General features: G+C 53.2%; 1 pseudogene; it reads left to right on the top strand.

Annotated features, from left to right (window-relative positions):
- The first annotated feature begins 13615 nt into the window (after nucleotides 1-13615).
- On the top strand, nucleotides 13616-45871 carry LOC142594697 (uncharacterized; annotated as a pseudogene).
- Nucleotides 45872-69994: the final 24123 nt, after the last annotated feature.

Here is a 69994-nt window from a genome sequence, read left to right as displayed (position 1 = left end):
ATCGTATACCGTTCTCATTCCAAATTTAAAGGGAACAGTGGCTCACTGTTTGCCAGAAAGTACATTCGCTCATGACCCAAAACATGTGGGAATGCCTGTTCCAGGCTGACCTCCTACATAACACAAGCTATGGAATTTAGCCAGTCAGTGAGGAAATTCAATAAAGAAGCAGGGCTCCATCATACTTGAGGCAGTACAGAGAGCGCCAAGCCTGTCCCAGTCCTCAAGAGCATTCTGACTGTGTAAGGCGAGAGCTGACAGGTGGCAAGCGTAGTGGGCAGGGAACAAGAGGGAAAGAGGGTTTTACATTTCAGAATCTGCGAACCGGAAATACAAGATGATACCAGAGTTGGCGTTGGTGGAGCAATGAGAAAGCTACAGGTGAGCTGACTTCTAAAAGGTCTGCACTTCATCAGAACAACTGTAAGAAGTTAAGTGGCTGAGATACACAGGTTAATAGAACCAAAATACTTTATCAGCAGAGACCTGTGAAAATCACATGCTGCACGACAGCGCTTAACACGAAGACTGACCAGGCTACACATCATTTCAGGCTGCAAAGGACCAGGACATATGACTGCAGGAAAAACAGGAGCAGCGTTCCATCTGGTCCTCCTCCCCATCTCGTTACCAAAACTCTGCAAACCACATTAGTTAGTTGCTCAGGAAGACTTGCCTACAGCTACTCGGCAGTCCTCAGGGAGAAGGTGGCACTTTCCTCCACTTCAGTGTTTGGGGTAACTTTACAAGCGCAGTCTTCCATTTGTGGCAGTCACAACTCGATCAAAAGAGGGTCCCTGCTGGGTCACGTGCCCCTATACAGCAACAGCCTGTCCCCCAAGTATGCCACAGAGGCAGGCAAAGGCTGGAAGGAAAAGGAGTTTTATTCCCCTGAAAGCACAAGCGGCTTTGCTTACCCAAGGCCTCAAAAAAGAGGCAACAAAGGCAGCCCAGGATACAAATGCTGCTGATGCCCCCCGTGACTCCAGTCCTTAGACTTAACTTCTCTCCCACCGTTCTCAGCCCTGACTCAGCTCAGTACACCACTGTGGGTGCCAAAGAGGTGATAACAAAAGCTGCAGCTGAGGCAAGGGAAGGCTACTCTGCCCTTGCCAGCTAATGTTTCCATGCAGCTTTTACGGGCTCCTTCGCCCATGTAGAACTGAGAGGCAGTGATGCCAAAGAGTTTGGCAAGAAAGCCGTGAAAAGACCAGTAAGCTCAGCTCAGCTTTCATTCATTACTTGCAGTAATACTTTTACAGCCTGCAGGCAGCTCCTTCTCACATGTATTTCGTTGGTTGGGAAGAAGAGTTGAGATGACAAAATTGACAATTTGGGGATTGAATAACTCAGTCAGGGGAAACACAGGGCAGAATTGCATACTGGAAGGACTGCTTTCTAATTTTGTGCCGTGATGCAGGTGGACAGATGGGAAACTAATCCTGAGAGCTGAATGTAATGTGCATTCATTCACTTGCAGCTTTCCCTGCTAAGCATAACACTCTATCTTCAGCAGGAGTGAAAACCGAGTTGTAGAATTACCTCTTATCAATCAAATTACAGAAGGGTGAGGGGGGTGGGGGGGAAGATGAAAAAAACCCCAAACAAACTCTCTTCTTGTCTCCGCCAGGTAGACCCATTAATGGGATCTGGATCTATAAGAAGCTGAAATAACAAGTGAGTGAATTCATCCTCTACACTTAATCAGCACAGCTGCAGCACTGACATGCATGGAAATTGAACTAAGGGAAGCACAGCAGCATTGACAGCCACGATGATAAAAGGATAAACTCACCGGCTGTCACCAGCTGTCTTCCTACAACCCAAGTAACTGTCACTGAATCCTCTCTGGAGATGGCACATGCTCCACAGATCACCTCATCAGTCATGGTGTGTTTCTAAGGGTAGACTCAGCCTTTGCCCATGTCAGTTTTCCTAAGAAAGGCAAAAACTGGCTCCAAATGAAGGTTATGAACAGTCAAGAAGCCCTGCCTTCTCTCCAGAGAGGAGACTGGCTAAGTGTGCAATGCAGAAAAGCCTGTGTAGGAAAGATTCTTTGCCCATGCAACAAAGTACAGCGGGCATGTCTCTTGTGTGAATCTGGCAGTCAAGACAGAGGAAGCTACAGTGAAACAGCTCTTGGAAAAGCTGGGTTTGACAGCCCCATCACGGCTGTCCCATACCAAGAAAGGCCAGTGACAGCTAAATGGACAGCAAGCAAGAGTCTGCAAAACCACTCCAGTGTCCAAGAGATGGCACGAGGTAAATACTACTGAACCTAGATTCCATGGACTCTGTCCTCAGTCAAGACACAGCACAGAGAGAAGTCAAACAGCATGTGTCAGGCTGCGAGGATCTGAATGAGCCGTGCTTCCTTCAGCAGCGGCTCCTAAGGCCACTTCTGCACCAGCACCACCTCCTTTTGCTCACTTCTGTCCCCTCAGAGCAAAGGTTACAATAGCCACAGCAGCTGTGTGGGGCTGCCAGCTAGAGCACATCCAGAGAGTTATTTGGTTTTAATAGAAAAATCTCCTCCCCAAGTGTTTTGTTTTACAACTCAATCACTTTACACATCCCCACAGAACTAAATGATACTGTGCGACTCTGGCCTCACACACACGCACCCATTGTGACTTCATCACATCTTCTGAATCTCTCAAAACAAACTCTCTGAAACCCCTGATAGCATGAGTAAAACTCCCCTAGGACGATAAATCTGCAAAGTGCTCTCAGTTGCTTGTCATATTCCCACTCCCTTACTTTGGATGCAGGAGCAGAGAAGAGGTGGATATTCTGTGTTGTACTTTGCAAATACATACAAACTGAGCCAGGGTACTGGCATTTTGCCTGCAGGCCAGAAGCCAGCTATGGCCAGGCACTAACTTAGCATTGACAAAGGCTGGCTCAGTCATGCTGGGCAAATCACTTTTCTCTTTCTAGCCTCAGCATGAAATACAGTCAGGCTTGCTCAGCTAGGATAAGCAGTTCCTTCTCACCATCCCATCCACCTTTCTCTTTACAGAGCTGCTACAATGGTCTGAGAGGTCACAGTATAAACTAGATAACGGTGATAATCCCCAGGATGGAGGGTTTGTTTGCTTGTTTAAAGCAAGCAAGCCAGAAGTAACAGTGTCACAGCACAGCCTCACGACATCCGAATTACCAAACCAGGGAGGCAGTGAATTAATGGCAGGGGCAAGGGCAAGCGCAAGCAGGAGAGGGCGGGAACTTTCTCACCAGAGAAAATGGATTGGTCCCGTCCTGAGAGAAAAGGGCATTGGGATGATTTCCTTCTTCAGGCAGGGCCTGTTAGCTAATAACATAGAGCTATGATTTTAGTAACATGCTCCCTCAAATACCCTTTGCTGTCTCAAGGCCTGTGACACTGACTTAACTCCTCTACACAAATTTTCAGTTGTCCCACCTGTCTGTCATTCCCAGGTAGCTGATGAAAGAGAAACTTTGGATCACCCGTACTGGAAAGAAGTAAACTCCTACTGCCCTTGAGTACATTCAGCTAACTGAACTTAGGACAAACGATACAGAGGTGGTCATAAAATACAGTACTTTGATTTTATACAGGTATGTAATCTTGATCAGAAAGCTCCAAGCACTAGCAAATCCAGTACCTCCTCAGACAACTTGTTCCAACAGTTGTCCTTCCATGGAGGAAAAAACAAACTTGCTTCTACAGTCTGAATGTGCATTTCTGCTTCCAAGCACTAGATGTTATTGTGCCTTTCTCAGACGCCACAAACAGCCCTCAGCAAGGATGCTTCCCCAGAGGCGCTCTGAAGGCACGACTGCAGTGTCCAAGTGAGCGAGACATGGGCCACCTGCCTCCTTTCTGAGGGGCTGGACTCAGCGCTGCCCAGCGTTACCACCACCCTGTGGGGGACGCACCCGGCTTCCCCTGGCCTTAGCACCCGCAGTCTCTGATGGACATACCGCATCATCATCCACGAGCAATCAGTAAAAAGTTTCTCAACACAGGGTTCCAGGGAGGATGTTACACATTGCATCTGAGGAGATGGGGACCAGTCCTAAGGGCTCTTGGACCATTTTAAGGTTCCTTCAGGTCCTAGAGCAACCCCTGTGCTGCTCACAGGGCTGCAGGGAATTTCTTTCACATTCCCACAGACATTCAGCTGTTAGGAACTGTTCACATCATCCTGGGGCCAGCCAGGGTCCCTCCAGTCTGTGCAAGGTCCTGAAAGCCGCTCCTGGATTATCTGTCAGCACCCTGAGACATTCCTGGTATGTCTGACACCGAGGGCTGGGGCCTTCGGTGGCAAGGGTGGGAGTTGGAATTTCCATAGGGACAGGTGACTTCCCATCAGCCCCACTGAGCCCCGCTGCATGCATTAGGGGCATTTTGGTGTCTAGCAAGGCTTGCCATTTATCACAGAAGGTGTGACAAAGTTTTCCGTTTAGCCACCTTTGCTGTCTCGGGCTTTTCCAGGTGCTTTTTGGTGTGCTTCACGGTTTTCCGAATTCCTTTTGGCATGCCACTGGGCCATTCTTTCGCCTTTCTGTGCTCCAAGAGTCTGCCATTTGTGTGTCACCCCCTAGTGTTTCTCTTTTTTCCTTCTGTTGCACTGCAAAGTTCTCCATTTGTTCTCTTGTCCTCTTAATACTACTTCTCCTTGCACAATCCAGGTCTCTCTATTTAGCTTTCAGCATGCCATTTTCGGGAGCTGAGGCACCCCTCAGCAGCTTTGGCAGACCCAGCTGACCCTGATGGGGACAACGGCGGCAACTCTGGACCAAGGGGCTGGTGGGCCGGACTGCAGCTGCAGGCAGATAGGTGGGGGTGCGTTGCCCCCCGGCGACAGTCGTGCACCAGGGACTTGCCGAACATCGCCGGCGAGGACCAGAACTACAGCTGCAACCGTGAAGCAGGCAAGCACGAACGGCGGTTTTGTGCTCGGACAGCGGGTACTGCCCGTTCCAGGGCAGGGCAGACGGGAATGTCCCAGGCAACGTGACGGAAAAGGCGGGAGTGCCGGAACGCAACGAGCAAGGAGAGAACCAGCCTGGAGTCCCAGGGGAAGCCGCGTAGCGCGGCCGCAGCAGAGCGGTGCGCGGCACTGGCGAGGGGGCCGGAATGGCGGAAGGGCCGCACGGGAGCGATGCGAGGCTGCCGGGGCAGCGCCAGGAGGGGCCGACGGCGGGGAAGCTTACGGAGGAGTCGTAGCAGCCTTAGGCCAGCTAGACACGGACCTGGGCCAGGCCGGGGCCGTGTCGAAGCGGGGAATCGCGGGGGAGTCCCTGGGGAGGGTCACGGCGGGAGGGTGAGAGCCGTTCGGGGGCCTTCTGGAAGCTCCGCGCTCCAAAGCGGCTTCCGGGCCCGGACGGGAGCGCGGCCTCTCCCTAGCGCTGCACCGCCCGCGGCGCTGCGGCATGCCGGGAGATGGAGGCCCGCCGCGCCGGGGCGCCGGCCCCCACGTTGCTCTCCGCCGCATGCCGGGAGATGTAGTCGGTACCCGGGCTGCCGGCCAGCCATGTCGGTCCGCGGCATGCCGGGAGATGAAGTTCTCTGGCACTCGGCTTCCAGCCGGCTCCGCTCCGCGGTGCGGCACGCCGGGAGATGCCCCCAGAGCCGCCCTCCACCTGCCTAATGCCTTTAGGACCCCTTCTGCATCTCTTGCTCTGTGGCAGAGATTTCTTTCCTCTCTTACCCCTTTTAGGTGACACTAAACCGCCAATGACCTCAAATGCTTTTAACAGCCTAAAATAAAGGTTTGCATTTGCCGGAGTAAAAGCCAGTTTAAATTACCTACCTGTTTATACCGTTGCTGTAATACACGCAGTCTTTCACAGTATCAGTCTGCTTCCCTTTCCTGCGCTTTGCATACTTAAACCTAAGACAGACCGACTTCTGCCCAGCTGGCTGCCTTTATGCATTTTGCCGGTTCTCCCCTCCCCTTCCTCAGGAAATTGTGGGTGGGATGGTAGGTGGGGCTTAGAGGTATAGCAGCCTCAGGTCTCAGCCCAGGTGTCTGCTTCTGGCTTCCCATGATGTTAGTAGTCTGGCTTTGGAGGGTTTTGTTGCTAGCAGTCTTTGAGCTAGTCAGGGTATCTGGGAAGGTATGTTTGCAAGCTCAGGGAAGCAGAGGGTCTTATTTGCAGTAAGAGCAACAGGATGTGGCAAGGCTAAACTGTGGGCATAGCACAAAGTGTGCTTTTAGGATGCATTGTTTTCTCAAGTCAACAAGTGAATAAGGGGTGTTTGGTGTGGAAGCTGCTACAGCTACTTTTGTTTTTTTAACACATGTAGATAATAATTTTTTGAACTTCAGAGGTTACTGTAAAAGGAATGTTGTTTTCTTACTAATTCTGTTGTCTCCCTGGTGAAAGCAGGGATCATCATCATCTTCTATAGGATTTATGGCAAGAGGATGTAGTGGCGGTCAATGCAAGTATGTTCTGTACACTTGCATTCGAAGTTCCTTTGTATGCGAAGGAAGTGGTGGATGTACAAAGCATTGTCTTTTTTTAGGGCACAGGATGGCTAAGTGTCTTTCCAGATTGCTTGCAAGGTGCACTTCTGTCCCTAGAGCCTTTAGTAACTGCCCCCCTTTTAGGTAAGAACTATGTAGAATTCATCCAATACATGCACATGAGCCTGGACTCTATGAGAAGATAAGATATGTCTCAGAAAACCAGCTCCTGCTGCATATGGCACAGCGGCTTTGGGGGCACAGATAGGTGAAAGGTGCTGTTGGGCAGGAGTGTGAATCTGTCGCTGACAGCCCAAGAACAGTTAAAGGTTTCTTAACGTTTGTTATCAGGGGATGGCTGGGAAAGGAAGGTGGGCTCATGAGCATCTTGAGGCTGGTTTTGCACTCTGATTTGCGTCACAATGAGGTGCCTTTGGCTCTTTTCATACCACAGTTGAAGGGAGGGCGAATAAAGTTACAAGAAATGCAGCATAGGGCACTTTACTGTTGATGTTACCATCCATGTGGTTGGATGGTGGCTGCATTATGCCCCTCAGAAAGTGTCCAGGTGGGAAGCCACACAGCATGGTTTTTGTCAACAATGAGTCCACGTGGATGACCAGTAGTCCACAGCTAAGTGGGAATGAACGTAAGAGAGGGTGGTTTGATGTCAGTTTAATAGGGAAATAGGGTGGCTTAGGTGCAAGTATTGGGAATATTGTGGGAATGCTAGGTTGGAGAAATCTCATGGGCCAAAGAAGTAGAATAGGCCACACAAAGTGGGCCAGAGAACAAACTGAATGCCTTGTTCCTTTGGTTTATGTCATGCACATTATTACATACAATCCAGAACTCTAATCCCTCTGTTCCCTTTTCTACCATGGCCATGGCCCTCCTTGACTTTCTTATAATGTCTGTCCCATTGTCATCCATCCAGATCTCAAAGGCATTGCTTCTTACAGGCATCCAATGAGCAGATATCTCCAATCATGGTCTTCCCTGGCATTTCTTGGAGGATCTATCTTATTCATGCCATAAAGGTCTCAAACCAGGGTGGTGGGTTGTTTTGTGGGTGGGGTATTTTTTTGGTAGCCTCCTGGCATGTAAGTGTGTTCTCCCAGTTGAGTGTGTTTTCCATCACTGTCACATGTGCTTTGCTCTGGTTTCAGCCATGGCAGTTTTGTTTCCATGTCATAGAATCACGGAATGCTTTGGGTTGGAACGGACCTTTAGAGGCCATCCAGCCCAACCCCCTGCAGTGAGCAGGGACAGCTTTAACCAGACCAGGGTGCTCAGAGCCCCGTCCAACCTGGCCTGGGATGTTTCCAGGGGCCTCCACTGCCTCTCTGGGCAACCTGTGCCAGTGCTTGACCACCCTCATTGTAAAAAATTTCATTCTTACGTCCAGTCTAAATCTATGCTTCTTTAGTTTAGATCGATTATTCCTTGTCCTGTCACAACAGGCCTTGCTAAAAAGATTGTCCCCATCCTTCCTATAGGCCCCCTTTAAGTACTGGAAGGCTACAATAAGGTCTCCTCTCAGCCTGCTCTTCTCCAGGCTGCACAACCCCAGCTCCCTCAGCCTGTCCTCCTAGGAGAGGGGCTCCAGCCCTCGGATCATTTTTGTGGCCTCCTCTGGTCCCGCTCCAGCAGGTCCACGTCCTTCTTGTGCTGAGGGCTCCAGAGCTGGACGCAGGGCTCCAGGTGAGGTCTCACCAGAGCAGAGTAGAGGGTTAGTTATTTTTCCCCTCACTGATTTAGCAACAGTTTTTTAATTGTAGGCCTTCTCTCAGGTCATTGTTTCCCATTCTCCCCCCACACACCCCCCGAAACATACCCTCCAGCACTCAGATCTGTGTTCCTCTGTGCCTTTTGCTTGCTTTGTTCCCTGACTTTAATTTCGGTATCTGTCCCTTCACTGTCCACCCAGATGTCATGGTTTTTGTTACTTGGAGGCATTGACTAGGCACTTATTTCCAGCACAGGTTTGTGTCACTGTCTTCCCTAGAATTTAGTGTAGACGAGAATGCATATTATTTGTGTGCATAACAATCTCCAGCCACTGGTCTTTCCTTTATCGCAGTCCTGGGCAAGCAAGCTTTTTCTATTATTCCAGTTTTGCTTTTTTTCCTTAAGTGTCCAATGAGGTTTGCTCTAGTATCAGTCATGGCAGTTATGTTCTCTGACTGTGATTTTAGCGCCAGGTTTTGTAGTTATAAGGTGTCCATTTTAGATCTTTGAGTCACCATGTCACACCATCGTGGTTTTTCCATTGGTGGACCACCTCCATAATTCCCTAAGGGGATTTGTAGGTAATCGGGCTCAGGTGTCTCACACCACTTTTGCAGCAGAACTCTCCTTCGTCAGGCAGTCTCAGTTGCTGCATGGTGCGGTATCCTGTCTTTTTGAGTGTTCTGGGTTTTTCAGGTTTTCTGGCTTTTAGTTTGAAAACATTTTTTTTGTTGACATGGTTTGTTTTGTTTATTCCTGCAGGTAAAGTCGGGTCTTCTTTTGACATCAATGTCCCTGTGGCTCTCTTTCGTCTATTTTGCCATGTGTCCTCACCAGCATTTTCCCACCTTAGGAGCAGGCAGAGAGAGGAGCAGGGGAATCGCCGAAGGGCGGCGGGAATCGCCGAAGGGAGTCGGGGAGTGCCGAAGGGAGTCAGGAACCGCCGAAGAGTGCCAGGGAGTGCCAAAGAGTGCCGAGAATCGCCGAAGGGAGACAGGGAGTGCCGAAGGGAGGCGGGAATTGCCCTCGGGGGGCCACCCAGACCCATGGGTCCCTCAGGGGGGCACCCCTGGGTCCCAGCGGGGCAACCAATGCCCCCCCGCTGGGGGGGTGATGCCGCTGTACTCCCCCCGCCCCATCTCCCCAAGTGGGGGGGGGGGTTCACCCAGCTGTGCCCCCCACCAGGGTCCCCCCTCCCCAGGATGTCGGGGGCCACCCAGGGCCCCGTCCCCATCCTCCGCATGTTCGGGGTGATGGCGGCCGGCAACAGCATCTGCCTTCACGTCCACGGCTTCGCCCCCTACTGCTACGTCCTGGGCCCCCCCGGTGAGTTGGGGACCCCCCCGGCACCCCCTGAACACCCCCTCACACCCACCCCCCCACAGCTACGCCCGGGGATTCTCTAGTGCCTCCTATAAGGGTTGTGGTCCCCAGGGCAGGAGGGGGCTCCGTGCCCCCCCAAATCCCCCAAACACCCCAAAAACTCCTCAGAGCTCCCCCAAAGCCCTGGGAGCTCCCCCCCCCAGCTGTGTCTGTGGATTCTCCACTGGCTCGTACAAGGGTTATGCTCTCCATGGGGGGGAGCTCAGTGCCCCCCTCGTGCCCCTCCCTTGCCCCCCACCCACCCGAGGAGCTGCAGGGCCCCCCCCGTGAGCACCACCTTTTCCCCATGATCCCCCCTGCTCAGGTTTTGGAGGTGCAACACCTGGGGGAGCTGCAGCGGGAGCTGGACTCGGCGCTGCTGCGGGAGCTGCAGGGCAACAAGGACAAGCTGAGCCGGGCCATGCTGGCCCTCGAGCTGTGCCGCAAACAGAGTGAGTGACCCCCCCAAACTCCCCCAAGTCCCCCCAAACCCCTCTCAGCCCCCCAAAACCTCCCCAAGCCCCCCCCCCACGCCAGGCAAGGGGGTGCTGGGTGGGTTTGGGGAGCGCCCTGCCTGGGGGAAACTGTGCTGCAGCCAGGCTGGGGGGCAGGAGGAGGCCCCCAAGTGGCCGGGGGGGGGTTGGGGGGGCTGCTGACCCCCCCCGGACCCCCCCAGGTATGTTGGGGTACCGGGGGGGGCAGCTGGCCCTCTTTGTGTGGGTGGGTGGTCGTGGCCCTCTCCCGGCTGGTGGCCCCCGCCCGGCAGCTGCTGGAGCAGGGGCTGCGCTGGGGGGGACTGGGGGTGCACGCCGCACCCCCCTTCGAGGCCAACATCAACTTCGAGATCAGGTAGGGACCGCCCAGCACCCCAAACCCTCCCCTGGGGTCCCCAAACCCTCCCTGGGGTCCCCAGACTACCCTCCCCCCCTGCCAGCATCTCCAATCTGCCCTTGTGGACCCCCCCCACTTGCCCCCAGGGTCCTTCACCCCTCCCCGGGGTCCCCACTTGTCCCCAGGGGTCCCCCAATTGTCCCCAGGGTCCCCTATCTGCCCCCCCTGGGGTCTCCACTTGCCCCTGAGGTCCTCAAACTACACCTCCTAAGTCCCAATCTGCCCCTGGGGTGCCTTCTCTCCCCCCCGGGGTCCCTCATTTGGATCCCTGGGTCCCCATCTCCCCCCGGGGTCCCCCTTTTCCCCCCCCGGGTTCCCCCATTTGCCCCCCTGTGTCCCCCATTTCCCCCCCATGCCCCCTGTTTCCCCCCTTGTGTCCCCCGTCTCCCCCCCGTGTCCCCCATTTCCCCCCACGATGTCCCCATCTCCCCCCTGCATCCCCCATTTCCCCCCCTGGGGTCCCCCACCTCCCCCCCATGTCCCCCATTTCCCGCCCCGTGTCCCCCATTTCCCCCCTGGGGCTCCTCATTCCCCCCCCCCCGCGTCCCCCATTTCCCCCCGCCCCTGAGCGCCCCCTGACCGGCTCCCCCAGGTTCATGGTGGACGCGGGGCTGGTGGGCTGCTGCTGGGTGGAGGTGGGGCAGGGGCAGTTCCGGCTGGGGGGGCCCCCCCGCGCCCCCCCTGCCTCCCTCTGCCAGCTGGACGCGGGCTGTGGGGGACTGTGGGGACACCCCCCCAGGGGCCCTGGCTCGGCCTCCCCCCCCGTGCGTCCTCAGCTTCGACACCGAGTGCGCCGGCCGCAGGGGTGAGTGGGGGGTGCGGGGGGATGGGGGACATTGCGGGGGGAGACGGGGGACACGGAAGGGATGGGGGACATCGGGGGTCATGGGGGGGTCACGGGGGTACAGGGGGACATTGGGGGGGTCATGGGGGGACATTGGGGGGCACGGGAGGACAGGGGGACATCGGGGGTCATGGGAGAGATGGGGGACATCGGGGGTCCTGGGGGGACATCAGGGAGGTCATAGGTGGTACAGGGGGACATTGGAGGGTCACAGGGCGACATTGGGGGTCACAGGAGGGATGGGGGACATCAGAGGGGGACATCAAGGGGGTCACAGGCTGCAGGGGTCTCTTTGCCTTAAAAAAGAGGGTCTCTTTGCCTTACTGGTGGTTGGCGGTTGAACTCTTTTTATCTCAACCCATGAGTTTTCTCACTTTTTATTCATGTCTCATTCTATGGAATAATCAGAAAAGAACTTTCAAGATGCTGCTGCTGTCTGGTGACCACTGCAGCTTGGCAGCCGCGCATGCAGGGGAGCGTCCACGTGCTCGTCGGTGCTGTCTGTCGGTAACAGCCACGCGATGCCGCCGTGCTCGGCGCTGCCCGCCGGTAAGGAAACGCCGCTGCCGCCCCCGGCCGTGCTCTCGGCGCGCACGAGGCGGAACAGCAGCGCCGGTGCTGGCCCCGGGCGAGCGCGGTTCCCGCAGCGCTGGCACCGCGCGGGTCGGCAGCAGCGCCGCCGCAGCCTTGGCTGCCGCTGCAGCGCGGCAGGGTGCTGGGCGTGATGAGCGGTGGCGGGCGGCGGGCAGGAGCCCCGGTGAGGCGAGTGAGCCCCTTTGGGGGTGCGGGGGTGTCGCCTGCCCGCTGGCCCCGTGCTCTTGGGAGAGCCCCGTGTATTCTCTCAGGGGGAGGCCGGCTGAGCGAGCGGAGTTACAGCGGAGGAAGGGAGGAGAGAGGCTGAAAGCAGCGTCCGAGCTGGTAAATTCTCCCGAGGGCGAGAGCTGCGGTGAGTCCCGGGCCCTCGGGGCCCTGTCTCCCCTCCCGTGCGTCCGGGTCCCTCCCTGCCCCGCCCCTGGCCCCCTCGCTTTCCCACGCTGCTGCGATTTCTCTCCCCCCCGCCCCTTCCCTGCACCTCTCTTCTCCTTTGTCTTCTTCTCTCCCACTCCCTCTTCCCCCCTTCCTTCATCTCGCTTGTTCTACCGCTCCCTTTTCTTTTTCTCTCTGCGCTTTTGTCCTGCTCCCTCTCCCTCTTTTTTTTTTTTTTTCCCCATTCTCCGTCTTGGTCCTGCAGCCCATCGCTGTTTTTTTCCTTTTTCCATCTCTTTGTCCTGATCTGTATCTGTCTCTTTACTGCGCCCCACTCCGCCCCCGATGTTCTCTGGCCTGTTCCCTGGCGTTCTCTTCCTCACTGCGCCTCTACATGCCACTCTGTGTCCCTGCCTTCCTATCGCTCTCCTTCCTTCCTTCTCTTTCTCTCCCTATCCCTTTGTCAGCCTTGGTCCTGTCCCTCTCCTCTACTCTCTGTCTCTCATGTTTTTCTCCATCTATGCCCCGCTCCCTGTCCGTTTTCTCTTCTTCTCCCTGCCCTCCATCCTCACCCTAACTTTTTGCCTGTATATCTCGGTACCGCTGCCTGTCCCATCGTTTCTTGCTACACCCCCCTGCCCAGCTCGCCGTCCCGTTATTCCCCTCTGTCCCAGTCCCTTTCTTCTCATCCTGCAGCCTAGCGCTGCTTTTTCCTCCTCCCTCTCTTTGTCCTCATCCGCACCTCTCTTCTTCCCCAGGTGCGCGCAGTGAGGCTGATGGCCAAGGCCCCTCCCTGTAAAGGGGTGGCTGCCGGTGGAGGGGCTGGTGCTGCCCTGCCCTGGGGGGCCGTGGAGGGGCCGGTGTGAGGCAAGGGAGGAGCGGAGCGGTTGTCGGGCTGTGGCTGCACCGAGGGAGAAGGTGAGCGGGGGCCAGGCGATGGACCGGGAGGGCAGCGGTGCCTGCGGGGGGGTGGGGGCTGCTGCGGGACGGCGGGGGTGCGGGGATGCCGCGCCGTGTCATGTCGTGTCGGGGGTAGCAGCGAGGGGAGCCCGGGCGTGGGGGCGTGCCGCGCCGTGTGCCGGAGCCGGGCGGCGGGGGCTGCCTGAGGGCGGGTGGAACGGCGGCGTCCCCGCAAGGGAGAAAGCGGGGCCGGCTGCCTCTCGCGGCGTGCCGGCAGCTGCGGTGCTGGGCGCGGAGCTTGCGGTCGGCCATGTCGCCTGCGCGGAGCATGCCGGGAGCTGTAGTTTTCGCGGCACGGCCCAGTCACGCGGCAGCCTGGCGGCCGAAGCGCGATGCTGCGTCCCGGCGTTCGCGCGCCGGGTGTGGCCCCTACGGCGCGCCGTCGGTGTCCGGCGCATGCGCGGTGTGCGGGAGCGGCATGGCGGCGCGGCGGGCGCGATTGCTGGTGGCGGGCGAGGGCCGGGAGCAGCGGCGATGTGATGTGATGTGAGCGAGCCCCTTCGGTGGGTGCAGGGTGTCTGCTGCCCGCCGGGCACCCGGGGGTGGCGGGAGGGGAAGCTTCAAAGCTGCCGCTGCGGTAGGCTGCCGGGCAGCTGGGGGCGAGCAGGGTCGGGGCAGCCCCAGGGAGTTCCCCGAGAGAGAGCGGCGATAGGAGGGAAGGAGGAGGACATGCCCCAGGCGCAGACGCCGGGCACGTCCCCAACTCGCCAGAGCTCGCCCTGAGCCCCCCCTGGGCCCACTGAGCCCATGCAGTTGCCCCCAGCTCCAGCACCTGCCCTGAAGCCTGTCCTGTAGCCCTAGATCACCCCCAAGGCCTGTCGCGAAGGCTGGAAGCTGGCCCTCGAACGCGCTGGATTCTCCCTTAATGCGGTACCGATAGCAGCAGTGCAGGGAAGGAGCGGTGTCTGCAGAGGTCCCTGCATAAGGAGGGGCTGTGGCCGGGGGCAGGCTCTGGTAATAATGGCCACTGGTTGTTCTTTCCCCCTCCCAGAGGCTGCGCTGAGGACCTGGTTGCCCGTTCCTCCCCTGGAGATGCCGTTGACTGCCTCAGCTTCAGACTGGCATGGGTTGTCTGTGCCTGGCCTCGCTCTCGTAGCGGTGTGGGGGCAAAAAGGGACAGGCGGAGCCCTTGCTGGCTGTGGGGGAGAGCTGCTGTGGCTGAGGCTGGCGAGGGCAGAGACAGGTAAAGCAGCTGAAGAATAAACTGTCCTGGTTTCGGTTGGGATAGAGTTAATTTTCTTCCTAGTAGCAGGCATAGTGCTGTGTTTTGGATTTAGAATGAGAAGAATGTCGATAACATGCTGATGTTTTTAGTTGTTGCTACGTACTGCTTATGCCAGTCAAGGACTTTTCAGCTTCCCATGCTCTGCCAGGTACACAAGAAACTGGGAGGGAGCACAGCCAGAATAGTTGATCCAGATTGACCAAAGGGCTATTCCATACCATGTGACGTCATGCTCAGTATATAAATGGAGGGGGGTTGGCTGGGGAGCAGTGACCGCTGCTCAGGAACTGTCTGGGTATCGTTCAGTGGGTGGTGAGCAATTGCATTGTGCATCACTTGCTTTGTATATCATTATTATTATATTGTTACTATTAGCATTACTATTTTACTTTATTTCAATTATTAAACTGTTCTTGTCTCAACCCAGGAGTGTTTCTCACTCTTACTCCTCTGATTCTCTCCCCCATCCCACCGGGCCAGGGGGAGTGAGCGAGCGGCTGCGTGGTGCTTAGTTGCTGGCTGGGGCTAAACCACGACAAAACCAAAGAGGATCCAGCCGGCAGCTGCCTCCCGCTGCAGGCAAGAGAGCGCCTGCCTCTCCGGGTGAGGAAGGATCCCTCCTTGTAGTTGCGGAGCGCACGAACAAGCAAGCGAGGCTACGCATCTAGGCAGCCTTGTCTCACGAGAGCTGTAAGAGACCTGTGTGTTCTCTTAGGTGGAGGATAGCTGAGCGACCGGAGTTACGGAAGAGGAAGGGAGGAGAGGAGAAGGAAGCGTCCGAACTGGCAAGTTCTCCTGGCAGCGCTGAGAGCGAGAGCTGTGGTGAGTCCTGGGCCCTTAGGGCCCAGTCTCCCCTCTTCCTTTGTCCCGCTCCCTGCCCGTATTCACATTTGTCTCTGTCCTGTTGACCGTCCCAGGTGTTTTTTTCTCCTCCATCTCCATCCTGCTGCTGCCCTGTTTTGTTTTTTTTTTTTTTCCCCTGCCTTGCTCCCTGTTGCTCTTTCTGTGTCTTGTCCTCTGTTCCTGCTGCTTTTCTCTCCATCTCTGTCCAGCTCTCTGTCCTTTCCTTTTTTTCTTCCTGCTGTCCCTCTGCCCTGCTTCCTCTCACTGTCTTTTCTGTCTTTTTCTCTGCCCCATTCCCTCTTCTGTTCTTTCTAACTGTGTCCCCCTGTCTAGCTGGCTGTCCCTTCTTTCCTTTCTCTCTTGCTCAGTATTTTTTGGATCTCCATATCTCTCTGTCCCACTGCTTATCACAGTTGTTTTTTTCCCTCCAATGCTGTCCTGCTCTCTGTCCCTTTTCTCTCTCTCTGTCATTCTGTCGTGCTCCCTGTGTCTCTGTGTTTAATTTTTCCATCTCTGTCCTGCAGCCTGGTGCTGGATTTCCGCCCCCCCCCACCCTCTCTGTCCTGTTACCCATTCTAGGCCTTTCTCCCTCCGTCTCTGTCCTGCTTCCTGGCTCTAATTTTTGCCTGTCTTGCACTTTGTCCTGCCTTCCTGTCCCTTTTTTCTCTCTCTGTATCACCTTGTCTTGCTCCCTGTCTTTCTTGGACAAGCTGTGTCCTGCTCCTTGTCCTTCTTCCCCACCCTCCCCATCTCCTAGCCTTCTCCCTGTCTGCCTTTTTGTCTTTGTCTCTCCTTCTGCCCCAATGTTTTTTTTTTCTCTGTCGCCATCTTTGTCCCTCTTTTCTTCTTCCTCTCCTCCACTCCCCCCCATCTCTCTCTCCCTCCGTTCTGCTCATGGACCCAACGTTTTCTTGCTCCATCTCTCTGCAGGGCCGGCGGGGGCAGAAGCGGCCCTGGGACAAACGCTGCCGCCGGGTCGTTGAGGGGTTTTGGGGCCAAGCCCCTGCCTGGCCGGGGCGAGTAGAGGCAGCCCCGTCCCATCCCATCCCTGGCTGCTCCTTGCTGGGGCTGGGCAGCCTCTGCCGCTCTCGGCGCAAGTCGGGCTGAGAAACCTTTGTGAGTTTGAGGACTCTACAGATACTCTACGTCAAACCCAGAGAAAAGGCAAATCTGCTGCCAGTGCTGAAAAGCTGACAAAAAATTTCAGTTACTGGAGCATGCCTGGTTCCTGCATTGGTCCCTTGATAGTCACGAATGTTTTCCTTTCAGGTAAAAGAACAAACTTTCCTCTAGGATAAATTAAGAGCTGCCTATAAATTTCGTTAGGGTGAAGTGTTTCTCTTCTGTTTGTACATACTAGTTTTATGGGCAAGTTGGAAATAGCCTTTTATTTTTCTGTGCGTCGCTAAATTTTTAGTAATATGTGGTGTCGGCATAGGTAATTTTTGAGCAGCTAGATGCCAGTAGAAGCATAATGAATGACACGTGATGGCAACCGATGCTTAAACTTGATTTTGATGTGATTTTTTTTTGTTACTTTGTTTGCTTTCATTAGAATGTTGGTGACGTGTTGTCCTGTGGCTCAGTCCACATTCTGTTGCATGGAACCTTTGATCTAGGACTTTGAAGTAAAAAAAGTTTGCCCTTCCAACAAAGGACTGGTCATTCATAGGATTGAGGTGCAGACCTGGAGAGTCTCTTAAGTACGTGATCAGAATTGAAGCCAAATTTCACTTAATGTTGCTGCTGTTTGGTTTCACTTTCATGAATTTCCTCACTGCTGCCTCATGGTTGGGATCTCTGAATTGTCATTTTTTTTCAGTCTCTAACACATTTGCCCCCCCCCCCCCCAAGGAGAGGCTACGTTTGAAAGTTAATTAGTGTCCTCACAAACGCATCAGTCAATAAAACTGAATTATGGTTATTAAAACATAAGGATGATACCAGTCGTAGAGATCTGGGCTACTTCTGAATGTGTATTTGTCACATGCAAACGTCATTGGGATACAGATCACCTGCGCTTCATGCTCTGACAAGACAGCATGGTGAGACAGGGATGAGCTCCGACAGAAAAAAAATATGTCGTCGTGGTTTTGGTTTGTTGTTGCTTGTTTTTTGTGTGTTGGGTTTTGATGTTTGGGGTGTTTCGGGGTTTGGGTTTTTTTTTTTGTTCATTTGTTTGTGTGTGTGTTTTGGTTTTTTTTTCTTTAAAAAAGAGTGCAGTGTTGACCTGCAGAGCTCTGTTGCTGCCTGACCTCTCCTTCTCTTCTCTTTCCCTCGTCTTTTGTGGCTGTAATTTTCATCAGCAACAAGACAATAGATGTATGTGTAAATATATAAAAGTGTAAATATAATATATATTTGTTCAGACTTACATAAGTGTAAATAGAAAATATATATAAGAACCATATATATTCCCTGAATATATGAATGTGTGTAGATACGTAAGTGTAAAGTGATTCTCCCAAGTCGCGACTTTCCCCCGTGGGGCCACACATGCAGAGTGGGAGCTGCTGCCACAGCACAAAAATACCCCAAACCCCCTGATTCTGGGTCTGCAATCGGGGGGGGGGGGGGGGGGGGAAGAACAACCTGGGGTGTGGGGGGATGACACCCAGCAATTTGGGGCTCCCAGGAAAGCCAAATGCACCTGGATTTGTGCAGCTGGAAAGCAAAAAAAACCTCAACCAACCAAAAAAACCTCCAACCCCCAAAAGAACCCCTCTTTTTCAAGAACGAAACCAAAAGCAAGAATCACCAATTTTTATGTTGTGGAAAAGCACTGAAAAACCCCAGAACTGAATATGTTTGGAAAAAGCAAACAAATGCCAGTTTTCCATTGTGGAAAAGCCAAAAGGGAAAAAAAGGAAAAAAACAAAACCCAAACAAAACCCAACCTCTAATTTGGGCTAAATGTGGGGTGAAATGCTGGCAGTTTGAGGAGCACTGCTGAGCGTTATCCAGCGTGGATCTGGTGTGGGTCAGTTACACGGAGCGGAACGCCTGCTGCGGGTTGTCCCAGGTGAGTTACCTGCTGTAGATTATGCTGGGTGGACCCCCTCGCGTAGGTCATCCCCACGCGTGTCCACCCGTGCACCTTTTCCCCCACACGTACCCCTGTCTGTCCGTGTCCTCCTCCTCCTCCCCATCCCCCTCTGTGTGTCTCCCTGCCCTCCCGAATGCTTTCCACCCGAGCATCCCCCTGCACGAGGTTTTCCCCCAGGTGAGTTATTTTTCCCCGGGGAGGTGCCCCTGCCTCCGCCCCACCATCCTGGGCACTGCCCCCCGTAACCCCTCTGCTTCTGGGCCCGCAGCCCCCCAGACACTTCCCTGCAGCCCAGTCCCACCCCTGTCTCCCTCCTCCACTGTTTTGGATTTGTGCTGGGAACAGCCTTGATGACACACTGGTGTTTTAGCGCCGCCGAGCAGCGTTTGCACAGAGTCGAGGCTTTTTTGGCTCCTCGTACCGCCCCGCCGCCAAGCGGGCTGGGGGGCACGAGGGGTTGGGAGGGGACACGGGCGGGACAGCTGACCCCAGCTGACTAAAGGGCCGTTGCGGAATACACGACGCAGTGTTCTTAGCTAATGGACAAGCCCTGCACAGGAAACCTTCCTCGTGTGTAGGCGGGATGAGGAGAGCAGAGTTCCGATAGCACAGAAGTGAGGACAGGTGCAAGGAAAACAGCAAAGCCCAGGCCTCGCCAGCGTGTTGCTCATTCGCATCCGGTCTGCTTGGGCGTGCTGTTTCCCGATGAACGTATCTGCCCCCTGACACAAAGCAGCTTTCGTCTCTTCTCACCTGCCTTGAGGATGCCATGTGTGTTGCTGCTTTTTGTTTGGTTGGTTCGTTTGTTTTGTTTTAATCTTTCCGCAGCATCTGGCGTGACCCAGATTGTATGTGCAGAGCAATACAGCAATGCTGGGCGCTTACTGCAAAGGGCAAAAAGAAAACCCGTTAGCGGTTCCTTGTGCTGCTTCTGCTTTCAAGGTAATGGGGTGTAGGGGGCACGGACAGAAACCGTGCCCGGGCTTTCGGAGCAGCCGGATGCTGCTCGGGGCTGCCATGGTCGAGCCCTGGGATGCTTCTGGCAATGGAAGCAGCGCACGCCGTGCCGCGTGGGCTGCGAGTGGGAAGCGGGCAGAGCAATACAAGCCCTGCTCTTGGACCCCCCGCAGTCAGTAGCTGCCGCCTTTGGGTGGTCTAAACGGGGCTGAAGTAGCAGCCTTTTCTCATTCTGCGGAATAATCGGAAAAGAATTTTGAAGACGCTGCGGCCGCCCGGCGCTCCAAAGCGGCTCCTGCAGCGGCAGCCCCGCGCATGCGCTTTGCCGCGCTCTGTGCTGCCACGTGGTGTGCGAATGCAGTCGCGGAGCTCCGGCTCCGCGCATGCGCAGTGGGGCTCTTTCCCGTGTCTCGGTGCTGCCACCAGGTGACCAAAATTTGGTACTGCAGCCTCAGCCCCGCTCGATCGCCGAAGGGCGGCGGCGAGTGCCGAAGAGTGCCGGGAATCGCCGAAGGGCGGCGGCGAGTGCCGAGGAGTGCCGGGAATCGCCGAAGGGCGGCGGGAATCGCCGAAGAGTGCCGGGAATTGCCGAAGGGCGGCGGCGAGTGCCAAAGAGTGCCGGGAATCGCCGAACAGTGCCGGGAATTGCCGAAGGGCGGCGGCGAGTGCCGAAGAGTGCCGGGAATCGCCGAAGGGCGGCGGCGAGTGCCGAGGAGTGCCGGGAATCGCCGAAGGGCGGCGGGAATCGCCGAACAGTGCCGGGAATTGCCGAAGGGCGGCGGCGAGTGCCGAAGAGTGCCGGGAATCGCCGAAGGGCGGCGGCGAGTGCCGAAGAGTGCCGGGAATCGCCGAAGGGCGGCGGCGAGTGCCGAAGAGTGCCGGGAATCGCCGAAGGGCGGCGGCGAGTGCCGAAGAGTGCCGGGAATCGCCGAAGGGCGGCGGCGAGTGCCGAAGAGTGCCGGGAATCGCCGAAGGGCGGCGGCGAGTGCCGAGGAGTGCCGGGAATCGCCGAAGGGCGGCGGGAATCGCCGAAGAGTGCCGGGAATTGCCGAAGGGCGGCGGCCAGTGCCGAAGAGTGCCGGGAATTGCCGAAGGGCGGCGGCGAGTGCCGAAGGGCGGCGGGAATCGCCGAAGGGCGGCGGCGAGTGCCGAAGAGTGCCGGGAATCGCCGAAGGTTGGCGTGAATCGCCGAACAGTGCCGGGAATTGCCGAAGGGCGGCGGCGAGTGCCGAAGAGTGCCGGGAATCACCGAAGGGCGGCGGCGAGTGCCGAAGAGTGCCGGGAATCACCGAAGGGCGGCGGCGAGTCCCGAAGAGTGCCGGGAATCGCCGAAGGGCGGCGGCGAGTGCCGAGGAGTGCCGGGAATCGCCGAAGGGCGGCGGCGAGTGCCGAGGAGTGCCGGGAATCGCCGAAGGGCGGCGGCGAGTGCCGAAGAGTGCCGGGAATCGCCGAAGGGCGGCGGCGAGTGCCGAAGAGTGCCGGGAATCGCCGAAGGGCGGCGGCCAGTGCCGAAGAGTGCCGGGAATTGCCGAAGGGCGGCGGCGAGTGCCGAAGAGTGCCGGGAATAGCCGAAGGGCGGCGGCGAGTGCCGAAGAGTGCCGGGAATCGCCGAAGAGTGCCGGGAATCGCCGAAGGGCGGCGGGAATCGCCGAACAGTGCCGGGAATTGCCGAAGGGCGGCGGCGAGTGCCGAAGAGTGCCGGGAATTGCCGAAGGGCGGCGGCGAGTGCCGAACAGTGCCGGGAATTGCCGAAGGGCGGCGGCGAGTGCCGAAGGGCGGCGGGAATGGCCGAAGGGCAGCGGCGAGTGCCGAAGGGCGGCGGGAATCACCGAAGGTTGGCGTGGAGCGCCGAACAGTGCCGGGAATCCCCGAAGGTTGGCGGGAACTGCCGAAGAGTGCCGGGAATCGCCGAAGGGCGGCGGCGAGTGCCGGGAATTGCCGAAGGTGGGCGGCGGGAATCGCCGAAGGTTGGCAGGGAGTGCCGAAGAGTGCCGGGAATTGCCGAAGGGCGGCGGGAGTGCCGAAGAGCATGCGCAGTGGGGCTGTTTTACCGCGCTCCGTGCTGCCGCCTATTGACCAAAATGCGGTACTGCAGCTCCGACCCTGCGCATGCGCAGTAGCGCGCGTTCTAGCGTTCGGTGCTGCCGCCTGGTGAACAAAAGTGGGTACTGCAGGTCCAGCCCCGCGCATGCGCAGTGAGACTCTTTTCCAGCGCTCAGTGCTGCCACCCTGTGAGCAAAATGCGGTACTGCAGCTCCAGCCCCGCTCATGCGCGGGGGCGAGCTTTGCCGCGCTCGCTGCTGCCACCCCGTGACCAAAAAATGGGTACTGCAGCCCCAGCCTTTCTCCGTCTCTCTCTGGCCAGCGCTCTGCCCCTGTTCGTGAATTCCTCGCTCTCTGCCCTGTAGCCTGTCGCTTTTGTCCTTCGTCCATCTCGCTGTCTCTGGCTCCCCGTGGACCCTAGTTTAGAATTGCCCCCCCCTTCTTTCTGTACGCATAGCTACCTTTTGTGCCCTCCCGCTCTCTTTTTTCCGGCTCCCTGTCCCTATTTTTTTAATTCTTCCCCCTCTGTCCTGCAGCATGTAGCTGTGGGGTTTGGTTTGCGCGGTTTTCCCCCGCCCCGGCCCCGGCCCCGGCCCCTTCCCTCCGTTGTTCGCTTTCCCCGGGCTCGCTGCTGCCGCCCGGTGACCAAAGTCCGGTACTGCAGCCCGGCAGCCGCCCATGCGCATTGCTGCGGCCACGGGATCCAGGGGGCCGCCCGTCGGTACCAGCCACGCGGTGCCGCCGTGCTCGGCGCTGCCCGCCGGTAAGGAAACGCCGCTGCCGCCCCCGGCCGTGCTCTCGGCGCGCACGAGGCGGAACAGAAGCGCCGGTGCTGGCCCCTGGGCGAGCGCGGTTCCCGCAGCGCCGGCACCGCGCGGGTCGGCAGCAGCGCCGCCGCAGCCTTGGCTGCCGCTGCAGCGCGGCAGGGTGCTGGGCGAGATGAGCGGTGGTGGGCGGCGGGCAGGAGCCCCGGTGAGGCGAGCGAGCCCCTTTGGGGGTGCAGGGGTTTCGCCTGCCCGCTGGGCCCGTGCTCTCGGGAGAGCCGGGAGAGCCCCGTGTGTTCTCTCAGGGGGAGGCCGGCTGAGCGAGCGGAGTTACAGCGGAGGAAGGGAGGAGAGAGGCTGAAAGCAGCGTCCGAGCTGGCAAATTCTGCCGAGAGCGAGAGCTGCGGTGAGTCCCGGGCCCTCGGGGCCCTGTCTCCCCTCCCGTGCGTCCGGGTCCCTCCCTGCCCCGCCCCTGGCCCCCTCGCTTTCCCACGCTGCTGCGATTTCCGTCCCCCCCGCCCCTTCCCTGCACCTCTCTTCTCCTTTGTCTTCTTCTCTCCCACTCCCTCTTCCCCCCTTCCTTCATCTCGCTTGTTCTACCGCTCCCTTTTCTTTTTCTCTCTGCGCTTTTGTCCTGCTCCCTCTCCCTCTCCCTCTTTTTTTTTTTTCTTCCCCATTCTCCATCTTGGTCCTGCAGCCCATCGCTGTTTTTTTCCTTTTTCCATCTCTTTGTCCTGATCTATATCTGTGTCTTTATCCTCCCCCCCGACTTTCTCTGGCCTGTTCCCTGGCGTTCTCTTCCCCTCGGCGCCTCTACGTGCTGCTCCGTGTCCTTCCTTCCTTCCTTCCCTCCCTCCCTTCCTTCCTTCTCTTTCTGTCTCGATCCTTTTGTCTTGCTCGCTGTTGCTGGTTTTTTTCATTCTGTATTTTGCTGTCCGTGTTCCCCTTCCTGTTTATCTCTTACTCTCGCTGAGCCTTTGTGCTGCTCCCCGTCCCTGTTATTTACGGCTTCGCCTCTGTGCCCCGTGTTTTCCTCGTGCTCCACCTCTCCGTCATTCTCTTGGTTGCTCCGTGTCTCGGCATCCTGCTACCTGTCCCTCTTTCTTCCGCAGTATCCCGCTTCCTGGCTCCCTTTCCCTCACCTGGTTTCTGTATTGCTCAGTCCTTCGTCCTCTCTTTCCTTGTCCCTCTGGCCCGCTGCCCATCACTGTTTTTTTCATTCCTCCCTCCCTCCCTTCCTTCCTCCCTTCCTTCCTTCCTTTTTTCTTTCTCCATCTGTCTGCCTTGGTCCTGTGCCTCTCCTCCTCTCTCTCATGTTTCTTTCTCCATCTGTGCCCCGCTCCCTGTCCCTTTTCTCTTCTCTCCGCCCTCCATCCTCCCCCTAACTTTTTGCCTGTATATCTCCGTACCACTGCCTGTCCCATCGTTTCTCGCTACATCCCCCTGCCCAGCTCGCCATCCCATTATTCCCCTCTGTCCCGCTCCCTTTCTTCTCATCCTGTAGCCCAGCGCTGGTTTGTCTTTCTCCGTCTCTTTGTCCTGATCCATGCCTTTCTTTTCCCCCTCAATCCCTCTGGCTCGTTCCCTATCTTTTTATCTTCCTCCCACCCTTATTCCTTTCATGCAGGTTCTCTCTCGATCCGGCTGTTGGGCTCCCCGCTCGTCACTTTCTCTCCCTCTGGCCTGCTCCCCGACCCTGTTTGTTCTTCTGCCATGTCCCTGCGGGGCTCCTCGTGCTTTTTTTTTTAGTGACACGTGCATCTGGCTGTCCTTTTGCCTGTACTTTTCTCTGCCCCTCTGTCTTTCTCCCTCATCTTATTTTTTCTTTCCATTGCTTTGTCCTGCTCCCCATCGCATCTCCATGTGCAGCTTGAGTCGGTCAGTCATCGCTGTGGATAAATGGGGGCTTGTTATTTCTCTCTCGCAGGGGCGGTGCTGAGGACTCAGTTGTTGGTTCCTCTCCGGGGACGTTGTTGACTGCCCCTGGCTCAGACTTGCATGGTTTTCGCCTTTGGCCCCGTTCTCCTGGCAGCACGGGCGAAAAGGGGCAGGCGGAGCGCTTCCTGGCTGTGGCCGGGAGCTGCCGCAGCTGAATCTGGGGAGGCCGGAGACAGGTAAAGCAGCTGAAGAATAAAATAAAGAGGATCCAGCTGGCAGCTGCCTCCCGCTGCAGGCAAGAGAGCGCCTGCCTCTCCGGGTGAGGAAGGATCCCTCTTTGTAGTCGTGTAGCGCGTGAGCGAGCAAGCAAGGAAGCAAGCAAGCAAGCAAGGCTGTTTCTAGGAAGCCTTGTCTTGTGAGAGCCGTTAAGACAGCCCCGTATCCTCTTAGGTGGAGGACAGCCAAGCGACCGGAGTTACAGAAGAGGAAGGGAGAAGGAGAAGGAAGCGTCCAAGCTGGCAAATTCTCCCGAGAGCGAGAGCTGCGGTGAGTCCTGGGCCCTCGGGGCCCTGTCTCCCCTCCCATGCATCCGGTTGCCTCCCTGCCCTGCCCCTGGCCCCCTCGCTTTCCCACGGCGCTGCAATTTTTTGTGTGGGTTAATTTTCCCCCCCCACCCCCACCCCCTTCTCCCCTGTACCTCCTTTCTGCATCTCGCTCTGAGCATCTGCCTGTCCCCATCTTTTAGGTCCTCCCTCTCTCTGCCCTGTAGCCCATGGCTAGTTTTTTCCTCCTGTGTCTCTCTCTGCCCGACACCCGGCCACTACTTTTGCATTCCTCCCTCTGTGTCCTGTAGCCCGTCATTATTTTTGCCGTCGCTGGCTCCCCCCTGCCCCCTTCTCCATCTCGCTCTTTTTTTGCTTCCCATCCCTGTTTTTTTAATTCCTTCCTCTCTGCTGCGTAGCCCTTCGCTTTTTCCTTTTCTCCATCTCTCTGTGTCTGTTGCAGTGCCCCCGCGGCTGGATGCCAGGCGCCCACCAAAGCTGCTCTGTCGCTCCCCTCTTCAGCTGGACAGTGGAGAGAAAAAATAGAATGAAAAGCTTGTGGGTCGAGATGAGGACAGGGAGAGATCACTCAGCAATTACTGTCACAGGCAGAACACAGGCTCGACTTGGGGAAACCAATCTAATTGATTACCAGTCAAATCGGGGTAGGATAATGAGAAATAAGAACGAAATCTTAAAACACCTTCCCCCACCCCCTCCCTTCTTCCCGGGCTCAACTTCACTCCCGATTTCTTGACCTCCGAGTGGCGCAGGGGAACTGGGGAATGGGGGTTGTGGTCTGGATTTTTCCCTTGGTCTCTCTCTGCCGGGCTCCCTCTCTTTGTTTTTTCATTCCACGTTTTCTGTCCCGTAGCTCCACACTATTTGCTTGCCTTTCTCTGTCTGTCTCTGGCCAGCGCTCTGCCACTGTTTGTGAATTCCTCGTTCTCCACCCTGTCGCCTGTTGCTTTTGTCCTTTGTCCGTCTCGCTGTCTCTGGCTCCCTGAGGACCCTATTTTAGAATTGCCCCCCCCCCCCCCCCCCCCTTTCTGTACACATTGCTACCCTTTTTGCTCTCCCGCTCTCTTTTTTTCCGGCTCCCTGTCCCTGTTTCTTTATTCTTCCCTCTCCGCCCTGCAGCATGTAGCTGCGGGGTTTGGTTTGTGTTGTCATCCCACGCACCCTCCCGGCCCCTTCCCTCTGTTGTTCGCTGTCCTGGTTCCCTGTCCCTGTTGTTTCATTCCTCCCTCTCCGCCCTGCTCTTGCCGCTGCTTTTTTGTCTTTCCCCATGTCTCTCGGTCCAGCTTCCTGCCCCTGTTCTTTTCTCCTCCCTCTCTGTCGTGCTGCCCGTCCTGGGTTTCTCCCGCATCTCCATCCCGCTCCCCGTCCCTCTTTGTCAGTGTCTGTCCAGCTCCCTCTCCCCCTTTCTGCGGCCTCTCTCCCTGCTGCTTCTTTCTCCACCTCTGTCGGGCTCCCTTGTCCCCGTCCTTCTCTCTCTGTCCCATTCCCTGCCTCGTGCTTTCTCTCTACACCCCCCTGTCCAGTGCCCCGCTCCTCATTTTTGGCATCCTCCACCTCTGTCCGTTCCCCACCGAACCGACGAGCGTGGCTCCCGGAACCACTGCCAAGGTGTCCCAGGGGCAGGGGGAGCGTCGGGGGCCCCGAGCCCCGGAGCAGACTCGCTCCCGGTGAAAGGGCTAAACCTCTGACAATACCTGACTCAGATAGTTTTAGTTATCTGCTGAGACAGATATTTCGAAGAATGTGACTCCTTGTCTGGCACGATTAAAACAGACCCTGAGCAAGCTTGTTAGGCTTCCTGTGTAAATCACTGATAACATAGACTCAGGACCCCCGTGCTGAGATAAGCACTCAAGGAGCTGGTCTCGTAGCATTCCGAGGCCAAAGGACTGATGAGCTAATTCGAATGACCATAAATGGACAAAGGAAGCCCAAAAGTTCAACTAGCGGACAAGTGAAGAAGACTATTGGAGACCACCAGAGGACCCCTGAAGACCACCAAAGAGGATGACTACGCCTGCGGATTAGACATTTGCATATGTTAACGAGTTCCAAGAAATCTCATGTTTATGTAGATGAATTCCCAGAAATCATATGAATATGTATAACTTGATAGTATAAAATCTCTGGAAGTTTGCCAAATCGTTGGAGCACTCATGGTGGAACGATCCCCAGTGCTGCCTAGCGCTGTAATAAAGAATGCCTGCTTAATAGTAACTTTGTTGCTATTGAGTTTTATTTCGGGAACTTTCTGAAGACTCCGTTTCCTCTTGAGGAGAGGTTCGGACTTTGAAGAATAGTATCTGCGAGTTTTTGTATCAGTTTTGGCGACCCAGATGGGACCATCTCTGTCCGGCTGCAGGACCCCTGAGTCGGAGACTCCCTTGGCCGGCCCCGGAGAATTCTCTGGAGGGACTCCCTGATTCGGCGGATCCGTGCAGGGGCAGACAAGGACCTCTGGTAAGAATAAGGCATTCTTTTTTTGTTTTGTTTTTCTGTTTTGACCGGTCATTTGGAGCTACTCGTAAGTCGCGGTTCGTGAGAACCCCGCAGGGTGGCATACAATTGCATATATGATTTGTATTAGTCACCTGGTTACTACGTTGCATGGTTGTATTGACCATTTGATTAGTACGGTCATCTGTTTGTGCATTTGTATTTGATTTTGCTTTACATACGCGTGTGTCTGTTTTTCTGGCATACAATTGCATATACGATTTGTATTAATCACTTGGTTACTACGTTGCATGGTTGTATTCACCATTTGATTGGTATGGTCGTCTGTTTGTGCATTTGTATTTGATTTTGGTTTACATACGCGTGTGTTTGTTTTTCTGGCATACAATTGCATATATGATTTGTATTAATCACCTGATTACTACGTTGCATGGTTGTATTGATCATCTGGTTAGTACCATCGTCTGTTTGTGCATTTGTATTTGATTTCAGTTTATATACGCGTGGGTCATGTAGTTCTAAGTTTGGTGCGCACATATTTGAAAATCTCTGATCATCCTATGTCGACATTTGTTATTGTATCTGTGATAGTAATTGTTAGTTGCGTGTGTTGTTTGTGTCCCAGTCTCTGTCCTTGTCCTTGTGTTTTATAAACTTTAGAATGGTGAACCAACAAGGCGGAGTTCTGAAAAAGAGCCCTTTGGGCTGCATTTTAGCTCACTGGAAAGATATTGGGGGGCCATCTGGAGGGAATGTGAATCGTAAAACCTTGATAAAATATTGTAATCAGTGGTGGCCTTTATATAAGTTGGATGATAGCGAAAATGGCCTTTTAACGGAACTTTAGAGTATAATACTTTGTTGCAACTTATGTTATTTCTAAGACGAGAGAGAAAATGGGATGAAGTGGTTTATGCAGATATGTTTTTCACTTTGCGAAATCACCCTGAATGGCAGAAAGAATGTGGAATTAGTCTAGTGCCCCAGGACCCTATGGTTCTGGCGATAGAAGGAGAGAAAAATAGGCAGGGGAAAGAATTAAAGAGGTATTGCTCGTCGTGTAGCATTGGACAGAGGTGTTTAGAAGTTGGCCCGCAGAATGAAAGGCTGGAGGATTATTTGCCTCCGCTAGAGAGAGAAGTTGATTGGGAGGGAGATGCTGGTGCTGTCGGGGGTGAAGAATCGGAGGCACGAGTCAGGGAAGAAACTAATATCAGATTTTCTCCCATCACTGCCAGAACTCGGAGTAAAGTGGGACCTATTATACAGGCTCCACTAAGGCAGGCAGTGGGAGGACTTGTTAGAATTAAAGTGGCTTTTACTTTAGCAGACTTGGACTGCTGGTGAATTAATTATCGAGATGATCCCAAAAAGGTTGCTAAAGGATTTGAATTGATTGGTGAAAACTCAGGACCCTGATTGGGAGGATGTGGATGCAATGTTGGATGTGGTGTTTAGTGAAGTACAGGCTCTGGTTTTGGTACAGAGAATGGATTGCTTATGATATTAGGAGAAAGTTACAGAAGGTGCAAAGAACGGACGCGAGAGATTTAGAGAAATTGCTGGAGATTGCTTGGCAAGTGTATCGGAACAGAGATAGTCAGAAAGAGAGAATAATGGGTAAAACAATTGCTAATGCTACAGTGGCTGCCTTGCGCACCACAGGGGGTCAGACACCACCCTCTTGGAACTCCTCAGGAAACAATACTAAGGGAGGAGGAGCCATGAGAAGGGGTGTAAGTGCCCCACCCAAAGAAAATCAGCCCCTCTTAAAGAAACCAGTGTGCTTATTGTAAACAAATGGGGCGTTGGAAAAAGGATTGCCCAAGATTGGGCAAATTGGTGAAAGTTGCCAACATGGAAGAAAATTGACGGGGACCAGGGGAATCTTCCCTAGCAGAGCCTTTGGTAAGAGTACAGCTGGGGAAAGAGGAAAAACCTGTAGAATTTCTAGTAGATACAGGTGCCATGTTTTCAGTATTAAATCAAAATTTATTGCCCGTAAGTAGGCAAAATGTTAATATTGTGGGAGCAACTGGACAGGTCGAGAAGGCTTTCTTTTTGAAACCCTTAAAATTCAGAATTGGGAAGAGTGTAGAGATTCACAAATTTCTCTACCTGCCTGAAGCTCCTAGACCACTTTTGGGAAGAGACTTATTAGCTGAAACAAAATTTAACAATGGAGAAATTGTTTTTAAAATACCAGAAGAAATTATACAAGAAATAAAAGACCAGGTATACCCAGGAGTATGGGCCTCGGGAATACCGGGAAAGGCTAAAAATGCAGAATTAATTGTTGTTAAACTCGGAGAGGGAGCACGACCTATTAAAGTAAAACAATATCCCTTGAAATTGGAAGACAGGCAAGGAGTGAAAAGCGTTATAGAAGAATTTATAAGATTCGGATTATTGATTGAATGCTCTTCAGAGTATAACACTTCTATTTTGCCTATCAAAAAGCATGATGGCAAAACATATTAATTGATACAAGGCCTGCGGGCAATAAATAAGATAGTTGAAGATTTACACCCAGTAGTGGCAAACCCATACACTTTATTAACTAGTTTAAAAGAAACCTATGAATGGTTCACAGTACTAGATCTGAAAGATGCATTCTTTTGCCTCACCTTGGCCTCTGAAAGCCGCAATTTATTTGCCTTTGAATGGGAAAACCCTGATTCAGGACGAAAAACCCAACTAACCTGGACAGTGTTACCTCAAGGATTTAAAAATAGCCCCATGATCTTTGAAAAGCAATTAGAGGCCTGGGAAAGACCTCCAAGAAATGGTATCCTTTTACAGTATGTGGATGAAAGAATGGACTGTGAGTTTGTTAAATTTTCTTGGACTAAGGAGTTATCGAGTCTCATTAGAGAAAGCCCAGATCCTGAAGAAGGAAGTAATATACCTGGGATTCGTGATTTCTAAGGGACAGAGACAGCTCGGGAATGACCGAAAAGAAGCCATTTGCAGGACTCCAGAACTGACTACGGTAAAAGAACTTCGAACCTTTCTGGGAATGACAGGTTGGTGCAGATTATGGATATATAACTATGGACTTTTGGTTAAACCTCTATATGAACTGCTGAAAAACAGCCAGATACAATTAATATGGACTGATGAGGCCAAGAGGGCATTCAAATAACTAAAATTGGAATTAATGAGAGCTCCAGCTTTGGGCCTGCCCGACGTAACGAAGCCCTTCTGGCTGTTCTCTTATGAAAGGCAAGGAGTGGCTTTGGGAATTCTGGCCCAGAAGATGGGTCCTTATAAACGAGCTGTAGCGTACTTCTCCAAACAATTGGATGAAGTAAGCAAAGGATGGCCAGGATGTCTTCGGGCAGTGGCTGCCGTTGTCTTGATCATCCAGGAAGCCCGAAAATTTACGTTGGGGCAGAAGATGATTGTGCACACTTCCCACACTGTAACCTCCGTTTTAGAACAAAAGGGGGGACACTGGCTCTCGCCATCAAGATTCTTGAAATATCAAGCAGTTTTGATAGAACAAGATGATGTAGAAATTGTCACATCTACTGTTATCAATCCTGCTTCCTTTTTAACCAATAAACAGGAAATGGAGGCTGTCGCGCATGATTGCATAGAAACCATTGAGACTGTGTATGCGAGTAGGCCTGACTTGAAGGAGGAGCCGCTAGAAGAAGCTGACCACACCTGGTATACCGATGGGAGCAGTTTTGTAAAGAATGGAGTTCGAATGGCAGGATATGCTGTGACCACCACAGACCAAGTGGTGGAAGCGAAGTCACTCCCTAAGGGCACATCTGCACAACGAGCTGAAATAGTTGCTCTAGTAAGGGCATTAGAGCTTGCTGAAGGATTGCGAGTGAATATCTGGACAGATTCAAAATATGCCTTTGGTGTAGTTCATGCCCATGGGGCAATTTGGAAGGACTTTTAACTGCTCAAGGAAAAGTCATAAAACGCGCTGATATAATTTTGTGACTTTTAGATGCTGTACAGCTTCCGTCAGCTGTAGCGATTATGCACTGCAAAGGACATCAGAGAGGTAACACTGACAGGGAAGTGGGAAATAAATTGGCTGATCATAAGGCAAGGCAAGCTGCGGAACAAGGTGAGATATTAAGTCTAATTCCTGAAAAATCTTTGCCACTACCTGAGGTAGTTGAGTATGATGAAAAGGATCAGAAATTAATTACTGATTTAAAGGCTGAAATTTGCCCATCAGGGTGGGCAATGTTGAAAGATAACAGAATAATAGTTCCCTTTAGAATACTATGGAAATTGGTAAAAACAAAACATGACAAATATTATTGGGGAACTGAAGCTTTGTATAATTCCCTCACCAAGCAAATAGTAGTCAGAAATCTGTTTCAAACTGTAAGAACTATGGTTAATAGATGTGAAATATGCTTAAAGAATAATCCCAAGGTAGAGAATCGTGTAAAATTTAGAAGTATTGATAAAGGGAATGTTCCAGGTCAGAATTGGCAAATAAATTTTTCGGAGCTCCCTAGAAAAGGGGGGTATAGGTATCTATTAGTATTAACTGATACCTTTTCTGGGTGGCTTGAAGCTTTCCCTTGCAGAACAAATAAAGCCCGAGAAGTAAAGTGCCAGAAGTGATCTCCTCTGATAGGGGACCACACTTGGTGTCACAAGTAGTTCAACAAGTTAGTAGACTTTTAGAAATTAACTGGAAATTACATACAGTTTATCGCCCGCAAGCAAGTGGGCAAGTAGAAAAGATGAATCATTTAATAAATACACAATTGAGTAAAATTTGTCAGGAAACCAATTTAAGATGGGACCAAGCCCTCCCTATTGCATTACTAAGGCTCCGAGTCAAACCAAGAATTGAGTCCATTTGAAATTCTATTTGGGAGACCATTTCAAACTAGATAAATTAATCTACAACAATAACATTCTGTTAACAATTGTAAATGGACGATCCTGTCTCCTAATGTGTTTGAAATGTTTGTAGAAGTTAATGCTAGATATGTGTGTTTAGTGACTAACAATCGATCAGTAGTTGAAGAATACAACGTGACCACCCCATTCATAGGATGCCTTAAGAATATCACCCATCTAACTTGGCATGGCCAAACGTATTCGCTCTTTGCATATACAGAAGAACAAGTAGCAATGTTTTGGCATTATGAGAGCCTAAAATTAAGCCATGCAAGTTTATCTCTGAGAAAACTAAATGAGATCTTAAACCAATCTCAAGAACTTACACTAGCAGAATCTGTCATTAAAACGGTTATAACTAAAGACAAACTTGTTGGACTGTCTAGTCAAATTGAATCTGATACCGCACATCACTGGTGGGATATCTTTTCAGGATACTCACCCTCTGCAGAGAAAACTTTGAATATTTTAGTTCACCCGCTTTTGATATTGTTAGTATTTGTTATAATACTAACAGTTGTCAATTGCCTTTTGTGGTCTAAGCTAAAGAAACTGGCCATAAGAGTTTGGGCTCTGCCTAAGATAATGAAATATGAAAATTTAGAAACTTTGTAAAGGAATATACAAAGTTTAAAGAAAAGGGGGGAATGAAAGGGCTAAACCTCTGACAATACCTGACTCAGATAGTTTTAGTTATCTGCTGAGACAGATATTTCGAAGAATGTGACTCCTTGTCTGGCACAATTAAAACAGACCCTGAGCAAGCTTGTTAGGCTTCCTGTGTAAAACACTGATAACATAGACTCAGGACCCCCGTGCTGAGATAAGCACTCAAGGAGCTGGTCTCGTAGCATTCCGAGGCCAAAGGACTGATGAGCTAATTCGAATGACCATAAATGGACAAAGGAAGCCCAAAAGTTCAACTAGCGGACAAGTGAAGAAGACTATTGGAGACCACCAGAGGACCCCTGGAGACCACCAAAGAGGATGACTACGCCTGCGGATTAGACATTTGCATATGTTAACGAGTTCCAAGAAATCTCATGTTTATGTAGATGAATTCCCAGAAATCATATGAATATGTATAATTTGATAGTATAAAATCTCTGGAAGTTTGCCAAATCGTTGGAGCACTCATGGTGTAACGATCCCCAGTGCTGCCTAGCGCTGTAATAAAGAATGCCTGCTTAATAGTAACTTTGTTGCTATTGAGTTTTATTTCGGGAACTTTCTGAAGACTCCGTTTCCTCTTGAGGAGAGGTTCGGACTTTGAAGAATAGTATCTGCGAGTTTTTGTATCACCGGGCCTTGTTACATGTGTGACTGAATAAACACTCGGCGGCTGCATTTATGCTCCCTTTGCACCGGGCAAGGGGCTGTGATGGGGCCCAGGGTAGGAGGTGACACGCTGTGGGGGTCAGGTGATGGCCCCCTGTTCCTGCTGGGCTCCAGCTGTGGGCCGGGGCTGGAGGAGCCCCAGGTGCGCGCAGTGAGGCTGATGGCCAGGGCCCCTCCCTGTAAAGGGGTGGCTGCCGGTGGAGGGGCTGGGGCTGCTGGGGCTGCCCTGCCCTGCCCCAGGGGGCTGTGGAAGGGCCGGTGTGAGGCAAGGGAGGAGCGAAGCGGTTGTCGGGCTGTGGCTGCAGCTGCACCGAGGGATAAGGTGAGCAGGGGCCGAGTGATGGACCGGGAGGGCGACGGTGCCTGCGGGGGAGCGAGGGGCTGCCGCGCCGTGTCGTGCCGCGTCGCAGCTGCCGGCGAGGGGAGCCCGGGCGCAGGGCGGGTGCCGCGCCGTGTGCCGGAGCCGGGCGGCGGGGGCTGCCTGAGGAGCGCGGGGCTGCGCCGAGGGCTCGGCAGGGCTCCCGGGGGCGCCGGCGGGCGGGGGGAACGGCGGCGTCCCCGCAAGGGAGAAAGCGGGGCCGGCTGCCTCTCGCGGCGTGCCGGCAGCTGCGGTGCTGGGCGCGGAGCTTGCGGTCGGCCATGTCGCCTGCGCGGAGCATGCCGGGAGCTGTAGTTTTCGCGGCACGGCCCAGTCACGCGGCAGCCTGGCGGCCGAAGCGCAGTGCTGCGTCCCGGCGTTCGCGCGCCGGGTGTGACCCCTACGGCGCGCCGTCGGTGTCCGGCGCATGCGCGGTGTGCGGGAGCGGCATGGCGGCGCGGCGGGCGCGATTGCCGGTGGCGGGCGAGGGCCGGGAGCAGCGGCGATGTGATGTGATGTGATGTGATGTGAGCGAGCCCCTTCGGTGGGTGCAGGGGTGTCTGCTGCCCGCCGGGCACCCGGGGGTGGCGGGAGGGGAAGCTTCAAAGCTGCCGCTGCGGTAGGCTGCCGGGCAGCTGGGGGCGAGCAGGGTCGGGGCAGCCCCAGGGAGTTCCCCGAGAGAGAGCGGCGATAGGAGGGAAGGAGGAGGACATGCCCCAGGCGCAGACGCCGGGCACGTCCCCAACTCGCCAGAGCTCGCCCTGAGCCCCCCCTGGGCCCACTGAGCCCATGCAGCTGCCCCCAGCTCCAGCACCTGCCCTGAAGCCTGTCCTGTAGCCCTAGATCACCCCCAAGGCCTGTCGTGAAGGCTGGAAGCTGGCCCTCGAATGCGCTGGATCCTCCCTTAATGTGCATAGCAGCAGTGCAGGGAAGGAGCGGTGTCTGCAGAGGTCCCTGCATAAGGAGGGGCTGTGGCCGGGGGCAGGCTCTGGTAATAATGGCCGCTGGTTGTTCTTTCCCCCTCCCAGAGGCTGCGCTGAGGACCTGGTTGCCCGTTCCTCCCCAGAGATGCCGTTGACTGCCCCAGCTTCAGACTGGCATGGGTTGTCTGTGCCTGGCCTCACTCTCCTAGCGGTGTGGGGGCAAAAGAAGATGGGCGGAGCCCTTGCTGGCTGTGGGGGAGAGCTGCCGCGGCTGAAGCTGGTGATGGCAGAAAAGGGTAAAGCAGCTGAAGAATAAAATAAAGAGGGTGCAGCCGGCAGCTGCCTCCCGCTGCGGGCAAGAGAGCGCCTGCCTCTCCGGGTGAGGAAGGATCTTTCTTTGTAGTTGCAGAGCGCACAAGCAAGCGAGGCTACGTGTCTGGGCAGCCTTGTCTCGTGAGAGCTGTAAGAGACCCATGTATCCTCTTAGGTGGAGGACAGTCGAGCCACCGGAGTTACGGAAGAGGAAGGGAGGAGAGAAGGAGAAGGAAGCATCTGAACTGGCAAATTCTCCCGGCAGTGTTGAGCGTGAGAGCTGCGGTGGGTCCTGGGCCCTGTCTCCCCTCTTGTGTATCCCAGTCCCTTTACCTCTCCTTGCCTCTCTGTTCTTCTGTCCTGCTTCCTCTCCCTGTTTTTTTTCATTCTCTTTCTCTGTCCTGCAACCATTGTGTTTTTTTCCTTTTCCATCTCTTTGTCCTGATCTGCATCTATCCGTTTTTCCCCACAATTGCTCTGACCTGTTCCCTAGCATCCTCTTCCTCTGCGCCTGTACGTGCTGCTCCGTGTCCCTGCCTTCCTATCTCCCTCCTTCCTTCCTTCTCTTTCTCTCCCCCTCTCCCTTTGTCTTGCTCACTGTCGCTGCTTTTTTTCATTATGTAGCTCACCGTCTGCTTCCGGCCCTAGTTTTTGTTGTCCTCTGTCTCTCTGCAGGGCTCCTAATACCTCTCTTTCTTTCTCCAGCCCCATGTGCTTCTCAAGGTCTTTGTCTTTCTCTCTCTCTTATTGTCATTATTCTTGTCTGCTGCTCTGTCTCGCTTTCTATCCCGTCGTTTCTCGCTGTCTTCCTTTGTCCCACTCCCTGCCCATATTCACGTTTGTCTCTGTCCTGTTGACCGTCCCAGGTGTTTTTTTTTCTCCTCCATCTCCATCCTGCTGCTGCCCTGGTTTCCCCTACTCCCACCCCATCTGCCCTGCTCCCTGTCACTCTTTCTGCGCCTTGTCCTCTGTCCCTGCTGCTTTTTTCTACATCTCTGTCCAGCACTCTGTCCCTTTCTTTTTTTCCTCTTGCTGTCCCTCTGCCCTGCTTCCTTTCACTGTCTTTTCTGTCTTTTTCTCTGCTCCATTCCCTCTTCCATTCTTTCTAACTGTGTCCCCCTGTCCAGCTGGCTGTCCCTTCTTTCCTTTCTCTCTTTTTGGATCTCCATGTCTCTCTGTCCCACTGCTCATCACAGTTGTGTTTTTCCCTCCAATGCTGTCCTGCTCTCCGTCCCTTTTTTCTCTCTCTGTCATTCTGTCGTGCTCCCTGTGTCTCTGTGTTTAATTTTTCCATCTCTGTCCTGCAGCCTGGTGCTGGATTTCCCCCCCCGCCCTCTCTGTCCTGTTACCCATTCTAGGCCTTTCTCCCTCCGTCTCTGTCCTGCTTCCTGGCTCTAATTTTTGCCTGTCTTGCACTTTGTCCTGCCTTCCTGTCCCTTTTTTCTCTCTCTGTATCGCCTTGTCTTGCTCCCTGTCTTTCTCGGACAAGCTGTGTCCTGCTCCTTGTCCTTCTTCCCCACGCTCCCCATCTCCTAGCTTTCTTCCTCTCTGCCTTTTTTTCTTTGTCTCTCCTTCTGCCCCAGTGTTTCTCTCTCTCTGTCACCGTCTTTGTCCTTCCTTTCTTCTTCCTCTCCTCCACTCCCCCCCATCTCTCTCTCCCTCCGTCCTGCTCACGGACCCAACTTTTTCTTGCTCCATCTCTCTGCAGGGCCGGCGGGGGTGGAAACGGCCCTGGGACAAATGCTGCAGTGGGGTCGTTGAAGGGTTTTGGGGCCGAGCCCCTGCCCGGCCGGGGTGAGCAGAGGCAGCCCCGTCCCATCCCATCCCTGGCTGCTCCTTGCTGGGGCTGGGCAGCCTCTGCCGCTCTCGGCGCAAGTCGGGCTGAGAAACCTTTGTGAGTTCGAGGGCCCTACAGATACTCCACGTCAAACCGAGAGAAAAGGCAAGTCCGCTGCCAGTGCCAAAAAGCTGACGAAAAATTTCAGTTACTGGAGCATGCCTGGTTCCTGCATCGGTCCCTTGGGAATCACGAATGTTTTCCTTTCAGGTAAAAGAACAAACTTTCATCTGGGATTAGTTAAGAGCTGCATGTTACTTTCGTTAGGGTCAAGTGTTTCTCTTCTGTTTGTTCATACGAGTTTTATGGGCAAGTTGGAAATAGCCTTTTATTTTTCTGTGCATCGCTAAATTTTTAGTAGCATGTGGTGTTGGTGTAGTTAATTTTTGAGCAGCTAGATGCCAGTAGAAGCATAATGAATGACACGTGATGGAAACCGATGCTTAAACTTGATTTTGGTGTGATTTTTTTTGTTTCTTTGTTTGCTTTCATTAGAATGTTGGTGGTGTGTTGTCCTGTGGCTCAATCCGCATTCTGTTCCATGGAACCTTCGATCTAGGACTTTGAAGTAAAAAAAGTTTGCCTTTCCAACAAAGGACTGGTCATTCATAGGATTGAGGTGTAGACTTGGAGAGTCTCTTAAGTACGTGATCAGAATTGAAGCCAAATTTTGCTTAATGTTGCTGCTGTTTGTCTTCACTTTCATGAATTTCCTCACTGCTCCCTCGTGGTTGGGAGCTCTGAACTGTCATTTTTTTTCAGTCTCTAAGACATTTGGGTTCCCCCCTCCCCCCCGCCCCAGGAGAGGCTACGTTTAAAAGTAAATGCGTTGGTCAATAAAACTGAATTATGGTTATTAAAACTACAACGATGATAGCAGTCGTAGAGATCTGGGCTACTTCGGAACGTGTATTCGTCACGTGCAGATGTCATCGGGATACAGATCGCCTGCGCTTCATGCTCTGACAAGACAGCGCGGTGAGACAGGGATGAGCTCCGAAAGAAAAAAAGGTACGTCGTCATGGTTTTGGTTTGTTGTTGCTTGGTTTTTGTGTGTTGGGTTTTGATGTTTGGGGGGTTTCAGGGTTTCGTTTTTATTTTTGTTTGTTTGTTTGGGTTGTTTTGTGTGGTGTTGTGGTGTGGTTTTTGTGGTTTTTTTTGTTTGTTTGTTTTTTTTTTTTTTTTTTTTTTTAAAGAGAGTCCAGTGTTGACTGACAGTAACCTGCAGACCTCTGTTGCTGCCTGACCTCTCCTTTTCCTCTCTTCTCTTTGCCGGCTGTAATTTTCATCAGCAACAAGACAATAGATGTATGTGTAAATATATAAAAGTGTAAACATAATATATATTTGTTTAGATTTACATAAGTGTAAATAGAAAAGCTATATAAAAACCATATATATTCCCTGAATATATGAACGTGTGTAGATACGTAAGTGTAAAGTGATTCTCCCAAGTGGGGACTTTCCCCCATGGGGCCACACATGCAGAGTGGGAGCCGCCGCCACCGCACAAAAACACCCCAAACCCCCTGATTCTGGGTCTGCAATGTGGGGAAAAAAAGAACAAGCTGGGGGGTGGGGGGATGACACCCAACAATTTGGGGCTCCCAGGAAAGCCAAATGCACCTGGATACGTGCATCCGGAGAGCAAAAAAAAAAAACAAAACAACCAAACACAAACAAAAAACCCCCCCAAAACACAAACAAAAAAAAAAACCCAAAATAACCTTTCTTTTTCAAGCACAAAACCAAAAGCAAGAATCACCAATTTTTATGTTGTGGAAAAGCACTGAAAAACCCCAGAATTGAATATTTTTGGAAAAGCAAGGAAATGCCAGTTTTATATAGTGGAAAAGCAAAAAAAAAAAAAAGCCACAAAGAGGAAAAAAAAGAAAAACCAAACCCAACAAAACCCAAACAGACCCCAACCACTGGGCTAAATTTGGCGTGAAATGCTGGCAGTTTAAGGTGCACTGCTGAGCGTTATCCAGCATGGATCTGGTGTGGGTCAGTTACACGGAGCGGAACACCTGCTGCGGGTTGTCCCAGGTGAGTTACCTGCTGTAGATTATGCTGGGTGGACCCCCTGGCATAGGTCATCCCCACACGTGTCCCCCCGTGCACCTTTCACCCGCACATACCCCTCTGTCTGTCCGTGTCGCCCTCCTCCTCCCCATCCCCCTCTGTGTGTCTCCCTGCCCTCCCGAATGCTTTCCACCCGAGCATCCCCCTGCACGAGGTTTTCCCCCAGGTGAGTTATTTTTCCCCGGGGAGGTGCCCCTGCCTCTGCCCCACCATCCTGGGCACTGCCCCCCGTAACCCCTCTGCTTCTGGGCCCGCAGCCCCCCAGACACTTCCCTGCAGCCCGGTCCCACCCCTGTCTCCCTCCTCCACTGTTTTGGATTTGTGCTGGGAACAGCCTTGATGACACACTGGTGTTTTAGCGCCGCCGAGCAGCGTTTGCACAGAGTCGAGGCTTTTTTGGCTCCTCGTACCGCCCCGCCGCCAAGCGGGCTGGGGGGCACGAGGGGTTGGGAGGGGACACGGGCGGGACAGCTGACCCCAGCTGACTAAAGGGCCGTTGCGGAATACACGATGCAGTGTTCTTAGCTAATGGACAAGCCCTGCACAGGAAACCTTCCTCGTGTGTAGGCGGGATGAGGAGAGCAGAGTTCCGATAGCACAGAGGTGAGGACAGGTGCAAGGAAAACAGCAAAGCCCAGGCCTCGCCAGCGTGTTGCTCATTCGCATCCGGTCTGCTTGGGCGTGCTGTTTCCCGATGAACGTATCTGCCCCCTGACACAAAGCAGCTTTCGTCTCTTCTCACCTGCCTTGAGGATGCCATGTGTGTTGCTGCTTTTTGTTTGGTTGGTTCGTTTGTTTTGTTTTAATCTTTCTGCAGCATCTGGCGTGACCCAGATTGTATGTGCAGAGCAATACAGCAATGCTGGGCGCTTACTGCAAAGGGCAAAAAGAAAACCCGTTAGCGGTTCCTTGTGCTGCTTCTGCTTTCAAGGTAATGGGGTGTAGGGGGCACGGACAGAAACCGTGCCCGGGCTTTCGGAGCAGCCGGATGCTGCTCGGGGCTGCCATGGTCGAGCCCTGGGATGCTTCTGGCAATGGAAGCAGCGCACGCCGTGCCGCGTGGGCTGCGAGTGGGAAGCGGGCAGAGCAATACAAGCCCTGCTCTTGGACCCCCCGCAGTCAGTAGCTGCCGCCTTTGGGTGGTCTAAACGGGGCTGAGGTAGCAGCCTTTTCTCATTCTGCGGAATAATCGGAAAAGAATTTTGAAGACGCTGCGGCCGCCCGGCGCTCCAAAGCGGCTCCTGCAGCGGCAGCCCCGCGCATGCGCTTTGCCGCGCTCTGTGCTTACACATGGTGCAGGAAATGCGGTCGCGGAGCTCTGGCTCCGCGCATGCGCAGTGGGGCTCTTTCCCGTGTCTCGGTGCTGCCACCAGGTGACCAAAATTTGGTACTGCAGCCCCAGCCCCGCTCGATCACCGAAGGGCGGCGGGAATCGCCGAAGAGTGCCGGGGAGTGCCGAAGGGCGGCGGCGAGTGCCGAAAAGAGGCGGGGAGTGCTGAAGGGTGGCGGGAACTGCCGAAGAGTACCGGGAACTGCTGAAGGGCGGCGGGGATCGCCGAAGGGCGGCGGGGAGTGCCGAGAATTGCCGAAGGGCGGTGGGAATCGCCGAAGGCAGGAGGGAATTGCCGAGGAGTACCGGGAATTGCCGAAGGGCGGCGGGAATGGGCGAAGGGAGGCGGTAATTGCCGAAGGGAGCCTGGGAGTGCCGAAGGGATGCGAGAATCGCCGAAGGCAGGCGGGGAGTTCTGAAGGGCGGCGGGAATCGCGGAAGGGCGGCGGGGAGTGCCGAAGGGCGGCGGGAATCGCCGAAGAGTGCCGCGAATTGCCGAATGGAGGCGGGGAGTGCCGAGAATTGCCGAAGGGAGGCGGGAATTGCCGAAGGGCGGCGGGGAGTGCCGAAGGGAGGCGGGGAGTCCCGAAGGGAGGCGGGGAGTGCCGAAGAGTGCCGGGAATCGCCGAAGGCAGGCGGGGAATCCCCGAAGGTTCGCGGGAATCGCCGAGGGGCGGCGGGTATCGCCGAAGAGTGCTGGGAATCGCCGAAGGGAGGCGGGAATTGCCCTTCGGGGGCCACCCAGACCCATGGGTCCCTCAGAGGGGGCTCCCCTGGGTCCCAGCGGGGCACCCAACCCCCCCCCCCCCGCTGGGGGAGGTGATGCAGCTGTACGCCCCCCCCCCCCCCCCCCCCTCCGTCTCCCCCGTTCGGCGGGGTTCACCCAGCTGTGCCCCCTCTCCCAGGGTCCTCCCTCCCCGGGATGCCGGGGGCCACCCACAGCCCCGTCCCCATCCTCTGCATGTTTGGGGTGACGGCGGCTGGCAACAGCGTCTGCCTCCACGTCCATGGCTTCGCCCCCTACTTCTACGTCATGGGGCCCCCCGGTGAGTCGGGGACCCCCCCGGCACCCCCCGAACACCCCCTCACACCCACCCCCCCGCAGCTACGCCCGGGGATTCTCTAGTGCCTCCTATAAGAGTTGTGCTCCCCATGGCAGGAGGGGGCTCCGTGCCCCCCCAACACCTCCCCAACACCCCCAAAACTCCTCTGAGTCCCCCAAAGCCCTGGGAGCCCCCCCCCAGCTGTCTCTGTGGATTCTCCACTGGCTTGTACAAGAGTTGTGCTCCCCATGGGGGGGAGTTCGCCCCCCGCGTCCCCCATTTGCCCCCCACCCGAGTGCCCCCTGACCGGCTCCCCCAGGTTCATGGTGGACGCGGGGCTGGTGGGCTGCTGCTGGGTGGAGGTGGGGCAGGGGCAGTTCCGGCTGCGGGGGGCCCCCCTGCGCCCCCCCCCCCCCGCCTCCCTCTGCCAGCTGGAGGCGGATGTGGGCTGTGGCAGCACTGTGGGGACACCCCCTCAGGGGCCCTGGCTTGGCCTCCCCCCTGCATGTCCTCAGCTTCCACATCGAGTGCACTGGGCCGCAGGGGTGAGTGGGGGGCTGGGGGGGGGACCTTGCGGGGGAGATGGGGGACATCGGGGGTCATGGGGAGGACATTAGGGGTTCATGGGGAGACGGGGACATTGGGGGTCACAGGAGGGATGGGGGACATCGGGGGTCCTGGGGGGACAGGGGGACATTGGGGGTCATAGGAAGGATGGGGGACATCGGGGGTCCTGGGGGGACATCAGGGAGGTCATAGGTGGTACAGGGGGACATTGGAGGGTCACAGGGGGACATTGGGGGTCACAGGAGGGATGGGGGACATCAGAGGGGGACATCAAGGGGGTCACAGGCCGCAGGGGTCTCTTTGCCTTAAAAAAGAAGGTCTCTTTGCCTTACTGGTGGTTGGCGGTTGAACTCTTTTTATCTCAACCCATGAGTTTTCTCACTTTTTATTCATGTCTCATTCTATGGAATAATCAGAAAAGAACTTTCAAGATGCTGCTGCTGTCTGGTGACCACTGCAGCTTGGCAGCCGCGCATGCAGGGGAGCGTCCATGTGCTCGTCGGTGCTGTCTGTCGGTAACAGCCACTGCAGCGCGGCAGGGTGCTGGGCGTGGTGGGCGGTGGGCAGGAGCCCCGTTGAGGCGAGCGAGCCCATTTGTGGGTGTGGGGGTGTCACCTGCCCGCTGGCCACGTGGTCTTGTGAGAGCTGTGAGAGCCCCGTGTATTCTCTCAGGGGGAGGCCAGCCAAGTGACTGGAGTTACAGAAGAGGAAGGGAGGAGAGAAGGAGAAAGCAGCATCTGAACTGGCAAATTCTGCCGAGAGCGAGAGCTGCGGTGAGTCCCGGGCCCTCGGGGCCCTGTCTCCCCTCCCGTGTGTCCGGGTCCCTCCCTGCCCCGCCCCTGGCCCACTCGCTTTCCCATGCTGCTGCGAGTTCCGTCCCCCCTGCCCCTTCCCTGCACCTCTCTTCTCCTTTCTCTTCTTCTCTCCCACTCCCTCTTCCTCTCTTCCTTCATCTCGCTTGTTCTACCGCTCCCTTTTTCTTTCTGTACTTTTGTCCTGCTCCCTCTCCCTCTCCCTCTTTTTTTTTTTTTTTTTCCCATTCTCTGTCTTGGTCCTGCAGCCCATTGCTGTTTTTTTCCTTTTTCCATCTCTTTGTCCTGATCTGTATCTGTCTCTTTACTGCACCCCCGACGTTCTCTGGCCTGTTCCCTGGTGTTCTCTTCCTCACTGCGCCTGTACGTGCCACTCCGTGTCCCTGCCTTCCTATCGCTCTCCTTCCTTCCTTCTCTTTCTCTCCCTATCCCTTTGTCAGCCTTGGTCCTGTCCCTCTCCTCTACTCTCTGTCTCTCATGTTTTTCTCCATCTGTGCCCCGCTCCCTGTCCGTTTTCTCTTCTTCTCCCTGCCCTCCATCCTCACCCTAACTTTTTGCCTGTATATCTCTGTACTGCTGCCTGTCCCATTGTTTCTTGCTACACCCCCCTGCCCAGCTTGCTGTCCCGTTATTCCCCTGTGTCCTGCTCCCTTTATTGTCATCCTGCAGCCCAGCGCTGCTTTTTCCTCCTCCCCTCTCTCTGTCCTGATCCGCGCCTCTCTTCTTCCCTCAATCCCTCTGGCTCGTTCTCTATCTTTTTCTCTCCCTCCCTCCCTTATTCCTCTCACACCGGTTCTCTCTCGATCCGGCTGTTCGGCTACCTGTTCGTCACTTTCTCTCTCTTTCCCTCTGGCCTGCTCCCTGACCCTGTTTGTTCTTCCGCTGTGTCCCTGTAGGGCTCCTTGTGCCTTTTTTTTAACGATGTGTGCATCTCGCTGCCTTTCTTTCTCTGCTCCTCTGTCTTTCTCCCTCATTTTATGTTTTCTTTCCGTTCCTCTGCCCAGCTCCCCATCGCGCTCTCTTTGTTTTCCGTATTGGCTGCTCCGGTAACGACTGCCGAATTGTGCCAGGGGAAGGAGGGAGCGTACAGGCACCAAGCCCGTAGCAGACTTGCTCCGAGGACTTGTAGGCATTAACGAATAAATGCTTGCTTTGCGCTTATGGGGCTGTGTGCGCAGTGCTTTGTACTTGGTGAGCGGCTGCCAGAGAGTCCAGGGGAGCAGGTTATGTGGTGGGTGTCGGGGGCCATGGCTGCAGGTGTGGGCTGGGGCTGGAGGAGCCCCGGGGGTGGGGCCTGATGGTGATGGCCCCTCTGTGCAAAAGGGCCACAGCCCTGGGGGATGGTGCTGCTGGGGCACGCCTGTCCGAGAGCGCCGACGAGTCGCAAGGACGTTTGCAACCCAGCGGTGGGACCAGCTGACGGTTGGTTGGTGTCGGGCCCCGTCAGGGCAGGTCCCAGGGCTTTTGTGAGAGCTGGTGGAGAGGGGCAGGAGATGGCTGTCCCCACCCCTCTGGGTACCTGCAGACCTTCCCACCCCCTGGAAAAGGCGCTGGGTGCCTCCCCACCTGGAGACCTTCCCACCCCCTGGAAAAGGTGCTGGGTGCCTCCCCAACTCCACAGAACTCCTCCAGCCCTGCTCGCCCCGTGCAGCTGCCCCCAGCTCCGGCAGCTCCTCTGAAGCCTGTCCCGTAGCCACAGACGGCCCCCAAACGCTGTCCTCACGGCCACAGGCTGGCCCTTGAACACGCTGTATTCTCCATAAATGCAGGTGCTGTTAGTGTCGGTTTGGGGAAGGAGCTCGTGCCAAAGGAGGGGTTCCGGCCTGAGGAGAGCTACGGTCGGTTATCGGTGTGGATAACGGTGGCTTGTTCTATCCCTCTCCCAGAGGCAGCGCTGAAGACTCTGTTGTCGGTTCCTCTCCAGGGATGTTGTTGACTGCATCTGGCTCGGGTTTGTGTGGGTTGCCTTTGGCCCCATTCTCCTGGCAGCACGGGCGAAAAGGGGCAGGCAGAGCGCTTCCTGGCTGTGGCCGGGAGCTGCTGCAGCTGAAGATGGCAAGGCCAGAGACAAGTAAAGCAGCTGAAGAATACACTAAAGAGGGTCCAGCTGGTGGCTGCCTCCCACTGCGGGCAAGACAGCACCTGCTTCTGCGGGTGAGGAGGGATCCCTCCTTGTAGTCGCGGAGCACATGAGCGAGCGAGGCTACGCATCTAGGTGGCCTTGTCTCGCGAGAGCTGTAAGAGACCTGTGTACTCTCTTATTATTTATTATTGAATGAATTACTTATTATTGAATGCCTAGACTGTGTTTGAAGGGGGTAATATACAAGTACAAATACCTGAAGAAAAAGCCTTGGGGGCGCAAGTGTTTCTGTTACAGGAAGAAATACGAGAGAACTCGGAACCTGAAACTGTTCCGGAAGAAGTACTGAATGCAGTAACACCCTTGGTATGGGTCTTCAGGATACAAGGACAATCCCGTGCTGCAGAACCGGTGAACATCATATTAAAGCCAGGGGCACGACCGGTAAGGCGAAAGCAGTATCCTATAAAATTGGAAAGTAGAAAAGGTTTGGAACCTCTAATAGAGACATTTGTAACCCATGGATTATTACGGGAATGTCAGTCAGAATATAATACCCCAATTTTACTAGTGAAAAAGCCACACGCAGATGAGTACCGGTTAGTACAGGATTTGAGGGCAATTAATCAAATAGTACAAGACGTCCACCCGGTGGTAGCAAATCCATATACCTTACTGACTGCCATTAAAAAGACGGATCAGTGGGTCACGGTATTGGATCTAAAAGATGCCTTCTTTTGTATACCCTTGGAATTTGAGAATCAAAAATTATTTACTTTTGAGTGGGAAAACCCTAAAATGGGTCGAAAAACTCAATTATGCTGGACTGTCCTCCCTCAAGGGTTCAAGACTAGCCTTACAATCTTTGGGAATCAATTGGCTAAGGAATTGGAAAGCTGGCAGAAGGACAATAAGGGAGTGACTTTACTGCAATACGTAGATGATATCCTCCTGGGAACTCAAACACAGGAGGAATCTGTACAATATACTATTGATCTTTTGACCTTCTTGGGAACAATGGGATACAGAGTGTCAAAACAGAAGGCACAAATTGCCCAACACACGGTCACCTATCTGGGTGTTACCATTACCAAAGGACAGCGGAGTTTGGGGACCGAGAGGAAAGAAGCTATTTGTCAGATACCAGAACCCAGATCAAAACGAGAACTGAGGGCATTTCTTGGAACGGCGGGGTGGTGTCGATTATGGATTATTAATTTTGGACTGACCACTAAACCTTTATATGAAGCAGCGAAAGGGACGGGAGAAATCTTGGAATGGACACCTGAGTGCCGCAAAGCCTTCCATCAACTAAAATGAGATTTGATGTCAGCACCCGCCTTGGGACTTCCAAATTTGGAGAAACCATTCGACCTGTCTGTAGGTGACAGGCAGCATGTCGCATTGGGTGTTTTGGTTCAAAAGGCTGGATCCTGGAAACACCCCGTGGGATATTTTTCTAAACAACTGGATCAAGTGAGTAAGGGGCAGCCTTCATGTCTATGAGCTCGTTGCTGCAACGGCGCTACTTATTCAAGAGGCTAGGAAACTGACTTTGGGACAACAGATAACAGCACAAGTACCGCATGCAGTTACGACCATTTTGGAACAAAAGGGGGGACACTGTCTGTCCCCTAGCCGGATGATGAAATATCAGGCCATGCTGCTAGAACAAGACGATGTGGAACTAAAAGTGACTACAACTCTGAATCCAACCACCCCGATACCACCGCCTGGAGAAACAGAATTAGAACACGATTTTCTACAAACAATTGAACCGGTATATTCCAGCAGGGCGGACTTGAAAGGTACCCCCCTGGAACAGGCTGAACTAAATCTGTTCATAGATGGAAGCAGTCAAGCTATTGATGGAGTTCGGAGAGCAGGATATGCTGTTGTGATTGGAGGAAAGGAAATACAAGAATTAGAAGCTAAAGCTCTCCCGGCTAATACATCAGCCCAGAAGGCGGAGCTAGTAGCCCTAATAAGAGCACTAGAACTTGCAGAAGGAAAGATTGTGACTATATGGACAGACTCTAAGTATGCATTTGGTGTTGTTCATGCACATGGGGCCATATGGAAAGAGAGAGGTCTCCTTTCATCATAAGGTACACCCATTAATTATGGATACTTAATAGGAAAATTGTTGCCAGTTATCAAACTGCCCGAGCGAGTGGCAGTTATGCATTGTAAAGCTCGTCAATTTTGGAATGCTCCTGAAGTAGTTGGAAATAGACAAGCGGATTTGGCAGCTAAGAGAGCAGCAGCCGAACAGGTCCTTGGAATATGGCCTGAAAAATACGAAAACCTGAAGGGACCACCGGACTATAATAAGGAGGACAATCAGTTAGCTAAATTGCTTAATGCAGAAAAGAATCGAGACAGATTGGGGATTACAAACGATGACCGAGCAGTAGTGACCCCAACTGTTATGAGAGAATTAATCGAAAAAGAGCATAAGAAAACACATTGGGGAATAGAAGCTCTTACAGACAATGTTAAACTTTATGTTCTAAGTATAGGGATGGGAAATGCAGCCAAGAGCATCATTCAGAAGTGTGAAATCTGTCAGCGAAACAATCTGCAAACACAACTTAGACCTCCGCCTGGGAAAACTAAAAAGGGAAATACACCAGGCTAGTATTGGCAAATAGATTTCTCAGAACTTCCCAGGCAAAGCGGGTATCGGTAGCTATTGGTATCAGTGGATACATTTTCCAGGTGGCCAGAAGCTTTTCCCTGTCCCACCAACCAGGTTAGAGAGGTAGTTAAGGTATTATTGAAAGAAATAATACCTTGTTTTGGGATTCCAATTGGAATGTCCTCGGATCGAGGACTACTTTTTGTAGCAAAGGTACTTCAAACATTAGCAAAAATATTAGAAATAAAATGGGATTTACACCCACCATGGAGGCTGCAGTCTAGCAGAAAGGTAGAAAGAATGAATCAAACAATTAAAAGACAACTAAATAAAATTTGTCAGGAGGCACAATTAAAGTGGCCGGATGCTCTCCCATCGGCATTGTTGAGAGCAAGGATTACACTGAGATCTAGAGAAAAGGTTAGCCCTTTTGAAATATTATATGGGAAACCTTACCAAAGTATAAACCATGAGCCAGGATCTATAGAATTAATGGGAAAACGGTACCTTAAGGAATATTTGATCGCTCTAGGAAAGGTTTTGTCTTCTCTCTACAGGCACCTACAGTCGAGAACACCTTTGAAGTTAGATACTGCAGTCCATAAGATTCAACCAGGAGACTGGGTCTATCTGAGAACCTGGAATCACGAACCTTTAAAAGAACATTGGAAAGGACCCTTTCAAGTGCTCCTGACTACGTATACTGCAGTCAAGCCTGATGGAATAGGACCCAGGATTCATTACACCCAGATTAAGAAGGGACTTCCGCCAGATAAGAGGACTGTGGAAAAACCAAGTGAAAGCTCTCTGAGGTTAACATTAGAACAATTCATGAATCGAACATGGAGTTTGTGGGTATTTTACTTTGAACCAGACTGTAAACAAACGTGGGTTACCTTAGACCTAGCTACTATTACAACACAGAATAGAACGGTACTAGAATATGATATTAGCTTCTCAAGGAGGGGCATGTACCATTATTAACAGCAGTTGTTGTACCTATATTGACCAATCAGGAAGGGTAACCACGGATTTGAATAAGATTTGGGAACAAACACGGGTTTTTCACAAAATTCAGAAAGACGACATGTCCTTAGGGTTTGGGTAAGTTTGGAAATGGTTAACTTCCTGGATTCCAGATTTATCTTTGTTAATTAATAATTGGATTAATAATAGTTGTAGTGATTTTGTTAGTGAGCATTTATGTTATTATTCAATGTGTAGTTGGGTTTTGTAGGAGAGGTGGAAGTCTCAAAAGAAGATTTTGAAACTTCCAAAGGGGGGAAATGTTGCCTTTAAGTAGTAGATTTTGTTATACTAGTGAAACCAGGACAGTTAGGTAGTACCTGTGGTATTTCTAGAAGTGAAGCCCAACCCTTATAGCATTTTGGTCTTTTTTGATAGAACACTACAGCACATAATTTTCAATAGCAACATTGTTGTTGCATGTAACAAGCTGTTTTCCTACATACCTTAGCATAGCATCTATCTTTTTCTATTTATACTCTAGATAAATGAAGTTTAATTTCCTACCCGGTCATGTTGCCGATGCCATAGATATGGTAAAACAGCAGATATTGTTGTTTCTGGAGAGGGTCGCTTTCTCTCTTTGGCACTTTGCATGCTATTGTCTCGTGGCAGGTAAGGCAATCCCTGTCGCTCCTCCGATAGCCTTTATGCCTTCTGGTGTTTTGCCCCTCCCCTCTCCCAGGTGACTGTGGGTGGGGTGGTGGGCGGGGCCTGGGGTATTTAAGCCACAGCCTCAGCTCAGGGAGCTCATTCTGTTCCTGGGCTTCTGCAGTATCAGCATTCCCCTGTTTTTTCAGTTGATAGGATTTTTTGGGCTTTTTTAATGTGCTTGGGCAGGTATCTTTTGAGGTTTAAAGAAGCAGAGGTGTTTGTTTGAGGTAATGAATTCAGGGCCTGTTGATGTTCAGCTTCATATATAATAGAAAGTATGTTTACATCTGTCTTTTTTTTCTTTCACAGTTTGATAATTTTGTATGAGGTTTTTAGGGGTGGCTAGTTGGCTTAACAGTAATTATTTATTTTCTAATTGTAAGTACTTTGTGTTTTGCTGGACTTCCTGACTTTGTTCAAGGCATAACTTTGTTAATTAGTTGGTTTTGCTGTATACCATGTAAGTTACTGATACTATGTCTTAATAGGACTGTTAGTGAAATGACTTAGTTATGGGTTCAGATGAGCCTCTTATACATATCTTTATATAGAGATTAAGCATTTCTCAGGAAAGTGGCAGGGATGTAAGCCATAACACTGTTCAGCATATGGAACAGCTTACTATCTTTCCCAATTGTCCACAGAGTACTAATTGACTGTTGGAATCTTTATGGTTCATAGTAGATTTTACTTATATTGGAGGTGTTGGGACTTTGCTTATTTTGCAGGCTTGTGACAGAGCCCAGAGTCTATGGGAAGATATAAGATGGGAGGTGGTCACAGCATGCAGGATTTGAGGAACAGCTCCTAAGGAGCAGTTGATAAAGGGGGTTTAGGGGTGCAAATACAGGGCAGGAGTGGTTGGGCAGGAGCGGCCTTCCTTCCTTCCTTGACAGTTCAGGAGAAGAGAAGGGGCTTCTAAAGTTTTGGGACTGGGGGATAGTTGGGAAAGGGAGGTGGGTTCATCAGCATTTCTCAGATGAGTTTCACAGTTAGTTTTGGGTGTCGGTGAGGCCTGTTCTATTTCAGTCTTGCCACGGCCGATGGGAGGTGTGACCGCATTCACGTGAGACACGGTGTGAACTGCCTGGGCCACTGCGTAGCTTCACGTGGCTCTGAATGTTGGATGAGGCTCATCTCAGAAAGCATTAGCTGCATTAAGGTATGTTAAGATATATTCTCCAGAACTGAGGTCTATGTTTCTCTGCCTCTTGGCTATTTCATTTCCTGATTTAATTTTCCTGTCCATCCCTTCACTGTTGGTCCCTGTGTCACAGTCATTGCTACTTACAGGCATCGACTAGGCATATTTTTTCTGTGCAGGCTTGTGTTACTGTCTTACCTGTTATTTCTCTAAGAAGATGCATCTTAAGTGCCCTGGTAACAGTCTCCACCCAGGAGTTCATCTCTATTACAGTCCTGGGCATGTGAGCTTTTTCTATTACCGTGACATTCTTTTCTCTCAAAGTGCCCCATGAGGTCTGCTCTAGTGTCAATAATGGCAGTTATGTTCTATGGTCCTTGTTCCTCTATTGTGTTTTTATTGTCAGTTTCTGTAGTTGTAAGGTGTCTATCTTAGATATTTAAGCATGCATGTCACACCATGGTGATTTTTCTGTTGGATGACAGGCTCGGTAATTCCATAAGGGGCTTTGTAGGTAATTAGGGCTTTTGGTTGAAGAGTTTATCTCTGGTTTTGCAGGTTTTTTGGGAGCTGCCTTTGGAAATGGCTGAGCCTGTGAGGTGAGTTGTGTAGTAGCGACGAGGAGCAGGGGGCCGGTGAATTATTGCAAGCACAATGTTGATTTTGTCTCTTGGTATCCTAGGCACCTCAAGCCACAACAGCGACATTATCCAACTCTGGAATTGGAGCGGACATCCAAGGTGCATCTGAGTTGGGGGATGTTGCGGGAAAGGTTCCCGTTGACCAATGCGACGCTGGCTGACCGGCGCCGTTGTGTGTGTGGCTTGGTTTTGCCTTGCAGAAGATGGAGAGGAGCCTGGCGATGGGAGGATTAATCCAGTGGGCTGACTGTGGCTGTTGCTGTCGAGGACGGATGTGGACTCCCGGCCGTCTGAAAGCTAAGTTGAGGCACCGTGGCTGGAGAAGAGGGGTCAGTGGGGGGAGGTGTAGCGAGGTTGGCAATTTTAGGGGAGGGGTTTCAAAGAGAGTGTAGGGGAGGGGGATGTCCAAGGATGGTCCCCTTTGGGCAGGTCAAGGGAGCAGCGGTTTGCCTGTCAGCATGATGTTAGGGGGTGCTGGGCAGGGCGGTTCCAGCCTGTCTGTGTCATAGTGTCATTTGTGTGGTCTGTCTTCTGTGTCTTAGACTTGCCTTGCCTCCTGGCATCCTGCTTGTGCTTGAGGGGTGTGGCACACCCCTCCAAAGCCACCCCTAGAGTCTTGAACCCCTGCAGTCATTGGCATAGCACCCATCCGGTGCTGCTTTTCTTGCACTACGATCTTAAAGCGTGGATTGGTCTTGCGTGTCGGAAGTTTCCGGATGGTCCTCTTCTGCGGCGTCGTTCCCGGCTGCGGGAGCAGTTCTGCTCCGCAGGCACCCGTTTCTGCGGAGTGGGATTTGTTCCCTGCGTCGTTACATTCTTAGGTCTTGATGCCAGGCTTCTTGCGTGTCCATCTTCTCAGTACTTGTGTGAGTAACCTCTTTTTAAGGGATGTGACGATCTAGTCTTTTTTTTTTGAAGTTGCCATATATATTCCCTATGTCATGGTCTGTCAGGTCATCTTGCGTGTTAGCATCTTCCGTTCGGGTGTCATCCTTCTCGTCGAGAGTTTTCTCTCGCCCTTGAGCCGTGTTGCTTGTAGCGTTCCGTGGAGTGTCGGTTGGGCTGTGTGTGTGTGTTTGGCTTGGAGCCGCCCTGCCCCGGGGGTGCAGAATTGGGGGCAGGTGGAATAGCCGTGAGAGTCGAGGATTAGTATGTCACTTTGCCAAGACTGTTGAGGCAAAGGGCGTACGGTCATCTAGGATCGAGTAGCCATTAGCAGCTTGTGCGGACAGCTCTTTAGAGAGCCATGTGGGGAGGGGCTGTTTGGGGCTAGTGAAGTAGGTGCCACCTCAAAGGTGGTAAGGCATTTTTCTGTGTTGTGCCTCAACGGGGGGTTTGTTTTGGTTTGTTTAATGGCAGGCTCTAGATGGCATTTTGCAATGGGAACAAGACCTCTGGAACTGTCGAGGTATTGCTCTGCATCTGGGTGACTCGTTTCATATATTCTTGGCTTTGCGGATGCAGAGGGATGAGGTGTGCACCAAGGGGCGATGCAGGAGAGCCGAGCGATGTGCTGTAAGAAGGTGGGTCGTTGCATGGTATTAGAGGGCAGAGGTGACTGCTGGCTATGGGACTACAGGATGGATATTTTTTTTTCTTACTTGCAGGTCCAAAGTGAGGTGTGACGAGAGCACCGGAGCAGACTCAGGCGAGGTGAGCGGCGATTGGTGGTGTGAAGTGGCGGCTCTTTTTCCAGGTGTTGTGTTACCGGTGAAGTTCTAAGCAACCCCTGTTGTTTGGGTCTCGCAGGTGGCGCGCAAGCCTTGATGCGGCCACCCAACCTGACGGAGGCTGGGCGAGCTGTGGAGGTAAAGGAGGCCGAGACGGGGATCGGTGTCGGAGGGCTAATGTTGCCAGCGGTGTCTCAGCATGTTCCTTTTTGCTTGGCTTCTTGCAGGTGCAGCACACAGGCTCGGAGGGGTGGCACCGCATGCCGACGAGCGGTCCGAGAAGGTGAGGCGGTCATGGGCTGGGGTGGACTCTGATAGCATGGTGTTATTATATGGCAAGTCGGTTGAAGTGTTTCTGTTGTTCATTTTGCAGGTTCTGTGGGGGCTGCCTTTGGACTGGAGGAGCATTTGAGGTGAGCTGGGTAGTAGAGCGGAGGAGGCCAGGGCCAGTGACTTCTCGCAAGCATAATGGTGTCTGTGTCTCTTGGTATCCTAGGTGCCTCAAGCGATGACAGCGGGAGCCTCCGACTCTGGAATGGGCGTGGAGCACGGGAGCGGAACACCACGGTGCGTCCGAGTTGGGGGATGTTGCGGGAAAGGTTCCCGTTGACCAATGCGACGCTGGCTGACCGGCGCCGTTGTGTGTGTGGCTTGGTTTTGCCTTGCAGAAGATGGAGAGGAGCCTGGCGATGGGAGGATTAATCCAGTGGGCTGACTGTGGCTGTTGCTGTCGAGGACGGATGTGGACTCCCGGCCGTCTGAAAGCTAAGTTGAGGCACCGTGGCTGGAGAAGAGGGGTCAGTGGGGGGAGGTGTAGCGAGGTTGGCAATTTTAGGGGAGGGGTTTCAAAGAGAGTGTAGGGGAGGGGGATGTCCAAGGATGGTCCCCTTTGGGCAGGTCAAGGGAGCAGCGGTTTGCCTGTCAGCATGATGTTAGGGGGTGCTGGGCAGGGCGGTTCCAGCCTGTCTGTGTCATAGTGTCATTTGTGTGGTCTGTCTTCTGTGTCTTAGACTTGCCTTGCCTCCTGGCATCCTGCTTGTGCTTGAGGGGTGTGGCACACCCCTCCAAAGCCACCCCTAGGGTCTTGAACCTCTGCAGTCATTGCCATAGCACCCATCCGGTGCTGCTTTTCTTGCACTACGATCTTAAAGCGTGGATTGGTCTTGCGTGTCGGAAGTTTCCGGATGGTCCTCTTCTGCGGCGTCGTTCCCGGCTGCGGGAGCAGTTCTGCTCCGCAGGCACCCGTTTCTGCGGAGTGGGATTTGTTCCCTGCGTCGTTACATTCTTAGGTCTTGATGCCAGGCTTCTTGCGTGTCCATCTTCTCAGTACTTGTGTGAGTAACCTCTTTTTAAGGGATGTGACGATCTAGTCTTTTTTTTTGAAGTTGCCATATATATTCCCTATGTCACGGTCTGTCAGGTCATCTTGCGTGTTAGCATCTTCCGTTCGGGTGTCATCCTTCTCGCCGAGAGTTTTCTCTCGCCCTTGAGCCGCGTTGCTTGTAGCGTTCCGTGGAGTGTCGGTTGGGCTGTGTGTGTGTGTGTGTGTTTGGCTTGGAGCCGCCCTGCCCCGGGGGTGCAGAATTGGGGGCAGGTGGAATAGCCGTGAGAGTCGAGGATTAGTATGTCACTTTGCCAAGACTGTTGAGGCAAAGGGCGTACGGTCATCTAGGATCGAGTAGCCATTAGCAGCTTGTGCGGACAGCTCTTTAGAGAGCCATGTGGGGAGGGGCTGTTTGGGGCTAGTGAAGTAGGTGCCACCTCAAAGGTGGTAAGGCATTTTTCTGTGTTGTGCCTCAACGGGGGGTTTGTTTTGGTTTGTTTAATGGCAGGCTCTAGATGGCATTTTGCAATGGGAACAAGACCTCTGGAACTGTCGAGGTATTGCTCTGCATCTGGGTGACTCGTTTCATATATTCTTGGCTTTGCGGATGCAGAGGGATGAGGTGTGCACCAAGGGGCGATGCAGGAGAGCCGAGCGATGTGCTGTAAGAAGGTGGGTCGTTGCATGGTATTAGAGGGCAGAGGTGACTGCTGGCTATGGGACTACAGGATGGATATTTTTTTTCTTACTTGCAGGTCCAAAGTGAGGTGCGACGAGGGCACCGGAGCAGACTCGGGTGAGGTGAGCTGCAATTGGTGGTGTGAAGCGGTGGCTCTCTTTCCTGGTGTTGTGTTACCGGTGAAGTTCTCGGCAACCCCTGTTGTTTGGGTCTCGCAGGTGGCGCGCAAGCCTTGATGCGGCCACCCAACCTGACGGAGGCTGGGTGAGCTGTGGAGGTAAAGGAGGCCGAGATGGGGATCAGTGCGGGTGGGCTCATGTTGCCAGCGGTGTCTCAGCATGTTCCTTTTTGCTTGGCTTCTTGCAGGTGCAGCACACAGGCTCGGAGGGGTGGCACCGCATGCCGACGAGCGGTCCGAGAAGGTGAGGCGGTCATGGGCTGGGGTGGACTCTGATAGCATGGTGTTATTATATGGCAAGTCGGTTGAAGTGTTTCTGTTGTTCATTTTGCAGGTTCTGTGGGGGCTGCCTTTGGACTGGAGGAGCATTTGAGGTGAGCTGGGTAGTAGAGCGGAGGAGGCCAGGGCCAGTGACTTCTCGCAAGCATAATGGTGTCTGTGTCTCTTGGTATCCTAGGTGCCTCAAGCGATGACAGCGGGAGCCTCCGACTCTGGAATGGGCGTGGAGCACGGGAGCGGAACACCACGGTGCGTCCGAGTTGGGGGATGTTGTGGGAAAGGTCCGCGTTGGCCGATGTGATGCTGGCTGACCGGCGCTGTCTGTGTGTGTGTGTGGCTTGGTTTTGCCTTGCAGAAGATGGAGAGGAGCCTGGCGACGGGAGGATTAATCCAGTGGGCTGACTGTGGCTGTTGCTGTCGAGGATGGGTGCGGACTCCCGGCTGTCTGAAAGCTAAGTTGAGGCACCGTGGCTGGAGAAGAGGGGTCAGTGGGGGGAGGTGTAGCGAGGTTGGCAATTTTAGGGGAGGGGTTTCAAAGAGAGTGTAGGGGAGGGGGATGTCCAAGGATGGTCCCCTTTGGGCAGGTCAAGGGAGCAGCGGTTTGCCTGTCAGCATGATGTTAGGGGGTGCTGGGCAGGGCGGTTCCAGCCTGTCTGTGTCATAGTGTCATTTGTGTGGTCTGTCTTCTGTGTCTTAGACTTGCCTTGCCTCCTGGCATCCTGCTTGTGCTTGAGGGGTGTGGCACACCCCTCCAAAGCCACCCCTAGGGTCTTGAACCCCTGCAGTCATTGCCATAGCACCCATCCGGTGCTGCTTTTCTTGCACTACGATCTTAAAGCGTGGATTGGTCTTGCGTGTCGGAAGTTTCCGGATGGTCCTCTTCTGCGGCGTCGTTCCCGGCTGCGGGAGCAGTTCTGCTCCGCAGGCACCCGTTTCTGCGGAGTGGGATTTGTTCCCTGCGTCGCTACATTCTTAGGTCTTGATGCCAGGCTTCTTGCGTGTCCATCTTCTCAGTACTTGTGTGAGTAACCTCTTTTTAAGGGATGTGACGATCTAGTCTTTTTTTTTTTTGAAGTTGCCATATATATTCCCTATGTCATGGTCTGTCAGGTCATCTTGCGTGTTAGCATCTTCCGTTCAGGTGTCATCCTTCTCGTCGAGAGTTTTCTCTCGCCCTTGAGCCGTGTTGCTTGTAGCGTTCCGTGGAGTGTCGGTTGGGCTGTGTGTGTGTGTTTGGCTTGGAGCCGCCCTGCCCCGGGGGTGCAGAATTGGGGGCAGGTGGAATAGCCGTGAGAGTCGAGGATTAGTATGTCACTTTGCCAAGACTGTTGAGGCAAAGGGCGTACGGTCATCTAGGATCGAGTAGCCATTAGCAGCTTGTGCGGACAGCTCTTTAGAGAGCCATGTGGGGAGGGGCTGTTTGGGGCTAGTGAAGTAGGTGCCACCTCAAAGGTGGTAAGGCATTTTTCTGTGTTGTGCCTCAACGGGGGGTTTGTTTTGGTTTGTTTAATGGCAGGCTCTAGATGGCATTTTGCAATGGGAACAAGACCTCTGGAACTGTCGAGGTATTGCTCTGCATCTGGGTGACTCGTTTCATATATTCTTGGCTTTGCGGATGCAGAGGGATGAGGTGTGCACCAAGGGGCGATGCAGGAGAGCCGAGCGATGTGCTGTAAGAAGGTGGGTCGTTGCATGGTATTAGAGGGCAGAGGTGACTGCTGGCTATGGGACTACAGGATGGATATTTTTTTTCTTACTTGCAGGTCCAAAGTGAGGTGTGACGAGAGCACCGGAGCAGACTCAGGCGAGGTGAGCGGCGATTGGTGGTGTGAAGTGGCGGCTCTTTTTCCAGGTGTTGTGTTACCGGTGAAGTTCTAAGCAACCCCTGTTGTTTGGGTCTCGCAGGTGGCGCGCAAGCCTTGATGCGGCCACCCAACCTGACGGAGGCTGGGCGAGCTGTGGAGGTAAAGGAGGCCGAGACGGGGATCGGTGTCGGAGGGCTAATGTTGCCAGCGGTGTCTCAGCATGTTCCTTTTTGCTTGGCTTCTTGCAGGTGCAGCACACAGGCTCGGAGGGGTGGCACCGCATGCCGACGAGCGGTCCGAGAAGGTGAGGCGGTCATGGGCTGGGGTGGACTCTGATAGCATGGTGTTATTATATGGCAAGTCGGTTGAAGTGTTTCTGTTGTTCATTTTGCAGGTTCTGTGGGGGCTGCCTTTGGACTGGAGGAGCATTTGAGGTGAGCTGGGTAGTAGAGCGGAGGAGGCCAGGGCCAGTGACTTCTCGCAAGCATAATGGTGTCTGTGTCTCTTGGTATCCTAGGTGCCTCAAGCGATGACAGCGGGAGCCTCCGACTCTGGAATGGGCGTGGAGCACGGGAGCGGAACACCACGGTGCGTCCGAGTTGGGGGATGTTGCGGGAAAGGTTCCCGTTGACCAATGCGACGCTGGCTGACCGGCGCCGTTGTGTGTGTGGCTTGGTTTTGCCTTGCAGAAGATGGAGAGGAGCCTGGCGATGGGAGGATTAATCCAGTGGGCTGACTGTGGCTGTTGCTGTCGAGGACGGATGTGGACTCCCGGCCGTCTGAAAGCTAAGTTGAGGCACCGTGGCTGGAGAAGAGGGGTCAGTGGGGGGAGGTGTAGCGAGGTTGGCAATTTTAGGGGAGGGGTTTCAAAGAGAGTGTAGGGGAGGGGGATGTCCAAGGATGGTCCCCTTTGGGCAGGTCAAGGGAGCAGCGGTTTGCCTGTCAGCATGATGTTAGGGGGTGCTGGGCAGGGCGGTTCCAGCCTGTCTGTGTCATAGTGTCATTTGTGTGGTCTGTCTTCTGTGTCTTAGACTTGCCTTGCCTCCTGGCATCCTGCTTGTGCTTGAGGGGTGTGGCACACCCCTCCAAAGCCACCCCTAGGGTCTTGAACCTCTGCAGTCATTGCCATAGCACCCATCCGGTGCTGCTTTTCTTGCACTACGATCTTAAAGCGTGGATTGGTCTTGCGTGTCGGAAGTTTCCGGATGGTCCTCTTCTGCGGCGTCGTTCCCGGCTGCGGGAGCAGTTCTGCTCCGCAGGCACCCGTTTCTGCGGAGTGGGATTTGTTCCCTGCGTCGTTACATTCTTAGGTCTTGATGCCAGGCTTCTTGCGTGTCCATCTTCTCAGTACTTGTGTGAGTAACCTCTTTTTAAGGGATGTGACGATCTAGTCTTTTTTTTTGAAGTTGCCATATATATTCCCTATGTCACGGTCTGTCAGGTCATCTTGCGTGTTAGCATCTTCCGTTCGGGTGTCATCCTTCTCGCCGAGAGTTTTCTCTCGCCCTTGAGCCGCGTTGCTTGTAGCGTTCCGTGGAGTGTCGGTTGGGCTGTGTGTGTGTGTGTGTGTTTGGCTTGGAGCCGCCCTGCCCCGGGGGTGCAGAATTGGGGGCAGGTGGAATAGCCGTGAGAGTCGAGGATTAGTATGTCACTTTGCCAAGACTGTTGAGGCAAAGGGCGTACGGTCATCTAGGATCGAGTAGCCATTAGCAGCTTGTGCGGACAGCTCTTTAGAGAGCCATGTGGGGAGGGGCTGTTTGGGGCTAGTGAAGTAGGTGCCACCTCAAAGGTGGTAAGGCATTTTTCTGTGTTGTGCCTCAACGGGGGGTTTGTTTTGGTTTGTTTAATGGCAGGCTCTAGATGGCATTTTGCAATGGGAACAAGACCTCTGGAACTGTCGAGGTATTGCTCTGCATCTGGGTGACTCGTTTCATATATTCTTGGCTTTGCGGATGCAGAGGGATGAGGTGTGCACCAAGGGGCGATGCAGGAGAGCCGAGCGATGTGCTGTAAGAAGGTGGGTCGTTGCATGGTATTAGAGGGCAGAGGTGACTGCTGGCTATGGGACTACAGGATGGATATTTTTTTTCTTACTTGCAGGTCCAAAGTGAGGTGCGACGAGGGCACCGGAGCAGACTCGGGTGAGGTGAGCTGCAATTGGTGGTGTGAAGCGGTGGCTCTCTTTCCTGGTGTTGTGTTACCGGTGAAGTTCTCGGCAACCCCTGTTGTTTGGGTCTCGCAGGTGGCGCGCAAGCCTTGATGCGGCCACCCAACCTGACGGAGGCTGGGTGAGCTGTGGAGGTAAAGGAGGCCGAGATGGGGATCAGTGCGGGTGGGCTCATGTTGCCAGCGGTGTCTCAGCATGTTCCTTTTTGCTTGGCTTCTTGCAGGTGCAGCACACAGGCTCGGAGGGGTGGCACCGCATGCCGACGAGCGGTCCGAGAAGGTGAGGCGGTCATGGGCTGGGGTGGACTCTGATAGCATGGTGTTATTATATGGCAAGTCGGTTGAAGTGTTTCTGTTGTTCATTTTGCAGGTTCTGTGGGGGCTGCCTTTGGACTGGAGGAGCATTTGAGGTGAGCTGGGTAGTAGAGCGGAGGAGGCCAGGGCCAGTGACTTCTCGCAAGCATAATGGTGTCTGTGTCTCTTGGTATCCTAGGTGCCTCAAGCGATGACAGCGGGAGCCTCCGACTCTGGAATGGGCGTGGAGCACGGGAGCGGAACACCACGGTGCGTCCGAGTTGGGGGATGTTGTGGGAAAGGTCCGCGTTGGCCGATGTGATGCTGGCTGACCGGCGCTGTCTGTGTGTGTGTGTGGCTTGGTTTTGCCTTGCAGAAGATGGAGAGGAGCCTGGCGACGGGAGGATTAATCCAGTGGGCTGACTGTGGCTGTTGCTGTCGAGGATGGGTGCGGACTCCCGGCTGTCTGAAAGCTAAGTTGAGGCACCGTGGCTGGAGAAGAGGGGTCAGTGGGGGGAGGTGTAGCGAGGTTGGCAATTTTAGGGGAGGGGTTTCAAAGAGAGTGTAGGGGAGGGGGATGTCCAAGGATGGTCCCCTTTGGGCAGGTCAAGGGAGCAGCGGTTTGCCTGTCAGCATGATGTTAGGGGGTGCTGGGCAGGGCGGTTCCAGCCTGTCTGTGTCATAGTGTCATTTGTGTGGTCTGTCTTCTGTGTCTTAGACTTGCCTTGCCTCCTGGCATCCTGCTTGTGCTTGAGGGGTGTGGCACACCCCTCCAAAGCCACCCCTAGGGTCTTGAACCCCTGCAGTCATTGCCATAGCACCCATCCGGTGCTGCTTTTCTTGCACTACGATCTTAAAGCGTGGATTGGTCTTGCGTGTCGGAAGTTTCCGGATGGTCCTCTTCTGCGGCGTCGTTCCCGGCTGCGGGAGCAGTTCTGCTCCGCAGGCACCCGTTTCTGCGGAGTGGGATTTGTTCCCTGCGTCGCTACATTCTTAGGTCTTGATGCCAGGCTTCTTGCGTGTCCATCTTCTCAGTACTTGTGTGAGTAACCTCTTTTTAAGGGATGTGACGATCTAGTCTTTTTTTTTTTTGAAGTTGCCATATATATTCCCTATGTCATGGTCTGTCAGGTCATCTTGCGTGTTAGCATCTTCCGTTCAGGTGTCATCCTTCTCGTCGAGAGTTTTCTCTCGCCCTTGAGCCGTGTTGCTTGTAGCGTTCCGTGGAGTGTCGGTTGGGCTGTGTGTGTGTGTTTGGCTTGGAGCCGCCCTGCCCCGGGGGTGCAGAATTGGGGGCAGGTGGAATAGCCGTGAGAGTCGAGGATTAGTATGTCACTTTGCCAAGACTGTTGAGGCAAAGGGCGTACGGTCATCTAGGATCGAGTAGCCATTAGCAGCTTGTGCGGACAGCTCTTTAGAGAGCCATGTGGGGAGGGGCTGTTTGGGGCTAGTGAAGTAGGTGCCACCTCAAAGGTGGTAAGGCATTTTTCTGTGTTGTGCCTCAACGGGGGGTTTGTTTTGGTTTGTTTAATGGCAGGCTCTAGATGGCATTTTGCAATGGGAACAAGACCTCTGGAACTGTCGAGGTATTGCTCTGCATCTGGGTGACTCGTTTCATATATTCTTGGCTTTGCGGATGCAGAGGGATGAGGTGTGCACCAAGGGGCGATGCAGGAGAGCCGAGCGATGTGCTGTAAGAAGGTGGGTCGTTGCATGGTATTAGAGGGCAGAGGTGACTGCTGGCTATGGGACTACAGGATGGATATTTTTTTTCTTACTTGCAGGTCCAAAGTGAGGTGTGACGAGAGCACCGGAGCAGACTCAGGCGAGGTGAGCGGCGATTGGTGGTGTGAAGTGGCGGCTCTTTTTCCAGGTGTTGTGTTACCGGTGAAGTTCTAAGCAACCCCTGTTGTTTGGGTCTCGCAGGTGGCGCGCAAGCCTTGATGCGGCCACCCAACCTGACGGAGGCTGGGCGAGCTGTGGAGGTAAAGGAGGCCGAGACGGGGATCGGTGTCGGAGGGCTAATGTTGCCAGCGGTGTCTCAGCATGTTCCTTTTTGCTTGGCTTCTTGCAGGTGCAGCACACAGGCTCGGAGGGGTGGCACCGCATGCCGACGAGCGGTCCGAGAAGGTGAGGCGGTCATGGGCTGGGGTGGACTCTGATAGCATGGTGTTATTATATGGCAAGTCGGTTGAAGTGTTTCTGTTGTTCATTTTGCAGGTTCTGTGGGGGCTGCCTTTGGACTGGAGGAGCATTTGAGGTGAGCTGGGTAGTAGAGCGGAGGAGGCCAGGGCCAGTGACTTCTCGCAAGCATAATGGTGTCTGTGTCTCTTGGTATCCTAGGTGCCTCAAGCGATGACAGCGGGAGCCTCCGACTCTGGAATGGGCGTGGAGCACGGGAGCGGAACACCACGGTGCGTCCGAGTTGGGGGATGTTGCGGGAAAGGTTCCCGTTGACCAATGCGACGCTGGCTGACCGGCGCCATTGTGTGTGTGGCTTGGTTTTGCCTTGCAGAAGATGGAGAGGAGCCTGGCGATGGGAGGATTAATCCAGTGGGCTGACTGTGGCTGTTGCTGTCGAGGACGGATGTGGACTCCCGGCCGTCTGAAAGCTAAGTTGAGGCACCGTGGCTGGAGAAGAGGGGTCAGTGGGGGGAGGTGTAGCGAGGTTGGCAATTTTAGGGGAGGGGTTTCAAAGAGAGTGTAGGGGAGGGGGATGTCCAAGGATGGTCCCCTTTGGGCAGGTCAAGGGAGCAGCGGTTTGCCTGTCAGCATGATGTTAGGGGGTGCTGGGCAGGGCGGTTCCAGCCTGTCTGTGTCATAGTGTCATTTGTGTGGTCTGTCTTCTGTGTCTTAGACTTGCCTTGCCTCCTGGCATCCTGCTTGTGCTTGAGGGGTGTGGCACACCCCTCCAAAGCCACCCCTAGGGTCTTGAACCCCTGCAGTCATTGCCATAGCACCCATCCGGTGCTGCTTTTCTTGCACTACGATCTTAAAGCGTGGATTGGTCTTGCGTGTCGGAAGTTTCCGGATGGTCCTCTTCTGCGGCGTCGTTCCCGGCTGCGGGAGCAGTTCTGCTCCGCAGGCACCCGTTTCTGCAGAGCAGGATTTGTTCCCTGCGTCGTTACATTCTTAGGTCTTGATGCCAGGCTTCTTGCGTGTCCATCTTCTCAGTACTTGTGTGAGTAACCTCTTTTTAAGGGATGTGACGATCTAGTCTTTTTTTTTGAAGTTGCCATATATATTCCCTATGTCACGGTCTGTCAGGTCATCTTGCGTGTTAGCATCTTCCGTTCGGGTGTCATCCTTCTCGCCGAGAGTTTTCTCTCGCCCTTGAGCCGCGTTGCTTGTAGCGTTCCGTGGAGTGTCGGTTGGGCTGTGTGTGTGTGTGTGTGTTTGGCTTGGAGCCGCCCTGCCCCGGGGGTGCAGAATTGGGGGCAGGTGGAATAGCCGTGAGAGTCGAGGATTAGTATGTCACTTTGCCAAGACTGTTGAGGCAAAGGGCGTACGGTCATCTAGGATCGAGTAGCCATTAGCAGCTTGTGCGGACAGCTCTTTAGAGAGCCATGTGGGGAGGGGCTGTTTGGGGCTAGTGAAGTAGGTGCCACCTCAAAGGTGGTAAGGCATTTTTCTGTGTTGTGCCTCAACGGGGGGTTTGTTTTGGTTTGTTTAATGGCAGGCTCTAGATGGCATTTTGCAATGGGAACAAGACCTCTGGAACTGTCGAGGTATTGCTCTGCATCTGGGTGACTCGTTTCATATATTCTTGGCTTTGCGGATGCAGAGGGATGAGGTGTGCACCAAGGGGCGATGCAGGAGAGCCGAGCGATGTGCTGTAAGAAGGTGGGTCGTTGCATGGTATTAGAGGGCAGAGGTGACTGCTGGCTATGGGACTACAGGATGGATATTTTTTTTCTTACTTGCAGGTCCAAAGTGAGGTGCGACGAGGGCACCGGAGCAGACTCGGGTGAGGTGAGCTGCAATTGGTGGTGTGAAGCGGTGGCTCTCTTTCCTGGTGTTGTGTTACCGGTGAAGTTCTCGGCAACTCCTGTTGTTTGGGTCTCGCAGGTGGCGCGCAAGCCTTGATGCGGCCACCCAACCTGACGGAGGCTGGGTGAGCTGTGGAGGTAAAGGAGGCCGAGATGGGGATCAGTGCGGGTGGGCTCATGTTGCCAGCGGTGTCTCAGCATGTTCCTTTTTGCTTGGCTTCTTGCAGGTGCAGCACACAGGCTCGGAGGGGTGGCACCGCATGCCGACGAGCGGTCCGAGAAGGTGAGGCGGTCATGGGCTGGGGTGGACTCTGATAGCATGGTGTTATTATATGGCAAGTCGGTTGAAGTGTTTCTGTTGTTCATTTTGCAGGTTCTGTGGGGGCTGCCTTTGGACTGGAGGAGCATTTGAGGTGAGCTGGGTAGTAGAGCGGAGGAGGCCAGGGCCAGTGACTTCTCGCAAGCATAATGGTGTCTGTGTCTCTTGGTATCCTAGGTGCCTCAAGCGATGACAGCGGGAGCCTCCGACTCTGGAATGGGCGTGGAGCACGGGAGCGGAACACCACGGTGCGTCCGAGTTGGGGGATGTTGCGGGAAAGGTTCCCGTTGACCAATGCGACGCTGGCTGACCGGCGCCATTGTGTGTGTGGCTTGGTTTTGCCTTGCAGAAGATGGAGAGGAGCCTGGCGATGGGAGGATTAATCCAGTGGGCTGACTGTGGCTGTTGCTGTCGAGGACGGATGTGGACTCCCGGCCGTCTGAAAGCTAAGTTGAGGCACCGTGGCTGGAGAAGAGGGGTCAGTGGGGGGAGGTGTAGCGAGGTTGGCAATTTTAGGGGAGGGGTTTCAAAGAGAGTGTAGGGGAGGGGGATGTCCAAGGATGGTCCCCTTTGGGCAGGTCAAGGGAGCAGCGGTTTGCCTGTCAGCATGATGTTAGGGGGTGCTGGGCAGGGCGGTTCCAGCCTGTCTGTGTCATAGTGTCATTTGTGTGGTCTGTCTTCTGTGTCTTAGACTTGCCTTGCCTCCTGGCATCCTGCTTGTGCTTGAGGGGTGTGGCACACCCCTCCAAAGCCACCCCTAGGGTCTTGAACCCCTGCAGTCATTGCCATAGCACCCATCCGGTGCCGCTTTTCTTGCACTACGATCTTAAAGCGTGGATTGGTCTTGCGTGTCGGAAGTTTCCGGATGGTCCTCTTCTGCGGCGTCGTTCCCGGCTGCGGGAGCAGTTCTGCTCCGCAGGCACCCGTTTCTGCAGAGCAGGATTTGTTCCCTGCGTTGTTAGGTTCTTAGGTCTTGATGCCAGGCTTTGTGCGTGTCCATCTTCTCAGTACTTGTGAGAGTAACCTCTTTTTAAGCGATGTGATGATATAGTCTTTTTTTGAAGTTGCCATATGTATTCTCTATGTCACTGTCTGTCAGGTCATCTTGCGTGTTGGCGTCTTCTGTTCAGGTGTCATCCTTCTCTCTGAGAGTTTTCTTTCGCCCTTGAGGACCATTGCTTGTAGTGTTCTTTGGAATGTCAGTATGTGTGTGTTTGGCTTGGAGCTGCCCTGCCTGGGGTGTGGCATCAGGGGCAGGTGGAATTGCTGTAAGAGTGCAGGCTTAATATGTCATTATGCCTAGGCTGTTGAGGCAGAAGTTGTATGGTCATCTCGGATGGAGTAGCTGTCAGAAGCTTGGGTGGTCAGCTCTCTGGGTAGTGTTTCTTGGGCCTGAGCTGAGTTATGTGGGAGGGGCACTTCAGGGGTAGTGTAGCTGATGCAATCTCAAAGGTGTTATGGCATAGTTTTCATGTGGTGCTTAAATGGTTTTTTGGGGTGCTTTTTTTATACTGGCAGGATGTGGTTGGGCTGTAGATTGTATTTATAAATGGGAATGAGACCTCTGGAATTGTCAAGGTATTGTTCTGCATCTGGGTGATTAATCTGATATTTTTATTTTTGCAGAGGCATGAGTCACGTACTGGTGAGTGACAATGGAGGTGAGCAGAGTCACTTAATATTGTTTTGAGGCTGCTGTTCAGAAGTTTTGACCAGTTGTTGGGATTTGCTGATATCCTAGAAGGTCTGAAGATGACTATTGTTGCTGCTATCTATATGAAGGGCCTCAAGCTGGATCCAGGAAATTACAGGCTCATCAGTTGTATTTTAGTCCCTTGTAACTTTGGAATGAATGCTCCTGGGGGCTATTGCAAGTCAAATGAAGTACATGAATGGAAAAGGTAGCACAGAATCACCAATTGCAAATATTTCTTGACAAAGCTGACGGTTTTCTCCAAGTAACCCACTTGCTTGATTTGCAGCCAGCAGCGGCTGTTGCGTACCTTGATTTCTACATGGTTTTAGATACATTTTTGACAGCTGCCTGCTCATTTTTGACAGTGAGTACAATTGGCCATTCGAATAATCTCCATAGGGAAGCGGTGGATTTCCCAACACCACACAGTTAAGATTTGGCCAGACAGGGTGCTGGGCCATCCTGTCTAGACTTTGTTTTGCAAAGAAAGGCAGTACCAGATGATCCTTGACATGCTTCACCAGCTGGTATTCTACAATTAAGGTAGGTCATACTGCAGTGTCGGAGGGAAGAGGAGTCTTGTCAGTAGGTGACCACGTGAAGGTTGGTGCATGGGAGTTTTTTTTTGGGTGGGGTGTTTTTTGAGTCTGCGAAGCAATGAGCAAAGCGGGGTATGGACTGTGGTGGTGTGTGCCCCTCAGACTTTTTTTCTCTTTGAATGCTTTATCACCTCATATATTACTGCCTGACCATGGCCTTGTGTAGCGAGTTGTTCACTTGGGTGTCACTTAATTGTATCAGAAACTTCGATGTGGCTGATGTGGAGACCAGCCCTGTCCTTATCAGAAACTGTGTACTATGGTTCATGAGGGGAGCGAGAACAATCAGTTCCCCCTAACAGACTTAAAGCAGTGCAATATCCTGATTAGTGGAATTCTAGTAATGACTGACCTGGATGGAGGGTCAGATGGAGACTTAGAAAGACTAAAGCCAATCATCTCAAGCTCCTGTAAAACAGCAGTCCTAGGTGAGTTCCTTTGAGCTGTCCTGGGACCGCAGTGTCCCTCACCAGCATTCCCTCTGAGCGAGATGCCTTTCGGCACCAGCAAACTCAGAGTTTGCTACCATCGGAGGTGTATTGTGGAAGACCGCTGGCGGAGCCTGGATTGAAACCCTTCGCTCCTTGAGGCTCAACACTCTCCCATTGAGAAATGCCAAGACCTTTGATGTGAATACTTAACTGAACTCGAGGGGAATTTTTTAACAGGTATAGTTTATACGTATATGTATGTGTATATATACATGTATTCATGTCTATGTGTCCGCATGTGTGATTCAGTTTAAGTTGTCTGTAGATGTATGATTTAATTACAAAGGGATTTCCATACTGCTGCCTTATCCTTATTGCTATAAACCGTTGACCAAGTCTGAGACTAAGACTGGACCTAGCCGCCCCTAGACTCCTCTCTGAGTAGGAGTTTAGAAAGCAAGGGGGTCTATTCTGAACCTCGTGACTCAATGGGAGGGTCCTCCTTATTCCCTGCATACGCTATGTCTCTCACTCTGGTGTTACCTAACTGTCTTGTATGCACTTATTCCATGTACTAGATATACATGTATATATATTATCCTTATTCTTGTAAACTGTTGACCAAGTCTGAGACTAAGATTGGACTTAGCTGCACCTAGACTCCTATGTGAGGAGGAGTTTAGAAAGCAAGGGGGTCTATTCTGAACCTTGTGACTCAACAGGAGGGTCCTTCTTATTGCCCACACCTGCAGTCCCTCTGTGAATCATTAAAACTCTGTGTAACTTAATATGCCTTTATGCAATTCTTACATGTAGTAATAGAGTGAACCTTGCTGTCTTTGACTCTGTAACTAAGTCCCTGTTTTGATCCATTTTGTCTAATGGCTTTGTTAATCACTGACAACTGAGTGCTATTAAGACATTCCAAGCAAATATTGCAATGTGCTACAGTTAAAATCTCATCTGTTACTATATCAGTGTGTGATGTTACTCATTCTAGATGAAGTCACATAATTATCAGGATTCATAAATGTGTATTTGTACCATGGACATGGGAACTGACCCAGACAAGGTGAGTAATGATTAGCAGGCTGAAGTAGCAGTTATTTTTCAGATGTTGTGTTGTCAGAAGTTCTAAGCGTTGCCTGTTGTTACGGTTTGACACATGGTACACGAGCTTAGATGTGGCCGCTGTGAACAACAGAGGCCAGGTGCGCAACTGGACGAGGTAAAGGAGCAGGAGATGCGAATTGCCGCAGGCTGGCTGTGGTTTTGTGAAGTATCTCTGCACATGCCTGTCGCTTTGGTTGTTTCCACGTGCGGCAGACAGCGTCGGAGGGGTGTACCAGCAGGTAAGGAGCGGTAGGAGGTGGTGAGGCGGTTGTTGACTGGGTCACCATGAAATAGCAAAATATTATGTGGCATCTTGGTTAGGAATTTCTCTTTTGGTGTTTTGGGAGCTGTGCTGGCTGCCTTTATAATTGGATGAGCAGTTCAGGTGATCTGGGTCACACTGCAGAAGAGCATGGGGCAGTTGCATAAGTGTGGTTTGGTTTTTTGTTTGTTTGTGGATGGATTCAGAGCTCTGGCCCTCTGTAAGATAAACTGAGGGACCAGGCCTAGGGAGGGAACAAGGTTGGGAATTGCAGGGAGGGGTTCTAAAGTTAGTGTAGGAGAAGGGGCTGTCCAGCAATAGTCCCCTTTGGGCAGGTAATCGGCACAGGTTATGTGTCAGCACGATGCTTGCGTGTGGCAGGCAGGGCGGTTGCAGCCTGTGTCTGTCCTGTTGTGTATTTTCTGTAAGTCCGTTTTCTGTGTCTTACACCATAGCTTTGTTGGGTATTGATGTCTGTCGGTCTTTGATCAGTAGGCACCTCCATAGTGCTTCCATGTGTCTCAAATGGATCAACTCATCAGGGTAGCACCTGTTGAGCGCTTCTTATCTTGGCATTAAAGTGTGGCCAAGTCTGGCAAGCATTCCATCATAGATGGTTGTGAGTGCTCATCTATTGCAGTGGCAAGCCGGGTGGTGCCTGTAGCTCTGCTCTTGAGTTCTGTTTCCAGAGTTGTCCTTGGGGGTTCTGTCCCTGCATCCCTAACGGTCGTAGGTCTTGACTGCATCCCTAACGGTCGTAGGTCTTGACTGCATCCCTAACGGTCGTAGGTCTTGACTGCATCCCTAACGGTCGTAGGTCTTGACTGCATCCCTAACGGTCGTAGGTCTTGACTGCATCCCTAACGGTCGTAGGTCTTGACTGCATCCCTAACGGTCGTAGGTCTTGACTGCATCCCTAACGGTCGTAGGTCTTGACTGCCATCTTCTCCTGCATCTAGTGGTCTGGATTTGATACTAGCTTTATGTCATGGGCTGGGGCTGTTGCCTCTCTTTTCCAGGGATGCTATAGACCGTTTGTTGCATCACAGCACCATGGGACTTCTCTGCTGGAGGCTTATTTCCTATGGGCTTCATGCTTGCTTTAGTGTTGCATATCACAGTCACGTTGGTGGTGGTGTCTGTGTGTTATGTGTCTGCGTGCTGGGGTCAGAGCCGCCCTGCCTGGTACAATAGCTTTATGGCGATAAGGTTACATGTTGATATGGCAATAGTCTTCAGGCAAAGGCTGTACAGTCCATTTATGGGTCAGTGGCTGCTGTCAGCTGCCCCAGTTTACTTCCATTGTGTTTTGTGGGAGCTCAAGGTAGGAATGTGGACTGTAGGGAGTGGCAGTTTTCCCAGTAGCTGAGTGGGTTGAATTTTGATTCATGTACATGCAGGGCTAAATATCTGGGTGTGGGGTTTGTTTACTGTTAGCTGTGGTTAGAAGATGCATGCAAAAGTAAGATAGGCTTTTAGTCTTGTTAAGCTCTTGGTCAGCATTCAGGTGACTTGATTTACATGGTTCGATTAGCACGGCTTGTTTGGGTGGAGGTTGTCCAGGCTGGGTTTTTGGATAGCCGGTAGGTATCGGCAAGCAAGGGCGTGCAGTCGCTTTTGTTGCGTTTTGCACGTGCCCCCGGGCGATTTGGATCCCTGGAGGAAATCCTGAAGCGTGTGTTACTGGAGCGTACAAATTGAGGCGAAGAAGGAGCAGGACTAGCATGTGTCGTGAAGAAGGTGCATGGTGAGATGGTTCCGGGGATGGCCTTTAGAACTGGGGTGCTCTGCCATTGTGGCAGGTGGGTTGTGAAACAAATGCATTTTGAGTAAGAGGTGGAGTTGAGCGGTTGTTGAAGGAGCGTTAGTTTCTGAAAGTGTGTAATGTTGCATGTGTGAAGTAGTTTATTGCAGGTTGCATTTAATGTTGAGAGTAATGTTTAAGTTACTAATAAAAAAAAAACCTCAGGTGGGGGATTTTTGTCTTGTGTCCCCTGGCTGTGTTGTTTTTTCCCCTGAGGTCCTGCGTGCTCTCTGAGGTGATGTTTATTTCCAATGTTTGGGTGGAGGTCGGGCTCGGGATGGGGTTGTAGCAGGGAGGGCTATTTTTGAGGCCCCTGGGAACGGCACTCCTGGGGAGCACTGCAGGCTAGTGGTAGAGTTGCATGTGTTGAGAGGGAGGGTTAGTTGGTGTGGTAGCTGAGTGGTGTGTTTAAAAATCTATCTAACATTGTATGGTTGTGTGGTAGGGTTTTATTATTGTTTGTTTGCAGGTTGCATGTGCAGTTGTGACTTTTTTTTTGCAGGCAAATACAAGAAATTATAATAAAAAAACCCCAGCCGGGGGATTTTTTTTTTCTCCCCCGGCTGGGTTTTTTTTTCCCCGGTCCCGGCTGCTCTGCGAGGCGATGGTCATCGCCAATGTTTGGGCGGAGGTTGGGCTCGGGCCGGGGTTTTTGCAGGGAGGGCAATTTGTGAGGCCCCCGGGAACGCTGTTCCTGGGGAGCACTGCAGGCCGGTGGTGGAGCACATG

This window comes from Pelecanus crispus, chromosome 12 (genome assembly GCF_030463565.1).
Source record: "Pelecanus crispus isolate bPelCri1 chromosome 12, bPelCri1.pri, whole genome shotgun sequence".
In the NCBI taxonomy this organism is placed as follows: domain Eukaryota; kingdom Metazoa; phylum Chordata; class Aves; order Pelecaniformes; family Pelecanidae; genus Pelecanus; species Pelecanus crispus.
This window is presented reverse-complemented; position numbering and strand designations above follow the sequence as displayed.